The sequence below is a fragment of the Microtus oregoni genome, unplaced genomic scaffold (assembly GCF_018167655.1).
Source record: "Microtus oregoni isolate MIOR12 unplaced genomic scaffold, Mior012 000115F_ref0000277, whole genome shotgun sequence".
In the NCBI taxonomy this organism is placed as follows: domain Eukaryota; kingdom Metazoa; phylum Chordata; class Mammalia; order Rodentia; family Cricetidae; genus Microtus; species Microtus oregoni.
Window position 1 is genome coordinate 2,484,667 of NW_024544744.1, and position 51,386 is coordinate 2,536,052.

A 51,386-nucleotide genomic window follows, 5' to 3' on the forward strand; every position below is an offset into this window, starting at 1 on the left:
CACACACGACTTAGCTATATAAGAGGAAATGGATGAAATGCCTATTAATTAAACAATAATTAAGTAAATGTTTGTATTGCTGCAAATAAGTAATGTGGTATATGCATGTTGAACTAAATATCCTCAAATTATCTTAAATATACATTAGGTTATGGTAATTATACTACATTAACATTAATAAACACTTAAAATATTACATAGTACAATATAATATATGTTAAAGTTGAAAAAAGTTTCATAATTTCATATATACATATGTTACAGTCCTGTTTCTAACATGGAAACTGAGCTATAGCTCAGTCAGTAGAGTGCTTGCCTTGGTTTGATCCCAGCACTATATAAACTGGCTGTGGTCAGCACGCTAGTAATTCCAGCACTCCAGAGGTGCAGGCAGGAGAAACCAAAGTTCAAATCCATTCATGGCCACAAATGGTCACCCTAGGCTACATCAAACCCCATCTCAAAACAAAACAAAACAATCAAAGGCATTTAAGGGCCAGCCTTAAAAGTCGTCTCTCAGGGTTCAAAGAGGACGCTATGATAAACAAAGGAACAAAAATCTAAGGGCTATAGAAAAATAATCTTCTCACAACACATTCTTTCTATTCTTGTGCTGTTCTTCTGTTCACTGTTCTCTATTCTTCTGTTTCTACACTAATAATCCTATCCTACTTCTAATTCCTCATAACTTCTTCTTCCTTGGTCTTGTCTCTCAAAAATCTCCTCCTCCATCCCCGAGGCTTGAAGCAAAAAAAATTTCAAGAATTGGTCAGAAGCACATTCCCAGGCTAAGCGATAAGGACAGGGCCATTTCCATGGCAACATAAGGTCCTAAGGCGAAAGGAGCAAACCCGTGACCAGACCAGGGAGGCACAATGCCCAATGATAATTTTGAGACACAGATCCATTGTAGTAGACTGGCGAGTGGAGAATTGGTGTGCTTTTCTCAGTAACCTTGGTTGGACATCTGTGATTCTGACCTTGTGCATAGCTATAAAGTTTCAAACCTATGATCTGTTTACAAAAGGCCTTTAGTCTAGTTTGAAAAATGCTCTGAGGTGAAAATGAGCAAAGTGTGTTCAGTTAGTCTGAGTAAAAGAACAATCAGACTTTTAAATGTCTACAGACCTTGTGGAACAAACAGATCCAGTTATGAAGCATGTCACAGTACACATCCTATGTATCAAAACTATATAGCTGAATGAAAGTCATATTCTGACCGTCCACAAATATATGTGCCCAGTAAACAATTAACACATTGTAGTGCTGTGGGAAAAATCCCCTAGGTGTAATGTGAGGGAACTCTTCACACAAGAAATCTGCAGCGAGGGCCGTGTTTCTTTATAGCCTTGCTAAAGAAGGTCTATCTCCATGGGATGTGTATCTCTGAGGGGTTGACCTCTAAAGTGCTTGCTGAGTTCTCACTGCAGAGTTCTGTGGTCCATAGCACAAAACCAAGACCAAAGAGACACTACCTTGGTTTACATAAATATGTAAAGTTAACTGGAGTTTGAAAAAAGTGGATTGTGAAAATTAAATTTGTGTGTGTGTGTGTGTGTGTGTATGTGTGTATGTGTAGGTCAGAGACAACATGAAAGAGTCACTTCTCATCTTCTACCATTTAGGTCCCAGGACTTGAACTTAAATCATCAGGCTTGGTGGCAAACACCTTTACCCTCTGAGCCATCTTGCCATTCCCAAAAAATGGATTTCCAATTTCTACCTAATTTTGGACTAGAAGTCCAATCATCAGGGAAGAGTTGCTCCAGACACGGGCGCAACTGATGCAAAAGCAAGGGGAATTTTATTCTGTCATGACAGGGTCCTTCAGGTTCGGGATATGAAGGACATCCGATAGCTGTTACAGTCCATCTTTTAAAGCAAAAAGCCACAGACACAAGGGGGGACCTGTGATGTGGGAGTGATTTCTTATTAATAAAGAAACTGCCTAGACCCATTTGATAGGCCAACCCTTAGGTAGGCAGAGTAAACAGAACGGAATGCTGGGAGAAAGAAGCTGAGTCAGGGAGTCGCCATGATTCTCCCACTCCAGACAGATGCAGGTTAAGATCATTCCTGGTAAGCCAGCTCGTGGGCTACACAGATTAATAGAAATGGGTTAGATCAATATGTAAAAGCTAGCCATTAAGAAACTGAAACTAATGGGTCAGGCAGTGTTTAAAAGAATACAGTTTCCATGTAATTATTTCGGGTAAAGCTAGCTGGGTGGCGGGACACAGCCCGCCGCTCCGCATTTCAACAGACCTGTAGGTTGTTTTCCAACTTATTGGATTGGCTTATTCAAAGGGTTACTAACAATGATTGGTCTATTCCAGGGCAGGAGATTAACTGTGTGGTCAGGTGATAAGGGAGAGCATCTCTGTGGTCTTCCTGACCTTGTTCTAGTGACTAAATTAACACATCAGGAACTGAGTCAACATCTGTGGGTTGTCTTTGCCTCAATTCCCAGAATGGAGTTATGTTTGAAGATTATTCACAAGGACACAGGAGGATAAGCAGTCCAGCATGTGGGTGTGTGGGCAACTGTCCCTTTTCCAAGATAGAGTGAGTGTAAGGTTTTAGAAAAAATGTCTTAGGGTTGAGGGGGCTTAGAAATGGATTTAGAGTCTTTCACTAATATCTTTCCATTTAAAATGCTAATATATCACCACATAAACACATAATATATGAGCATTACATAATGTTGCTTCAATATTTAAAAGATAAATAAGAGTTTGAAAGTCAGTACAAATTATTTGGTATAGTGGTATATTATTTGTGTTTTAATAAACAAAGCTTGCTTGAAGATCAAAAAAGCAAAGCAGCCAACCACTAGAGAGATCTTTTGCCTTTACCAAATCTTCAGATCAAAAGCATGAGATCCTGTCTCCACAACTCTTCAGACTCCACACTCCAGTCAGTTTCCCTCTTTCCCCCTTTATTTTCCTCTCACTGTCTCCACCTCCCTAGTGATGGAATTAAAGGTATGCGACTCCCAAACACTGGGATTAAAAGTGTGAGTCACCACCACCTGGATCTCTTTCTGGATTGATTTTGTGTAGCCCAGGAGAGCCTTGAACTCACAGAGATTCACCTGACTCTGTCTCCTGAGTCCTGGGATTAAAGGTGTGGCAGTGTGACTGCTTTGCCTTCAGGCAGGCTTTATTTATTAAAACACAAATAATATGCCACTATAATTATGTGTACTGTGCAGATTAGACTCTGATTGTACATATCTTTGCATGTTGTTCCTAAAACTAACAAACTATTTCATACTTGATAGACCCCATGATTCTACATTTGTTGAGGAAACAGGCTTATACAGATTCAGAGCTCTGACTGACATGAACAGATCCCATAATGAAAGGGATAGCCCAATCATCTCAGAGCACCTAGGAATTCAGTAGGAATTAAATAGTGCTGGTAATTTCACATATTGTCTGTTTGGTAGAGAAAAAGCTGAAGTTAAATAAAAAACAAACAAAAACAAAAACTGGAGTGCTGATATTTGTTAGGTTCTTTTCCGAAACAAAACAAAACCACAACTTCCATTAGTCTATATAACACTTTAATTTGTAGGTTCAAGTGCATTCCATAATCACAGTACTACCAATTATTTTCATACAAGCCACTTGTTTGTTAATGAAGAGGCTTAAGATTCTTTTGGCATTTATCAAAGCAATGGGGTGAATAAATCTGGAAGAAGACTAGATATACCAGTGCATTATTTTCTACTTTCAATAACTCGTGTGTTTTCCTCTAAACATCTGGGAAACCTTTGGGGATTTTTGCTGCTGAAGTCAGGGGGTAATATTTAAAATGAGAACAGGCATGATGAGAGAGGGCGATTTCCAACTTCTGAAGTTCTTTACAGAAGTTGCAAAGAACGAGCCCTTGGGGATCTTGTTATAGTTGTTAGAGGAGATAATGACAAATGTGTTTCCCCAAGTCCACAGGGATCTGGCTCTTCTAAGAGTGAAACTTGTTAGTACAGTTTTTCATAATGTGTGCAACTATTAAAAGTTTCAGAAGTTTCATAATAATTCACAAAGTGAAGTTGTCTCCAGGGTTATCTTACTCCAGGGTTATCTTAGAAGAAGCAGGCAATTATTCAGAGAGTTCAGTGAGTTCGCTCCTGTCACATTCTTCCCTTTACAGTTGCCTCTCTGCTGCTCAGCAGCCCTAGAGACTTACTTATGACTTGTTACACCACTAAACCTCAAACTTTCTCATTGTAACTGGAATAAGCGTTCTTTCCCTTGCAGCAGGGATTTCATTGGTCAGGGACTTACTGTAAGTGCCTAGGAGACTTATTCTCATAGTGACCTTACTTTGTTTATATTTCCCTTCAGAAATAATTCCCTTTAAAATTTTGTATTGTAATAATGCCCTGTGAATGCAATAATTATTTATCAACCACATTTTCAGTGAAAATATTTGGTCCACATGTGTTATTTATCTACCCTTAAAGATATCACAATCCAAAAAAGTAAGAACTAGGTTGTTACAACGTTGTGTCAAAAACTAGCATGTTCCCAATAGACAAAAAGATAAACATTGAGCTACTTATGTTATTGTGTTTGCTAACTGCTTATTGCTTTTTTACTTTGATATTTTCACATTCTATTACGATAGTGTTTATTGATGAATTTCTAGTCTTCACCAAAATGCTAACAGAAGCATTCCCTCAAAAATTGTTGATTCTATTATTATAAAAAGAGATTTAGAAGTGATGGTATGCATATACATGATTTGTTTAATTTTATTTTGAAAAATGCTTGGATAATTTTTAGATAAAGCAGATACTGCAGTGAAATGCTGTCCTTTGAGCTAACTTGCTTGATGAAGCAGATTCTAAAGCAAATATTACAGCACCAACCTGGTATTGGCACAACATGGTAATGATGAATATTTGATTTCTTTTTCATGTATCTTCATTTTCCATGAACAAAAATTTCTCAACTTACTCGTTATTATGTAACAGTAGCTTCATAAATTAATAAATACATATAGGTTAAGATATATGTTATATAATAAAACAAAAGACTCACATTTACATGGAACATTGATGTTTCATGCCCACAGAAAAACATATAACCAAGGAATATGCACAAGATTTGGTGCGGTGGCATATATCTTCAATCCTAGCTCTTGGAAGGCAGAGGCAAGAGGATTAGGATTTCAAGGCTAGCCTTGGCAACATAGTGAATTTGAGGCCAGCATGAACAAATAAAACTCTGAGTGATGTTTAGCTTTGGTTTTCAGCTTGACAATATCTAGAATTACTTAAGAGACAAGCTCCTGGGCACAACTGTGAGGAATTATCTAGAGTAAGTTAAGTAAGGCAAGAAGATCCACCTAAATGTAGATGGTGCTGTTCCTGTGTGTTGTGATCCAAGACTGAAAGAAAAGGAAGAAAGAAGTCAAGAACAGACATTCATTGCTATCTGCTTCTTAATTATGGGCTCAATCAGACCAGCTCCTGCACCCATGACTTCCCCACCACTGTGGAGGAAATAAACCCTTTCTTCCCTGGGTTTCTTTCGTCAGATATTTATCACAGCAACAGGAAAAGTGACTAAGCTACCCTGTGCCAAGAAAACAAAAAAGCGAAAGAAGAAAGAAAAAAATGTGGGTAACCGTTTCATAATAGCAACAAATTTGAACACACTTAGAAAAGTATGAACATCAGACTTGATTAAACTACAACCATCAATCCATAAAAGGGAATATACTACAGCACATAAATCGAATAAAGATGGATGACTGTCACATAACAATTAATGGAAAGTGAGGAAAGTTTTATATTGGTGGCATGGGGCGTTGCAATGGAGCTGTAGGAGTTTGGGGATAGGGTGGGTTACTGATGATATCTAACATGGAGAACATCACAAGAAACTGGTGTTGTAATATAAGCTCTTCAGCAACTAAGGGTTCAAATGCAAGGGGAGCGAGGGAAGCAGTCAAAAGACAAACTGGGACATTACTTGTAGAGACAGAGGTGGGAATTAATAAAAAAAATCAAGAAATATAAATACTGAGGAAGAAAGTGTCTTGGAATTATGTACTCAATGCCAACAATTTGAAAGGATCCCGACCCATAGATGACACCTGTGTCACTATGCCTGGCCTGTTTACAGTGATGCACATGGTATTCAATCACTAAGTGAGGAATTGATGAATTCCTAAGAAAGGGATTTGCTCATGCTACAGCCAAGTGAGGAGCCAAGACAGAAAGTCTCAGACAGCTCGCTTGAATAGTTTATGGATGTTTATGGGTTAAAGAAATGGATGCCCAACCACTGTGGTTGGTATATAAAATAAATAAAAATATTTAAAATAATAATAAAGAGGAAGTGGATGCTCTGAGGCCTGAGGGTATGAGTATGGAAAGGTGAAGTAATACAGTGGCCCATGCACACACAATCAAGCCTCATGAGTCTTTATCAGTTGCGTGTTGAGAAGATGACGGTGGTAGTATGCTCACTCAGGCACAGTTTTGGCATTTTGGCTTCAAGAGGTCACCCATTAGATATCCATTTTTTCCTGTTAATCTGGGTAGCACTGTACCTGCTGCTGTGTAACAGATCACCCGAAACCTTAGCAGCTTAAAACAAACTAGATACATTGCTTCATAGCTTCTTTTGGATGGGGTCCTGGTCCCTGACAGCGGTGCTTCATTGACTCAGAGTCTCTCACAAGGCTGCAATCAAGGTATTTTGGTCTTAACATTAACTGAGTTACCAACCCCACTAATCATCCATTGGCAGGCCCAGAAGACTTACTCCAAGCACCTTCATTATAGCGTATTTCCAAATTCCTCCATGACAGAGTACCTGGCTTCCTCCATACTGGACTTACTAGAGAGCATTCAAGAAGAAAGTCAGTCTGCTTAGACAACATTTCTAAAGGGATCTACACCACTTCTGCTCTATTCTATGTATTAGTAACAAGTCAGCAAGTTGACCTCATATTCAAATGAATATTACACAGGAATATTACATGAAAGTCAAGACATATAGGTCATATGTGCTATAGCAGAGAACATCTGCCATACACAGTGACTCTTTTTCTCATCTGCTGATTTTCACTACAAGAAGTCTCTAGAGCCTGACAACAGTCTTAGATTATCAAGATACTTTTTTGTTTCTCATCAACATTGAGAGCATCAAAGCCTTTAAGGTCCAAAGTTGCAAACATCCCCCTGTGAATGTTTGAGGCCAAATGGGGCAACTTCAGTTTCTATTTCTGGGTTCCTAGACCTACCCATGTACCATTCCCATTAGAGACATAGCACAGTAGAGGGATTTCTAATTTAATTATGAGAGACTGAATAAAAACTCATAATGATAAAATTTTATATGAAATGATCTTGACCATTCTGAGAAACAAAACTGCAGCCTTGGTAGTAATCCAATTGAAGAAGTAAATATTTGGTTAAAAATCACTACTTTCTTCTTCCACATCAGGATCAATCAGGAAAGAACAAACATATTCCCAACACAATAAAAGAAAAAGAATATTTGCTTTCTTTAGACTTCTGACAGTTTCTTCATTTTAGGAACTTCCAACCAGCTGGAAATCAACTACTTTGTCATTGCAAGTATGTAGAGTAATCCTGCTCATCCCCATGTAGGTGATATATTAGTCTGCTCTTCCTGTTGCTATAATACAATATTTGAGGCTAGGCACATTATAGAGTATTTTCTTTAGCAGAGAGTTTCAGTTTGGCAGCTCCATCTGTTTGGACTGTGACGAGGTTTCAGTCCTGTGTCACAAAGCTGAAGGAGGCACAATGACAAGAAGAGGAGCCAGGATGATCACATGGTGAGTTAGAAGGCAAGAAGAATTTGGAGTTCAGGGTTGCTCTGTTTTTAATAACTTGTTACTGTGGGGACTTCCTGGGGAAGTACTTCACTCCCGTGATCTAATTACCTTGTATAAGCACCCAGATTTAAGATTTGCACTGCTTTTTCATCACCACTGGGGACCAAGCTTCTGCCACACAAACCTTTAGGGGCTAGAATCAATCATAGTGCAAAATTATTAGGAGTCTTCTTTCGTTTACAGTGCATAGTTTCTACCCTGAGGAGCAGATTCTTTGTTTGAAATGTGCCTCTAGATGGTTGTCGCTGAGCCTGGAGAAGGCTATTCAAACATTTTGTGACCAGTTGCTACTGTATTATACAGCATCTATCATGACCAATGGAACCCTTGGATTTGAGTCCCTTCTCTTACCTGATTTCCTTTGAAATGGGTTGCATGGTTAGGTACAAGGCCACATGGGATTCTGTGCTGCCCAACCAAAGTTTTGCACATGATCCCATTGCCTACATAAGTTTTCTTTTTAAACAAGAAAGACACATACCTGAAAATTCTATAACATTTAAAGATACATTACTAGCACTTTCAGGATGGAAAAGGTCAGAGGTATCAGATTCATTACCATATTTCAAGGTGTTCTTGGGGAATAATTCCATACCAGGGTCTTATCAACTGGTTGTTGGCATTCAAAGTCAGAGGTTGGATCAGGCTTGGTTGGTGAGTCTGTGGTATATCACTGCGGCCTTTTCATTTGTGCACTCCTTGTACCAACTCCAGGGAGCCAATAACGAAGACTAGCTGATGTCAACTTATTTGCTTGGGGTTCCATGCACAGTGGATGGTGCTGGTAAGAACTAAGATACAACATCATAGTATTTGATGTCTACTCCCATGTTTAAAGACACTTGATTTTTTATTTATATTTGCTTGTTTGTCTTTTGAGACAGGGGATGGTGTCCCAAAGTGGCTTCAAATTCACACAGCTTTATTGTTTCAACTGAGATTATAAGTATATATCTATTTTGCCATGCTTGGCTTGGCTAGATTTTTTGTCAACTTGACACAGTTTAAAGTCATTTGGGAAGAGGTAACTCCAACTGGGAGAATGCCTGTCTCAGATTGGCCTAATAGATAAGCTTGTGGGGCATATTCCTGATTAGTGATTGGTATGAGTGAGCCCAGCTCACTGAGGGCTATGATGTCTATCAGTCATTGGTTCTTATACAAGAAAACAGTCTGAGCAAGGCATGTGGAACAAACCAGTAAGCAGCATTCCTCTATAGCTTCTGCTTCAATTTCATTTTCCCTTCATGTTAGCCTACAACTGCAAGCTGAAATAAGCCCCTTCCTTCCTCATTGTTTTTGGCCATGATAGGACCATAAAGGAAACTCCTTACAATATATATTCAGAATAATAAATGTTCAGAACAAAGAAAGTATATTGAAAGCTACGTAGGAAAATGGCCAAGTCGCATATAAAGTCAAGATCATTTGAATAACACCTGACTTTTCAATGGAGACTGAAGGCCAAAAAGACCAGGGTGGATATTGTATAAGCTCTATGAGACCACAAATGGCAGCCCACACTGCTAGGGCGAGGAAAACTACCAACCACAACCAATGGATAAAAAAAACATTTTAAAATAAAACTAAATTTAAGCAATTTTGTTCACCAATGCAGCTCCAGAGAAAAGACTAGAAGGAATACTTCAGTCTGAAGAGTAAGGTTAACTACACCCAAGAAGACACAGGAAGAAACAGTCCTATAATAATTAATCAAAAGAAGGGAAAACCTACACTGTCATCACAACAAAACAATGGAAAATAATAAACAATTCTCATTAGCAACTCTCAGTATTAATAGTCTCAGTTCCCCAACAAAAGACATAGACTAACAGGTTGAATTAGAAAACATTATCCAAGAAACACACCTTACCACCAAAGATAGATATTATCAGATAGTTGTTCTCTCTGTGTGAAAATGTGTTCCTGTTTTATTCTGCTGGCTTTAATAAAGAGCTGAATGGTCAGTAGGTAGGCAGGAGAAGTTAGGAATGACTTCTTGGAGAGAGAGGAACTCAGGGTTAGAATCTAGGTATGCAGGAGAAACCAGCAAGGCATGGAGGGCATTAGACATACAGAATGGAGGAAAGGTAAAAAGCCAGACGACAAAACATAAATTAATAGAAGCAGGTTAAATTAAGTAGCTAGTTGAAAACAAGCCTAAGCAAAAGGCCAAGTATTAACAATAAGTCTGTGTCATTGTTTGGGGACTGGTGTTCTGAAGACAGTTTGATGAGAAAGACCTACATCACACAGACATCACCTCAGGGTAAAAGGATGAAAAACAGTGTTCCAAGGAAAATGGAAACAGGAAGTAAGGAAGTGTATCTATTTTAATTTCTGATAAAAGAGTCTTCAAACCAAAATTTAATCAGAAGAGATGGAGAAAGACACTGCATACTCATTAAAGGAAAATATACCAAGAGGACATTGTAATTCTTAACATTCATGCACCAAACACAAGGGCACTCAGGTTCATGAAAGAAACCCAACTACAGCTTAAAGCACATTGACTCTCATACGCTGAGGGTGGGAGTTTTCAATACCTCAGTCTTGCCAATAGCCAGGTCATCCAGACAAAAAATAAATAGAAAAATTCTGAAGTTAAATAACATCATAAATCAAATGGACCTAACAGACATCTACAGAACCTTCCATCCTAATGCAATAGAATACACTTTCTTCTCAGCAGTCCATAGAACGGTCTCCAAAACTGGCCATATATTAGGTCACAAACAAGTTTAAGCAGTGATTAAAAATTGAAATAACACCCTGCATCTTATCTGGCCACTATGGATGAAAGATGAATATCAACAACAGAAACAGCAGAAAGTGTACAAACTCATGGGAGCTGAACAACTCACTCCTGAATGAAAATTGGGTAAAGGGAGAGTAAGAAAGAAAATTAATAAATGGGTCCTCATGAATCTAAAAAGGTTTCAAAGAGCAGAGCGGCAGCTTATAGAACTTGAAAAAAATCCTTTAAATTATACAACTGATAGACAATATCTACAATGCATAAAAAGACTGAACATCAAGAAAACAAATATCACAATTCAAAAATGGGATACATAATAAACAGAGTTCTCAAAAGTTAAACACAAATGGCTGAGAAGCACTTTAAATATGTTCAAATTAAAACTACTTTGAGATTTCACTTTATCCCAGTCAGAATGTCCAAAACACACAAAACAAATGGCAGCTCATGCTGCTGAGGATGTGGAGAAGAGAAACACTGGTTATTGTGCTGAAAGTGTAAAACCCATGTAGTTCTGTGGAAATTTGTGTGGCAGTTCCTAAAAGCTGGAAGTAGATCTACCGCAAGATCCAGATATACCACTCTTGAGCAAATAAGCAAAGGACTCTACAGCTTCCTACAGAGATATTTTCTTATTCTTGTCTTCATTGTGCTAAATAGCCAGAGATTAGAAACAGCCTGGAGGCCCAGCAATTGACAAAAGGATAATGAAGATATACAAGTGAATATTATTCAGTTGTTGAGAAAAATAAAATTTGCAGGTAAATGGATGGAGCTGGAAGTAATCATCTTGAGTGAGGTAACCAAGATCCAAATAACAGATTGAAACACAAATATCTAAAGCTTAGAAGCTTTGTGTTTCAATCTGAATAGCCACAGATGCTATTAAGAGATCTTGGTGGAGGAGGAGATCTTCCAAAGAAGGGGGAATAGAGTATAGTATTATAAAGAGATAAAGGAGAAAGTAGAATAGAAGGATTAAATGAAGATTAAATGGCTAGGGAGGGAATATGGAGAGGGACAGCTAATATCAAAGGCCTTTTAAAATAACATATGGATACCTATTACTGTAGAAGTTTTATAGATATATACATATACAAAAGGAAATTAAGAGTCACTATTTAATGGGGAACACAATACCCCAACTAGATACCTTACAACAAGTAAACCATGCAGAACCAGAAATGGGTTGCATCTGTGGAGTCATTGACCAAAGTGCATCTGATAGATGACCCCTAAACATCACAAACTATTACCAAGGCTATTGACTACTGTCTATAACCAGACGGTTAAAGCCTTATTGCTGAAGACACAACTTACTTATGTCATAAAACATGGAAAAGCCAAGCTGGTGCCCAATTAGAAGCTTCACTCCTACTGACTAGCACTCATTGTGTTAGAAGGTATATTGCATGCTACATTGCACACTACTAGAGGAGAAAAGTAACCATCAATACCATCCAGTTACAAAACGTATAAATTACAGCAGAAATCTGCCTTAGGATATGGTGGTGCAATAGTGGCACAGATGTTGTGGGAGTAACCAACCAACCTTTGTTTTTCCTTTGGATGTCAAATCTACTCCATGAGATGGACCCATACATGACACTACTAAAGGGGCCAGGAACCTGATACCCAGATAGGCCACAGGCCTAGGGAAAAACCTACTAGTATTATTCTGCTAAAAGAACATAGCAATAAAATGAGACCTAATGTCTTATTGTTAAACCCGTAGGTCTCTATATTGCTCAACCCTCATTAGAAGCTTCTTTCTGCCATAGATGGAATAAACACAGAGACCCACAGCTGGAAAAGTGCAGAATGTGGAGACTTTAAAGCCCTCAACCCTAAATGGAATGCCTTTATCAAATTTCTCCCTTCAAAGCTCAGTGATCTTTGCAGAAGAGGAGGCAGAAAGATTTTAAGAGCCAGAGGTGGTGGAGGACACAACTTATTGTCTTTCAGAAGCATCAATACCAATACACAGATGAACAAAGACTGTACGAGCATATAGCAAACTTGTACAGGCTCAAACCAGACAACGTTCCAGAATTGAGAAGGGCAAGTTGACACAAAGTCCCATCCCTAACCAAGAAGCATTTGTAACTGATACCTACTGGTACAGGGAAAATCTGTTTTCTTTTATAGAGTGCCACTGATTGTATCACCCACATTCCAGGGCAGACTCCATTCCTGGAAGTGGTTGACCAAATACAAAATGGAGTTCATTTTGTTAATGCTTTTTTTTTGTTGTTTTGATTTGATTTTTTGTCTCATTTAAGTTTGTTTTGTCTGTTTTAATTTTCATTTTTTGATTTTTTTTTTTTTTTACAAAGAGAGATGGAGCAAGCATCAAGTTAGTTGGTTAGGGAGACGGGGAGGATCTGGGAGGAGTTGTGGGAGGGTGTAAAAATTTTTGAAAATTGCTGGGCGATGGTGGCGCACGCCTTTAATCCCAGCACTCGGAAGGCAGAGGCAGGCGGATCTCTGTGAGTTCGAGACCAGCCTGGTCTACAGAGCTAGTTCCAGGACAGGCTCAAAAGCCACAGAGAAACCCTGTCTCAAAAAAACAAAAACAAAACAAAAAAAGAAATTTTTGGAAATTAAAAAAGTAAAATGACATCCTTGAAAAAAATAAAGTGCTGCCACTGCTAAGTTGACCATGCTCCTTCCACAGGAAAATAAGCATTCATTAATAAATAGGCAGCAGAATTTGGGCTTGATGGATGAATATAAAATGACAAAAAGTTGGCTGGGATTGAATCTGAGAGGAATTGAGGGAAAGCGTGAATATAGTCAATACTTCTAAGTTATAAATTCTTAACCAGTAATATATGTATGTGTGTGTGTGTGTGTGTGTGTGTGTGTATACATATTATTTTGTATATAAGCATAGCATACTTCTAAGGTCTTGTTAAGTTAGCCCAGAAGTTGTGTTTGGGCTTGCTAATTGGTCAACATTGAAGTAATCTATACTCGTTCTATAGGATCTATCCAAGTTCTGAAGAAGTCAGATTGGAGAATTTAAGTGGAGATGATAGCGAATTTCTGTAGACTATATGTCTTTGATGACAGAACTGAATTCGACTACTACCCCCTAAGAAACAATATTACTTTGACTTAACATCTAAGATAGTAGGGGATTGTCAGGACAGCAAATCCAAAGGTATATCTTAGAGTTCCCGCTGAGATAGTTCTTATCCCATAGACCAAAGTTCTGATGTTAGTATTAGCCCACATATCAACTACTTGAACTCCAATTATATACTTAAGACCTGAAAAAATGATTCCCAGGTAGGTTTCTGGCCCCATTGGAGCTATAACAAGACAGGCTTCAGTCAAGATGTATCTATTTACTTCTGTAAGAAATCAGAGGACAACTTATGGAAGCTGACTATGTCCTTCCCTATAGCACGAATTCTTCTAATTGTTCTTAATAATAAAAACTCAGAGTCAGATATAGGGGTTAATGTTGAAGATCAGAAAAGCTGAGCAGTCAGCCAATAGAGTCAGCCACTGGTTCTTACCTTTACCAATGCTCGGACCAAAGGAGCAATTTTGTCTCTACGGATCCTCAGACTGAATCCTCAAACTGCATTCTCACACATCTTCAGACTAAATCCTCAGTCTGAGTCTAAGCTCCTGTCTCCTACCACCTTATATTCCTCTCTCTGCCCAAGTCATATCCCTTCCTGTCTCCACCTCCCTACTGCTGGGATTAAAGGTGTGTGTCTCCTAAATACTGGGATTAAAGGTGTGAACCACTGCCACCTGGCTCTGTTTATCTTTTAGTTTAGATCAATTTCGTGTAGCGGAGGGTGGTCTTGAACTAATAGAGATCTCTCTGCTTTTGTGTCCTGAGTGCTGGGATTAAATGTGCATGCCACAGCCAGCTTCTATGGCTAGCTAGTGGCTTGTCTCTATACTGGGATCTTCAGGCAAGCTTTATTTGTTAGATTACAAAGTATCACTCACTATGCCTCCTCTTTGTGGATCTTGCAGATGCCAATCAGGTCATGAAGCCTGGTAGCAAGAGCATCTCACTAGCCCAATGAAGACGGACGCTAAAAAGAAATCCCACACTAGCTCAGAAATGAGTGTAACAAAGGGTTATTTATTAGGGGTTGACTCACAGATCACAGTCCTCTACACAAACGGGGAACAGGAACTGAATCCAGCAGCTGGAAGAGAGAGGGAACATGTGCTTTCCATCAGCATTTATAGTGTAAGGGGGCACGCCCAAGTGGGCAGGTAACTTAAAGGCTTTCCTACAGCACTCAAGAACTGCATTTATTACCCTGCTCCCTAACCCTGCATCTCAATAAAGTTAGCATAATGATATTTTGAGTCTCCTGCAAACAGTGACAACACAGACTTTTTGCTCCTATTCCTCAAACCCAGAAACTTTAATTTTTAAGAGGATGAGATAAATATAGAACACTGGAGCAAAAATAACTGATTTGATTAATAAAATAATTTTTAATTATAATTTTATGAGTTTTAAGAAACCTAATTTTGCTTGATGGCCTGGAACTGGAGACTAGATACTTTGAGACCTAGGGTAGAACCAACCACAGCTGGCAAAAAAAAAAGGAAAAATGAAAAAGAAAATATATTGAAATGATTCTTAATGATATACTCCTTGATCAGTGCCTTGTCTAGTTATCGCCAGAGAAGTTCCTCCCATAGCAGATGGGAGCTGGTCCAGAGACCCACAGCCAGATAGTATACACCAAGATAGAATCTAAATTGCAGGTCTCCATTGGGTTCCTTCTTTCAGAGCACAGGGAATCCTGTGGAAGAGAGGAAAAGAAGGCTGTAGGAGTCAGAGGGGATGGACTATATCAGGAGGACATGGCCCCCTGAATCATCAACTAAGCAGGACAGAAAGGACTCACAGAGACTGAAGCAAAAAGTAAGGGCCTGCACCTATCCACATCAGCCCTTCTGATCTTCTGCCTGTGCTATTACTGTTAGCTTGGTGGGTTTTTTTTTCTCCTCTCAGTGGGTATGGGTATGTCTCGCATTCTTTTACCTGCTCTTCCGACACTTTTAGTCCAGTTGGTTTGCCTTGTCCAGCCTTACTTAGTATGAGGGCTTTTACCTTGTTTTACTATAGCTTGTTTTGTTGTATTTGGTGGTTGTTTCTTGGAGGCCTGCTCTTTTCTGAAGGGAAATATGGGGGGCGGGGGTCTGGGGAAGAGGAGAGGTGTGGGAACTGGGAAGAGTGGAGGGAGGGGAAGCTGTGGTTGGTATGTATTGTATGAGAGAAGAATCTATTTAAAAAAACAGAAATCTAATTATGAACTTACCTTATCATAAATTAATTTTTGTGTATGGAAGAGAATCAACCTATAAATTAGTTGAGCAAGTGTGCAGCAGCCAGCGCAGCCTGGATAGCCGAGACTGGTGGGGGGTGCCGGGATTGACACACGAAGGCTTCTTTTCAGGTGGAAGAAGAGCAAGCTTTAGTTTGCCCAGCAACCTTTTATACCTCTACTCCTTCTGTGGAGACCCACCAGGCAGAAAGAACACAAACATCCTTGTCAATTACAGACCACAAGGAAGTTCTGCTGTCGGTCAGGGGGAGTGAGGGCAGCTGGATCACAACACAAGTGCATCTAGTTTGTGTTCATTTCTGTAGCACTGAACGTCCGTATGCATACACAGTTAGATTCTGATTTATGCGCATCCTGCAGAAACCACCAGTCTGCTCTTTATCATTGTTATTGTGTGTTCAAAGTGTCATGCGTATTTCTAATTTGGTGACATAACAACAAAACATAAAAAGATGGTGTCATTTTTTATTGCAAATCAAAATGACGAAGAACAACACCACATACCTATTCAATGATGAAATGAGGTTTTAGAAAAAGATTCTGGTAATAGTTACATGACGCTTTGAATACACAGTAACACTGATGTGTTTTAAAATGGTTACAATGGTAAGTATCATACTAGCTGCATACAATAAAAAACAAAATACTGTCTAAATCTGTTTATATAACATTTGCAATATTATTATAATGATAAAAACAGATTAATGCAGTTCATTTTAAAGTTGGAATGTATTTTCATACTATTGACTTAGAAGGCTTTTGTATAGTTTGGATATAAAGTCTTTATGAGATTTGCATTTTACAATATTTTTTCCGAATCCCTATTTTTTGGCAAAGTTTAATTTTTAATTTGGGTTATAGCTATCAGTCTTCTTTCATACATTGTGACTTAGGTGATGTATCTAAGAATTAATAGCAAAAGCTAGGATGGAATAGATTTTAAACATGTTTTTACTTGGAATTTTTACTTTTTAAAGTTAGATCTATAATCAATTTTAAATAGTTAGCCTATATCGGGTTTCATATTCTTGAATATAACTGATCAGTTACTCTAGTATGGATGATTGAAAAGAATGACAATTCCTTTGTCAGTTGATTGTGCATGTATGATGTACTCCTGACTCTTTATTCTGGTCCTTTGATATGTGTCATTTATTATTTTGCCAATACTGGGAAGACTTGACTACTGAAATATTATAGTAAGTTTTCAAATGGAGTAAGATGAGTCTTAACTTTTTGCTTTTATCATATTTTTAATATTCTATATATTTTTATTTTTTAGTTAATACTTAGTACTATACAGTTTATATCAGTGCATTCTCTTACTGAAATTTGATTAGAATTGCCCTGCAGCTACAAGTCAAATTGGGAAGCCAAGCCTTAGCAATATTGAATCTTTTAATCCATTAATATGGAATGATCAATGATACAAGCAATCAAAAGAAACTATCTGGCATTTATTAGAACTCTCCACACAATGCTAGAGCCCATATTTGTTGACAGAGGTTTCTGTCCTGCCCAGTCCCACAGTCATTCAGTCCTAACAAAACACACAGAGGCTTATGCTAATTATAAACTGGTTGGCTTATTAGCTCAGGTTTATTACTAACTAACTCTTACAGCTTGAATTAACCCATAGTTTTTATCTATGGTTAGCCACATAGATTGGTACTTTTTCCCAGTGTAGCATTTTCATCTTGCTTCCTCTGCATCTGGGTAGTGACTGCAGACTGAACCTTTCCTATTTCCACAATTCTCCTAGTCTGGTCACCCTGCCTATACTTCCTGCCCGGCTACTGGCCAATCAGCATTTTATTAAACCAATACACATGACAAATCTTTACGGGGTACAAGGGCATTATCTCACAGCAAATATTTTTTTCAAGCATTTGTGGAGCCTTTACAAATATTTAGCTAAGTCAATCTAATAAAAATAAATACTGTGCACTGGATAGTTTATGAACGACAGAAGCTTATCTCTCACAGTCAGTCCTAGAGGTTAAAAAATTCAAAGTTGTGATGGGGTCAGAATCACCATCTGATTCATAGGTGGTGTCTTCTTTAGTAAATTGTTTGGGATTGGGAAGTGAAACAGGGAATGTCTGTTTGTGTGCTCTTGGTTTCTCTGGGGGATGATGAAAGTATCTTAAAATTCGACTGTGATGACATTGATTCTCTTCTGTGAGCACACTAAAAACCATTGAAATGGTCGAGTAAAGGAACACATTTTATTGTGTGTTGATTATATTTTAATAAAGACATTTAAGAAGAACATGAAATGTCATATGTTGAGAGAAAATTACTATTAAAAATGTTTGACAGGGACTAATACCTGAAAGAAAGAGATGATCTAAATCAAAGGAGTCAGATATAAAAAGGGACACATTAGAAGAGACACCAAGGAAATTCAGGTTAGTATAAAGTTATACTTTAAAAACTGTATTGCATTAAATTAGAAAGTCTAAGAGAAATGGAAACATTTCTAGATTCACCCAAACTACAAAGTTAAACCGAAAAGAGATCAACAATTTAAACAGATTCACAAAAGCAAGGAGATTGAGACAGAGATAAAAAGTCTTCTGGTTAAAGAAAGCTCAGGCCCAGAATGATTCACAGCAGAACTCCAGGGGACTTTCAAAGAACCAAGACTTCTTAAATTATTAAAAATAGAAGTACATGGAGTGCTTTTAAGTTCCCTCGATAAAGCCAGTATTACTCTAAGACTAAGACAAAGTAAGACCCTTCCCTTCCACAGAACCCTACAGGCCAATATCCCTCATTAACATAGATGCAAAAACAATTTATAAAATACTTGCAATCGAACTGCAGGCATATATGAAAAAGACAACTCACCATGGTCAAGTTGATTTTATTATACAAGGATGGTTCAACAGATGTAAGTCAACAAATATAAAAAATCATGTCAGCAGACATGCAGATGAAATTCTAATGATTATCACAATAGAAGCAGAAAATGCTGCTTTTGGCAAAATCCAGCATGCTTTCATAATAGAAAACCTAGAGAGAATAGGAATGGAGGGAACATGTACAATGTGATCAAGGGTACAGAAGACAAACCCATAATCAACATCATTCTAACAGAAAAAAAGCTCTGGGAAATCCAATTAAAATCAGGAGGAAGCCCACTATCACTATTCTCTTTTCATATAGGGCTTGAAGGAGCTATGCAAACTGCCAGTGGTACCTTCCCCTGATGAATAGTGAGACAAAGATGTTCCAACACATCTTCCATGGAGTAAAAGGGTTGCAATGTGGTGTTTATGAGATGATTTAAAGATTTAGGCTCAGGGATAAGGCTAAATTCAGAGTTCTCAACAACAATCTAAACACATTTATCAACACTAGGGAACATTCAGGGTTCAAGCCTCTGGAGAAAACTATGCCACAGTGCAGTTAGAGGACTGCATTTCTCCATCAGCCCAGCAGGAAGAGGAGAGCAGCCCAGGTGCCCCTTAGCTTGTCTTTCCGATATCATTTAATTCTTGGTTAAGAAGACTCTCTTGACTAGCCTTTTAAAGGCTTCCTTTACCTCTTTGTTCCTAAGTGTGTAGATTAGGGGGTTCAGCATGGGGGCAATAATTCCATAGAAGAGGGAAACCATCTTCCTGGGGTCCTTTGAGTGGGATGAAGGTGGTAGTAGGTACATGGAAACAGCAGTGCCATAAAACAGTGAGACCACTATTAGATGGGAGCCACAGGTCCCAAATGCTTTCTGTCGCCCCTCAGCAGACTGGATTTTCAAGATTGCTTGGGCAATAAAAGCATATGAGATAAGGATGAGTGTCAGAGGCACCAAATGGAAGATCACACTGACAAAGAATAGTTCGGCCTCATTTGCAGTGGTATCAACACAGGACAACTTGAGCAGTGCAGGCACTTCACAGAGAAAGTGGTCTATGACATAGTGGCCACATCGTGGCAGCTGGAAAGTCAGGATGGACAGCCACACTGCGTTTCCAAAGCCAATGATCCAGGATACAGATGCCAACTGGAGGCAGAGCCTCTGGTGCATGATGACCGAGTAGTGGAGAGGCCGGCAGATGGCTACAAACCTGTCGACGGACATGACTGGCAGCAGAACACACTCGGTAGTCCCCAAGGCCAGGAACATGAAAAGCTGGACCACACAGCCACCGTACTGATAACTTTCCTAATGCTGTGTAAATTTACCAGCATTTGTGGAACTGTGCATGTGATATAACAAAGATCTATGACTGATAGATTAGTTAAAAAGAAGTACATGGGAGTGTGGAGTTTAGGGTCCAAACGGGACACCAGAATGATGTTGAGATTTCCGATGATGGTTACTATGTAAGAAGTCAAGAAGACCACAAAGAGTGGAAACTCCAGCCATGGTTGATCTGAGAACCCTAAGAGAACAAACTCTTCTACGATGCTCTCGTTTGCCCAACTCATGATTAATGTTTTAACTTATGGTTTCCTGAAACATAAAAATTCAGGAAGTCAATTTACATATATTAACTATTCTATATTTAACATGTATTTATTAACTCTTATAGTTCTTTATAATCACATGTTTATTAACTGTTTCAATTACATATTCTTTACTACAAGTTTGAAGACATTTAAATAACTGGCATTGCATGTAGCATACAAAAATACAGTTGAGATTACAGTTGAACCAGTTACCTAGGCATTTCCAAAGTTTCCATATCCACACCCACGCATCTAAACTGAAAGCTATATTTTAAAAACCAATTCCCGACTTAGACAAGTTGTATAAGGTTTGTTCTTTGATTCTTTGACATTTGGTTTATTTTTTTTGTTTATAGTACTTCCTATATAGCTATTAGCTATATAGTACTTCCTATATAGCTATTAGCAGGAAGATTTAGACATAATCTCCATCACATTCTTAACTGTAAATGTCAAAACTGCTGAAGAACTTGAGTTATATTAGAGAGTTTTAGTAAAAACAAGACCCTGTCATAAAGGCAGACCTGCTGACCAATAGAATCGAGGGTCCACACTCCAGTAAAAATAGTTTTTTGACAAAGAAACCAGTGACAAACATTAAAGGATATATATATATATATATATATATATATATATATCCTTTATATATATGGATCCTATATATATATGGCATCTTTAAGCAAACTTGGTAGATATATGTAGAATGAAAATTGATCTTGATCTCTCACACTGCATAAAAATCAAGTCCATATGTACCATGACTTCAACATAAGACCTGATATATGGATAGAGGAGAAAGAGAATATGATTAAACTTATTGGAATGGGACAGGACTTTCTGAACAGAATCCTGATGCATAGACATTAAGATGAACACATAATAAATGTGACCTCATGAAACGAAAAATCTCTGTACATTCCAGTGAAGGGGTAGTTTACAGATTGAGAAGCTTTTTCTTAACCAGGTAGGTATACATCTGACAGGGGGGATGATATCTAAATATGCAAAGAACTAAAAAGAAAAAAAACTAAACAATAAGAAGATAAATAACTCAGTTTAAAAATGGGGCAATGAACTAAACAGAAAATAGGCAGTCAAGGGACAGAGGAAGGAAAGAAGAAGAAAAAGAAGGAAAATAGTGCCACTGGAAGGAGTTCTGAACAGAACACATGGATGGGTAAGGAGAAATGCCACAACTTTGGGGTTTTCTGAGGATCTCAGGGCTTTAAAGTGCCAGGAAACTCCTATAACTAACGTGATGCTATTATAAAGTCCCTCCAAGGACTGCTCAGGGCATTCTGCTGTTCTGTTCTATCAGTAATAATACTCACCCGTCCTTAGAAGTGTTCTTTTTTAGAAGAAAAGCTGTAGGTTCTCCATAAATATAATATCAAAGAGGTGCATAGCCTCAAATATTAGTCAGAAAGTGATTCATTACATGGACATAACTACTGGGTCAGTGGCCTTTCCAGACCATTCCTCGGTATGGCATTTATTTTCCAGAAGTCAGTCCCAAACAGACTCTGCAATAAGCTCTGGTAGATAAGAAGACAATACTTTCTCATACTTAATAGGTCAGTTAATTACAAAAGCAACGAGTGTCCTCCTGTCATTCTGAAATGACTGTGCGGTGGCATTTGACAGCATAGGGACTATCTCCCCCATGATCCACAGTAGTTAGAGCACTATGCAGGGACAGGTCGTTGCTGGGAAAACAGGGAGACATCAAAAGAGTGGGCTGAAGGCAATGCAGAGGGGAGATTGCAGTGCCTCTAAGTATTATATTGAACTTTTCTCACTTCAGAGCCAAGTTTTGCCATTTTGCAAACACTCCATGATATTGATTAAATTCATTATAAAAAGGAAATTGTTTGAATAAAACTAAAGTATCCTTTTGAACTAAGAAAGTTTAAGCACCTTGCATTGTTAGTATTGTCAGTGTGTGGAAATGGGAAGACTTGTTAACAACTGAAACACACCCAGAACCTCCTGCTTCTGAAATTCTAGCACAGAAGTCAGGTGCTATCATCCATCTGATAGCTCCTGCAAGGGAGTCCCCTGTCTGAGCTGAGAGGCGAAAGGACACACAACCAGCCTCTCTGCTCCTGAGCCGAGTTCTGTTGGTAGCATCTGCAGAGACACCCTTTCTCAGCACTCAGGGCTGGAAAACTTTTCAGATATTAGACTGAACTTCCCCCTTTCCAGCTGGAGTGTAAGGATAAATGACAAGAGCAATTTTTCATCCAACATCCTAATTTAGGTTTAAAAACTATCAAAGCTGGCTGCTTTTTCTCTGTTTTGAAAGACCAAGTTGAGGGCAAATCTAAATTTAATGTTCACAGACACTACTTCATAAGCTGTGGGTAACAAAAGGTTAGGACACAAGGCTGCTGTGCTCCTGAGTTTGTTTCCCAGCAGAGAAGAAGTAAGTGCTCCCAGATTCCAACTATAAGAAAAACAAACAAAATGAAGAAACTAAGACTGAGCCAAATGTTTCTAAATGTTTTTGGTGATTTATAGGATAAATGGTCCCCAAATTTCAGTTTGTCTATTTCCAGTTGTTTTATACAATGTTTTAAGAAAGTGTTCTACATACCCCACTTGGAACCTTAGGGACAGGATGGTTTGTGTCTTTGCGCTAGCTCAAGGAACTTTGAATTCCAAATGGACTCATTATAAGTATGCAGACCCAATAATGTCTTCATAAGCTCTTCAACATCAGTCTGATGGGATGAACTGCTCCACTCTTTGGTAGCAAGTTATAAGTTCTTCACTCAGGAGTAACTCAGGAAATAAGGGAATAGTAAAGTCTTGTGGGTAACTGGGGCATGTATTTTCTGGCATTGCATCGCATTGTGGGCATTCACTGATCTTTTCAAAGTCCTCCCCATCAGGACTGCAGAGTAAATGGCTAGACAGAGATTCCTCAGTGCTGCTCTGCGCTCTGACTTGTTCAACAGGGTAGCAACTCTTGTTATAACCAAGGATGACGCCCAGTGGGGTTCTCTGGGAATCAGTGCTTCTCCTTTCACACACGTTTTCTCTGCAGTGCTGTTCCTCTGGGGACCTTCTCCTCAACTGTGTCCAAGACAAAAGGGATGACAATAGGGACTACAATACTTTGTGCATTAAGATGCAAATTTGTGCCATCAATGCAGCAAATTTTCCTTTTGTTAAAGGTGTCAAGAGAATTCTGTGAAGCTACAGAGAACTATGGATTTGCTGTGGAATTGGATCTGAGATCAATGTTTATACAGTGGATATCCATGGATTTCCTATAGACATGTTTTTATTACCTTAGTTCAGAGAAGGCTACTTTTGTTTCTTATGTAGCCAAATAATTCTTTTCTTTCTTAGGTTTTGCTTAGTTAAGCTATTTCTCTGTTCAATGAAGTTTCTTATATTTTTTTTACAAGCTTAATAAATTGAATTGCATTTTTGATAGTCTTCTCTAGTAGAGATTTATTTTATATGTTCTAATACATAGTCTCCTATCAATTTTTCAAACGAATAGGTACAAGAAAAATAAAGTATGTCTTAGTACTCCAGATTCTGTAAACAATATAGTAGTAAATGGCTGAAATTATTAATACAGGATTCAGATTGCAAATCTACCTGAGTAGGAATTAATTTTCTGAATAGTCAAGGAAATATAATAAAGATAAGTCATCTACTATATAAGGGGAGGTAGTCAGCAGACCTCGTATTACCGGTACTGCTGACGGAGAAAAGAGTACTCACAAAATGTTGTTTCCTGGCCTTCCAAATGTGAAAAGAACAATCTTAAAGACATTACCCCAGCAATGGAAATCTAACTTGTAAAATGAATTACTTGTATGTAAAGATGGAATAAAGCAAGCATTTTGTTGAAGCCATGTTTATAATGACAAAATATGGGAGGCAGAAAATCTCTCTCAATAGGGAATGAACTAAATTATAATTACTAGTAGTCAGAAGTACTCAAGTGTGATATTGTTGAGTGAGTTATAGAAAAATAAATAGCATAGTGTTAATTATGAAATAGTCACCCAACTGATCTAAACATACTTTATGCTCCCTTTTTACAGAATTTTCTGGGTTGTCCTCTCATCACTGAGGAAAACTGATGCAGCCACAAAGAAAACATCAGCAAGTTATGTCTGTTTGAGTAAAACTCTACTTGCCTGAACAGGGGTGGAACATACAAAAGAGAAGGGCAGCTGTAGATCTCAGGAGATGTTTTATTATTTTATTTTTTTTAACCTTTTCTGCTCAAATAATCCACTCCTATTCTTTTTAATTGGTGGCTTTAAAATATGCTATTGCAATGTTATACACATTTTGTTTATTGCCTATATATGTGTGTGCGTGTACTTGCGTTGTCCTGCACATCCTGCTGTATATTTGTGGATCCCAGAGGACAACTAGTGAGAAGTGGTTCTCTCCTTCTACCTTGTAAATCCTGGGGATTGAACTGAGATCATCGGGTTTGATGGCAGGCACCTTTGCCTGCTGAGCCATGTTGGTAGACTGAACTGCCAATTTTAGAGCTTATGTCTTCCAATGTATATTCCCATCGACAGTAGTTTGAAATAGAAGCTCTTTGCTTTCTTTTTAGCATGAATGTCAACAATGTGTGAATGGGTCTAATGTCCCATAACTTGGTCTCATAATACTTGACTCTAATATCCTGTTGCCACACAGATGACCCCTTATGGCCATTGCTGAAATATCTCCTTAATACTTTCAAGTATCAGTGTATCGATATTCTTATTCTGCTACTGTGATATATGTAAAAGCTTACAATAGAATTTCATCTCCTTATTCCTATTTCATTGTAAGAAGAAAAACAATTAGAAAAGACCTCATAGAACTCCCATGATTTTATCAGCCCAAACATTAACATCTATTCTTAGACATGAGCCTTCATCTTACACCGTGAATGCTTGCCACTACTTAAAGCCAGTCATTTGAATTTCCTGGATCTTTGTTGTGTTTGCCTACTTAAATACTCATTCTTGCAAAATTTCTACCTTTGCATGTCATTATTTTGTGGCTAGATCATTATCTTTTTATCTTATAAGCATGCTATACTATCTCTCATCTTAAAAATTCTCTCCTTTATTTTACAACCCTTGCTGACATTACCCCCTTCCTCTGCTCTTCTTTACAGTTTGCCTCCAACAGAATATTCACCTCGATTGCCTGCCTCTCAGAAGTTCCCTGCCTGTCTCTCCATTCTCCTACAGTGATTCCACTTGTGTGGGTTTGTTGGTTCTCACAGGACTAAACCTAAGGCTTGGTTTTCAGGTCCTACCTCACTTGGCCAGTGAGCCACATTTGACAGGGTTGCTCACATTTACCTTCTGGATACACCTTTCTTTTCAGGATGGCCCCTGCTCCTGATCCCCTCCTACTTCTCCATCCCTCATTTTGACTCCTTCTCATCATCCTGATCTAAAAGTTGTACGTACTGCTACCTCTGCTGGGAACATTCTCCTCAATTGTCTGGCCGTTGCTTCCTCATCTCTGTCATACAGAACTTGGCTGGAATGTACTTCCTGATGCTTTGCTCAGCACCAACCTGGTGATCTTTATGACCGAATGCCCGTCTTTTGAAAACATTAATTGGTAAGGATGACTCATGAATAGTGAGAGGAAAAACTCATAGAGCATAAGATAAAATGTTTCTTCTATACTTTATTTTGAATGATATTCTACAATGTTCATAAGAGGCTAGGACATTTTCAATTTATACTACTTTATGCCTAAGTAGTATACTTTGTAAATTATTCTATAAACTGCTGGACTGTGAAAATATTAATAAGACATAGTGATGTTTTCATCATAAGTTCTCACATTGTTAGTCCCTGTAACCAATTTCAGGGATATTAAATATTTTAGAGAAAAAATGTGGTTAAAAACAAAAAAAAAGCCTCATGGGAAATGAATTTATCTGGAATTCCATGAAGGGGCTTACAAAATCAGTGTTTCGATAGAAATATCTATTCTGTCTTTTAATATCTTCTTTTACACATAGTAAGACTTTTTTGTCAATTAAAAAACAACAACTTAAGGGTTTAATTTGGCTTATAGTTTATTTTGGTTTATATGCCAACATGGCGGGGAAAACACAGTAGCAATATCATGCATGAGAGTGTGGCTGGGTCTCCTCACCGCTTCCCACGTCTGTAGAACAGAAAGCAGGAAGAGGACAAGGAGGTGGAGTAAGGCTGTAAAATCTCAAGACCAGATCTCACTGACTTACTTCCTATAGTGAAGCTCCACTTCCCACAAGCCCTCATAACTTTACAGCACAGTGCCACCAGCTGGGGCCCACACACTGCAGCCTGTGGTGGATATTTAAATAAATACAATATGAACTGCTTAAATTAATCACTATGAAAGCAGGGGAGGCTCTGCTGTCAGTAATATAAACATGAATGGACCAATATTCAGAGAATAACCAATACCAACATTGCAACATTTGCCACAATTCATCTCATTTCTTCCTTCATACATTCAAAATATTTTCATAACATAAGGGAACCAAACATTTGAAGCAAGAAGATCCCTCTGCCATCTCTTGGTAGTGACAGGCAGATTAAATATTAGCAAGAACTTTCTCCTCTTAATCTTGCTTTACACATTTTCTTCTTTAGTCTCTCTTGTTTGAAAGTCAAACACAAATCTTTAAGGTCAATTATGTGTGTCTGTGATTTAAACTATACAGACTCTGTGAGTCTATTACAGTGTTGGAGATATTAAAGCCATATGGTTGAACTAATTGTTTTGGCTCTTGGGTAGGCATTTGGCACTAGAAAAGCACATTGGAATTTTCTAGAAAATAACTAGTGTTTCTTCTGTATTATTTCTAAGATCTTTCCTTTCATATTTGTTAAGGACCCACTAGGCACAGTCGTTGTAGTTTTTTTTGTTGTTGTTGTTTAAAGTGGTGATGACATTCCCAGTAGATATTTTGCAAAGATTGATTATTGTTTTATTCAAGTTAGAATCCCTTGGTTATGAACTTGAGAAACTTGAGAAGACCCAATGCTTTTCCATATAGGAGGGGTATCATAGTCCCTCAACCCATTTTTTTTCTCATTAAGTGTCCCTAGGTCTAATTGTATATAAAGAAGGTGGTTAAAAAGTCAATACCTATACTTGATTATTCCTTGCTATAGGTCTGTGCTCCCCTTCCCTAGCACTTTCTTTATGGCCTCTTTGACATCTTTGTTTCTCAGAGTATAGATCAGGGGGTTAACACTAGGTGTGACAATGGTGTAGAAAAGAGTGAGGAACTTGCCCTGGTCCTGGGAGTAGGTGTTTGCCGGCTGGAGGTACATGTATATAATAGTGCCGTAGAAGAGAGAGACAACGATTAAGTGGGAGCTGCAGGTGTTGAAGGCTTTTTTTCGTCCCGCAGCTGACTTGATCCTAAGCACTGCCCGGGCGATGTAACCGTAGGAGATAAGGATGAGAATAAGCGGTGCCAAGATGATAAAAATCGCCAAGGCAAAAGCCAGTGCCTCCAGGGCTGTAGTGTCCACACAGGCCATGCCAATCAGCGCTGGCATCTCACAGAGAAAGTGGTCCACTTGCCTGTGCCCACAGCGGGGCAGCATCAACGTCTGGGGTGCCATTATGAGAGAATTGCCGAAGCCGCTCAACCATGCCACAGAAGCCAGCTGCCCGCAGAGGCGAGGGTGCATGATGACGGTGTAGTGCAGGGGCCTGCAGACAGCAGCATAACGGTCATACGCCATGACAGCCAGCAGGACACATTCTACCCCTCCCAAGGCTAAGACGAAGTATAGCTGAATAGCGCAACCCACGTAGCTGATGGTCTTGTCTGGACCCCAGAGGTTATAGAGCATCTGTGGGATGGAGCCCGTGGTGAAACACATGTCCAGGAACGAGAGGTTGGCCAGAAAGAAATACATGGGTGTGTGCAGCCGGGAATCCAGGGCCGAAAGCAAGATGATGGTCATGTTACCAAGTAAAGTCAGCAGATAAAAGGAGAGAACTATGACGAAGAGGATCAACTCTAGGCGAGGACGGTCAGAGAAGCCCACCAGGATGAAGCCCTCAAAAGAGCTCCTGTTGTTTTTTTCCATCACCTGTGACCACATATTACCTGGGAGGAGAAAGACAAGGGTCGGTGAGAATCGCAGATTGCTGTCTCCAAACACCATGACTGGTGAAGCGGTACGTGGGACCCGCTTTAGAAATGCCGGGTGCGGTGACCTCAAGTTTCAATAGGGACTGATATAGAATGTGGTCTGGTCTGAAAAGTATCAAATTTGAGTTTGTAAAGCTCCAGCTTGTGATTATCTGTCAACATTTCGAATCACAATCTTTCATTAGCAGTCTGTAAAATACTACCTTCCAAACAGTGATTGTCACCAGGCTTGGTGGTGCCCTCCTGTAACCTTGTACCTCAGACGCAAGAAAGGGTGGATCAGGAGTTCAAGGCCAGTGAGTTGGAGACCCAGAAGGGGTGTAAAAGCCTGTCTCCCAAAAAGGCTGATTCTTGTACAAAGGAATCAGTACTCAAAAATTTCCATCACTTTTAAAAATGGAAAAATACCTAGTTGTCATTGTAGCCTGTGCCCTGTGGGTATGATAAGGGCTTGTTCCTAGATCAGGGACTTGGACTTCCGGTCGGGTGAAAAGTCATTCTGAAAACTTCCCCATCACTCCTGAGAAATCTAGAATCCATGCCAAAACCAGGGTAGAAGTGACCCAGCAAAATAGTAGAAGGAAGCTTATCTTGTCATTATTCACGTCTGTATCTGCTGGTCCCATCCATATTGCGGACTGAAAAATGACCCCAATATCCTGTGCCAGCTAAGAAAAGAACAAAAAATGTACACCATTACCTCAGCATTCTCAGCTCTATACCTCTATGACATTGCTATGGCTCACATCACTAAGATGTGTTTTATCCCTGGAGCTGGGAGTTTTCTCACTTTGGGAAAGATCCCCACAAAGATCAAAAGGACAAGTGAAGCCCCAGAGCCCATCCCAGTGGAATGAATATGTAGCATCCTCTTAGTTTTCTCTTCCTCTTATGCTTTATTCTTACAGCGAGCCCTGTTTCTAGGGAATCTGTACTGATTATTTTCTTTATCTGTCCCAGTTTCACTGCACTAAAAGGTTTTGTATCTTCTATAATGTTTTACATTCTCAGTTTGGGGCAGCAGTTTTATGTCTTAGGGTATATGTTCTGTGTGATACAAATCAGCCACTTTTTTTTTCATATTTTCCTAAGCAGTTAGTAAAAAGCCCCAGGACACTGACTTTTTTTTAATTAGCAAATACATCTCTTGAGTACACTAGAGCACAAAAATATTTCGTCCATTAAACATAAACACAAATTGGAAATGAAATGTTTATCAAAATTATCCCAATAGAGTCTGCAATGATTTCTCTAGTTGTGGAGAAATGGGTGGGTGTGATAATATTGATAAGAAATAGTACTTTGATAGCTGGAAGCCAGTGCCTATGATGAGCCAGCAAGGCTTTACTGATTCCTCTTGTAAAATGAAAATTCAGAAAATTGCAAATAAACGGAGGTGTGGGGATATCACCCAAATAAAGAGAAAAGTGCTTCAAACTTCGTGATTTAGAGTCTTTATTGTTTTCTAATAGCTAAAAGGGAACACAGCTAAGTTTGAATGGTAGAATGAGTGTATTTTTTCTGTTAGTCTTTGTAAATTCTCTTTACATTTTAAACAACTTAAAATATAACAGAAAATAAATAATGAGTTATATGCCATTTAAAAAATAATGGGACTAATACTACTTAGCTGTTTTGAACTGGGCACTAATGTTAACTATTGGATGTAGTCAAGCTCACTTCATTTTCTCATTCTTGCCAAGGGATCAGTCGTGTGATTATTCAACAGGGCTGATTAAGCCACTGACGCCAAGACAATAACCAAATGACCAGTCTTGACTCATATGCCTAGCACATATGATCTCCTTCAGTTTTATCCCATAATCATCCTGTCAGTAAGGACTCAAGCCACAAACGATCATGCTAAATATGCACACAGCAAAACTTGAGTTATAATGTTGAGACGTCATCTCAGGTGTTTTGACTTATTAGATCAAATTTAATAAAGAACCTTGCTTCTAAATTCAGCAAGGTCAGTAGCTATCTTGGCAAAGACAAGATATAAAATATATATCATATTTTTCAGGAAATGAGAAACGCAATTAAATTTACCTGTTGTGTTAATATTGAGCACCCTGCCCTCGGTACTCTGCAGAATAAGGCTAATGAAGACATGGGTGTCTGGAGAGACCGACTGGGACTGTCAATGGCTTTATTCTGTGGCTACTATTCTTAGAATTTTCCTATGACATTCATGCATGCACTTGTTTATTGATTGCACAACAGAACACAGATCCTGGTTCCTTTCTTTTCCTCTTAATCCATCCAGAGATCATTCAAATATGAGTACAGTCATCAGTGCTCCATTCTGATTCATTGGCTCAGTAACTTCTGTTCTTTACCCAGCCTTCCCTGGGGGACAATTGCTTCTTTACATTTCATACTTTAAACAGCCAACGCCTACATCTTTTATTGGTCTAAAATTTTATTTTAAATATGTGTGTGTCTATCCTTACTTGAACCTAAATGAATGACTTTAAACAGAAACATGATCATTCCTTCACAAGGGACACTACACTAACTATTTAGCTTTGGTAATACAGTTTGTGAATTTTAGAATTTAAATAGTTTTCCATCGTTCTGAAAAAGAGTACAAACGTTTACCTGTTTTGTGATTTCTAAATCCCTGGCCAGATCATTTAAATTTTACATATTCTAAAAAAAAATCAAATAATGCTCTCATGTCAGCTGCAATCTAATTACCTTGCCAGGTACCAGCATGGAGTTTATTGTTTGATGGTTCAGAGGAGTTGAACTAAGAAGTCGTGGAGTAAGAATGACACGGGTGTTTCAGAGTTAGCCCACTGCTCGCTCTGTGCATGCAGTGGTCACAAAGCTGTAAGACCCAGTAAGGACATCTTGTGTTCTCTTTACAGGTTGTCCATGTTGAAGTTCAATGTCACAGCATCACTCGGCATTCCTTACTGAGAGGTCTCACATGATACAATATTAGATTCAGTATCTCTATCCTTAGGATAGACATCCTTACAATTTAGTACGTTCCAATGTTTTCTAAGTTTATTTTGGAAAGAACAACTCCACTAAAGCAAAGCACTCACAAAACTTTCTCCAGTCTCAACACAGAATGAATTATGTTTAACCACAACTTTTAACATATGATAGAGTCTCTGGAAATGAGCATACTGATCTGACCATAGCCTGAGCTTCTCAAACATCAGATCATTTATAGGCCTAGGTCACAGGATCAATAACTTACCAAATTTAATGGCACCCTCAGAAATGCCATGTCCACAGCTCGTTCTCTTTCCTGGGACTTCACTTGGAAGTCAAGTGGGATTACCAAAGTGTGGACAAGGAGAGTAGAAAGGATGACTTTAGAAAGTCTATGAGAAAGAGGCTAAATCAAGGGACAATAGGACCTAATGTAGTGGAATCGGCCTGGGTAAAGGAAGAATGTTGGTGAGCACACCAGGATCACTCCACCCATTGCTGTAACATGAAGCCCATCTACAGACTCCCAACCCCATATGAGGAGCCAGAGATAGGGCAGCTTGGGATGACCACTAGCATAGGTGGGTGGTGCGTAAGAATCTCAGCACTCACATCTAGTAAGTAAGAACATCTTATGGGTGTCAGAGTTAATCTAGGATTGGTTACTTCCTGCCTCACTCTGTGGGGGATGCCTAACACCCCCAGCCAAATTCCCTTAGCTAATTATTGCTAACAAGAATTGGGAGAGTGTATGGTCTCATAGGGAATACTACTATTTCCAGCACATTCTCTCCCTCTTTGAAATTTGCTGTGTGTGTGTGTGTGTGTGTGTGTGTGTGTGTGTGTGTGTTTGTATGTGTGTGGTGTGGTGTGTATGCATGTGTGTGTATGGTGTGGTGTGGTGTATGCGGTGTGTATGTGAGAGAGAGAGAAGGAGGAGGAGGGGGAGGGAATGAGAGGGAGAGAGGGAGAAGAGAGGGAGAGAACCAAGTCTTCCTGGTGGAGTCCATTTTGATCAAGGCTGACAGTTAATAACGAGCATTAGGCAAAGGAAGTGACCGCCCCATTTTGATCCAGAATGTAACCTAGAGTCAAGAAAAAGAAGCACAAGGCTACATGGTTGTGTCATTTTCCTCCTGTGGTAATAGCCTATACAGTGTGCTCAGTCGTGCAAATTAAAGAAGCACTGTTATTTAATTATCTTCACCAATTTATTTAGTTAATGGTCTATGCGGTTTTAGGAGCCATAGTGGACAATTTTCTATTTAGAATAGGTCTGTCATAAAGGAGGATGGCTTAAAAAGAGAAAAAAGATTCCATTTGATATTTAAAATTAACACAAAAACGTTAAAGTAATTTCACTCCCATATTTGTAATTTAACATAAAATGGTTATGACCTGACTGATAACTTTAACTCAGAAAGCAAGTTAATCCATGTAGGTTAAAAGCAATACATGGCTGTGTCCGCTCACTTTATTGTATGTTAAGGTCAGAAGTAAATAACATAGGAACGAATGCAAATCAAAAGCATGTATTCTGTACTTAGCTGTCAGTGACTTGTATGGGAGATAAATTTCACATTTCTTTCTGACATATTAGTGGATACACAAGAGTGTGTCATGTGTAAGTGTGCACTGTACATAAGATATATCTAAATTGTAATCATCATTACTAGGAACATACTGACGTCACTGATCATTTCTGGGTACTTTTGTGAAATAGAAATAGACACATGATAATTACGATGCTAGATACTTTATCTTAAATATAAACATTATTAAAGTAGTGGAATTTGACTTTAGCCCCACTATACTGATGAGGATGGACTATTTTTGACTAGACACAATATTACTATATCTATTTAGATATAGTTGTCAGCCAGAACTGAGCACAAAGGTGAGCAATTAAAGTGATTCTCAGGAACTCTGCTTTTCAACTTGCTGGCACACGCGAGCCACCCCACATTTAGATTCAGCCAGTGGCTTGTGCTAATGTCTTACTTAAGCATTTTCTTGTGGAAACTTGGAAGAAAACCTACAGAATTTGATGCTCTTAAGAATTTTTTGAGATAATGAGTCCCTCTGAGAAATGAAGAAAATGAGTTCCACAGGGGCAGAAACAATGGAAGCACAAAATGGTTAGCCAGAAAAAAAATTCAAAACAAATTTTGCTTTTTTTTTCCATTTCACCATTCTTTTCTTCACACTTAGCCTACAACTCACTCAAAATCCATATGCTTCCAGAGATCCCATAACATCTTGCACAATAAGAACACTGGGATACAGACACACACTACTGCATCTGGGTTTACATGGGTATTGGGGTCCCTGTATGCCCTGAGTCATCTCTTGCTCCAGCTTCTAACAATTTTCTCTTTATTTTATGGGTTTGAATCCTTGCTACCCAAGTAAAAACTCAGGGGTGGCTCCATGCCCATGCAACCCCGGTGTTGGAGAGGATGGGGCAGAGAAAGGAGGATCCCCAAGGCTTGCTAGCTGGCCTGTCTACAAAACTGGTGAACTCCAGCTCTATCAAGAGTCCCTGTTTTGAGAAAACAACGAGGAGCCACAACAGAGAAAGAAACTCAATGTCAAATTCTCTGCATGCAAATGAACATATAGAAGCTCACATGCATGCCCACAAGTGCATCTACACATACCCAGATGAAAAGTTACAATTATCACTAACAATGAAATGTAAGGTCAGCCCTAATTTCTTACAATGCTTTTAAAAAGTATATACAGTCGGGCGGTAATGGCGCATGCCTTTAATCCCAGCACTCGGGAGGCAGAAACAGGCAGATCTCTGTGAGTTTGAGGCCAGCCTAGTCTACAGGAGCTAGTTCCAGGATAGGCTCGAAAAGCTACAGAGAAACCCTGCCTCAAACCCCCCAAAAAAGTACATACATACATAATACATATATGTGTATATGTATTTGTTGATGTAAAATATGTGCACAGCTATATTTTAAAAGCTGGGATTTTATTTTTTATAGCCAAATAATATTACATGATGTTTTTCCTTTTCTTTTTTTTCTTTTCTTTTCTTTTTTATTGAGAAAAGGAAAAAGAAAGTTTCCGCCTCCTCCCAGCTTCCCATTTCCCTCCCCCTCCTCCCACCCTTCTCCCCCTCCCCCCCACTCCTCTCCCCCTCCCTCTCCAGTCCAAAGAGCATTCAGGGTTCCCTGCCCTGTGGAAAGTCCAAGGTCCTCCCACCTCCGTCCATGTCTAGGAAGGTGAACATCCAAACTGGCTAGGCTCCCACAAAGCCAGAACATGAAGTAGGATCAAAACCCCGTGCCATTGTCCTTTGCTTCTCATCAGCCCTCATTGTTCGCCATGTTCAGAGAGTCCAGTTTTATCCCATGCTTTTTCAGTCACAGTTCAGCTGGCCTTGGTGAGTTCCCAAAAGATCAGCCCCACTGTCTCAGTGGGTGGGTGCACCCCTCGTGGTCCTGACTTCTTTGCTCATCTTCTCCCTCCTTCCGCTCCTCATTGGGACCTTGGGAGCTCTGTCCAGTGCTCCAGTGTGGGTCTCTGTCTCTATCTCCATCCATCACCAGATGAAGGTTCTATGGTGATAAGCAAGATATTCGTCAGTATTGCTATAGGATAGGGTCATTTCAGGTTCCCTATCCTCAGCTGCCCAAGGAACTAACTGGGGACCTCGGCTTGGGCTCCTGGGAGCCACTAAAAAAATTAAAAAAAAATTACATGATGTATATGTACTATATTTTTTACTATCCATTCATCAGTTGAAGATCAGTTGTCTCCATTTCCAACCTAGTGTGTATATGGCAGCAACAAACATGGCTGAGCAAATATCTGTGGTATTTGATGTCGAGTCCTTTGGGTATAAGCCAAGGAGTGGTATAGCTGGGTCAAACGGGAAATTTATTTTTATTTTAGCTTTTTGAGAATTCTCAATACTGATTTCCATTGTGTCTGCACTGTTTGCTGTCCCACCACCAATGAACGAGGACTCCCCTTCCCCCATATCTTCACCAGCATTTGTTGTGAGTTGTTTTCTTGATCTTATCAATTAAGAGGAAGGTAGCATCTCAAAATGTTTTAATTTGCATTTTTCTAATTGCTAAGGGTGCTGAACATTTTTATGTTATTTCTTAGCAATTTTAATTCTTCCTTTGAGAATTCTCTGTTAAAGTTCAAAGTTCATGTTTTGAATGGGTTAGTTGCATTTTTTTTTTTTACTGTATTTTGGGTTCTTTATATATTCTGGATCTTCTTCTTCTGTCGGAAGTACAACCGGCAAAGATTTTTCTCCCACTTTATGGGCATAATGGTCACTCAATTGATTATTTCCTTGACTGTACAGAAGACTCTTTGTCTCATGAGGTTCCATTTGTCAGTTGTGATCTTAATTTCTAGGCTAATTCAAAAAGTCTTTTCCTACACTTATATCTTGAAGAGTACTGCCTATATTTTCTTCTAACATCTTCAGCATTTTAAGTTTTACCATGGGGTTTTTTGATCCACTTGGAATTGGTTTTTGTGCAGGGTGCCAGATATGGATCTAATTTCATTCTTCTATATATGGACATACAGTTTTCCTAATATCATTTGTTGAAAATGCTATATTTTCCCCAGTGTATAAAACATGTTTGGCATCTTGGTCAAATAGTAGATGACTGTAGCTATGGGTACTGCAGTTGGAGATTTCTGTTTTGTCCCATTAGTCTATAGGTCCACATTTGTGCTAGTACCATACTGTTTTTAGTGCTATGTCTCTGTGATATATCTAGAAATCTAGAATAGTAACCCCCTCCCCAGCATTGTCCTTTTGCTCAGCTTTACTTAGGCTATTCAGGATCCAGGTGAATTTTAGGACAGCCTTTTTCCTATTTCTGTAAGAAAGAGATGGGGATTTTGATTAGGACTGCATTGAAGCTATAAGAAGCTTTTGATAGAATGGTCATTTCACAATATGATCTCTGTTTTCCATGATATGGGATATCTTTCCATTTTCTAGTGTCTTCCTCAATCTCTTTCTTCAGAGAGTTGAAGTTTTCATTGTGAGGTCTTTCATCCACTTGCTTAGTTTACTCCCAGATGGAACTAGAAATTATATATATAATATATATTATTAATTATTAATATTGAATGAGGTGGTCCAGACCCAGAAAGACAAGCACATATTCTCTGTCGTCTGTGGTTTCCAGATGAGAAAGATATGAGTATAGCCTTGAATAACTGTAGAGACAAGGGAAGTAAAAAGGTACCACAGTAGGTGGCAGGGAAGAGAATGAATGCTAGAGAGGGGACAGTAGGGCACAAGTGCTATGAAGGGGAAATGGAAAACCCAGGGTCTGGGGATTTAACTGTCTTTACAAGAGAGGGAGGCAAGAGGGGAAAATTATATTAACAATGTATGAAAAAGTCATAAAGTTATATTTTTATTTACCTAAAATTGCATACAATACACACAAATGTATGTGTATACAAATACATATATAGATTAAATGAACTTATACCATTAGGGCTGACAATGTTCCCTCCAAATGCTAAAGCTAACAAAATACCCAATACATGCATGATAACCCCTTTCCAAGTTGTTGGTTAAGAGAGTCAAGAAGTGCAATACAGAATATTGCTGTTGCCCTTGATTGCTTCTCAGACAGAAGGTGAGTCCCTATTGCTGAAGATAATGTGCACTTCAGACCCAGAATTCAGAGAATCTGAGCTGGTTCTGGCCTGGAAGCCTCCTCCCTGAGGATGAGCTTTCATAGTGACGAAGGATGTTATACAAGGTTCCAAGGGAGGAAGTAGCCCACAGTCCCACCCAACTGTGAAGCCTATAAAATATAATGATTACTAGCTTGGCAATATCTCACTGAGGGTATGATAGAGGCAGTTATACCTTGGTGGTAACCAACACCTCTCTGATTGGACTTAATTCTTGCTCCACAGGATGGAAATCATGCCTGATACTGCAAACATAGCCAATACCCCATGATCAGGAGGTCATGGATCTTAAAAGATAATCTACTACTGCTACTTCACAAACCTGGCATAATTCATAAAAACATTTTGCATGCTTATCCTTATATAGGGATAAATGTAGCTCTCACCCCTCATCAAAAGCTTCTCTTTGTAACAGACAGAAACCATTATAGAAAGCCATAATTGTTCAAAATGCAGAGAACAGTTGGTCCTGGGGTATACAGCCCAATGGGTGTATTTATAATACAATTCCTGGGCTTAAGGCTCAGGAACATTGATGAAGAGGTGGTAGAAAGTCTATAAGCCAGACTACCAGGTTATCTGATGTAAGACTGTGACACCTAGAAAAGACAGGGCTGCTTCACCCATGCTAGCCCAACAATATGTCTGCCTGAACGAGAACAATACCAATAGACATACTAAAGTGGAATGGTGAAGGCTCAGAGGCCCTCCCTCTAAACAAAGAACAACAGGCAAATGAGCAATGCTGAAGGGGAAGAATTAGTTTTCCCCAAGGGTCAGTTCTCTAATTGGTTATCCATTATTAAGTAAGTGGTCAGTTATATCTATCTATATATCTCAATGAAGGAAAAATAGGCTTATCAATTTAAGAGAGGATGGGGTGAGGGACATGGGACAAGTTGAAAGGATAGAAAGGAAGGTGAGAAAGGATGTAAATATATTTTCATTTCTAAAAAGAGATAAAATCAGGCTGAGTGGTGGTGGTGCACACCTTTAATCCCAGAACTCAGCAGGCAGAGGCAGGTGGATGGATCTCTATGAGTTCACAGCCACCCTGGTCTACAAGAGCTAGTTCTAGGACAGGCTCCAAAGCTAGAGTGAAACCCTGTCTCATAAAAATAATAAATAAATAAAATTTTTAAAACATAGGTTCTAAATTTAGAACAACTATAATATAACATCATTGAGCATTTTTAAATATGTAAAAATGTATAGAACAAATTTTAAAAATTAATAAAAATAGACAATAGAGCTAAACATACATTTCACAAAAGAAGACATAAAATAGCAAATATATTTCATTTAAAGTCATTGATCATCAGGGAAATGCAAATCAAAGCCATAGTGAGAAAAGACTGGGTATTATCAAAAAAGGTAAGACTGCTGAGGTGTTGTAGGAAGGCCACTAGTTAGTTCCCGGCTGCCCAGTCCTGAAATAATCACACAGAAACTATATTATTTCCCATTAGCCCTAGCTTCTTATTGGCTAACTCTTAAATATTAATTTAACCTATCTCCATTAATCTGTATATTGCCATGTGGCAGTGGCTTTTCAGCAAAGTTTTGGCATGTCTGTCTCTGGCAGCGGCTTCATAGCTTCTCTAAACTCTGCCGTCTTTCTCCCAGCATTCAGTTTAGTTTTCCCCACCTAGCTCTGGTCTACCCTATAAGGCCAAGCCAATTTTCTTTATTCATTAATGGTAATCACAGCATACAGAAGGAAATCCAACATCAGTGAAGGTGTATGTAGGAAAAAATTAAAACTGTTACAGAACAAAGTTTAAGTAAGCAAGACATTATAGAAAACAGTCTGAAGGTCAATGGAGAATGAAAAGGGAGCTAACATATGACCCGGAAATTTCACTACTGGACATTCAACAGAGAGAATAGCCATTTGTATTCACTTGCCCACTGTAACACTACTTACAATACAGGAGATAAAAGCAGCAGGATGTCCATCAGTGATGGCTGTTAAAGAAAATGCAGCAACACTCAGGAGACAGAGGTAGGAGGATCTCTGTGAGTTCGAAACCAACCTAGTCTACCCAGCACGTTCAAGACCAGCCAGGGCTACACAGACAAACCCTGTCTTTAATAAGAGGGAAAGAGAGAGAGAGAGAGGGAGGGAGAGAGAGAGAGAGAGAGAGAGAGAGAGAGAGAAGAAGGAAAAAGCAGCATAATCTATTTCAGTATACATAATGGAGTATTACGTGAATGTGAAAGGAATAAAAGCCTTCTTGCAACGGTTAGAACTGGAGAGCATTATGCTGAGTGAAATGGCCCAGACACCTATGATAGGTAATGCACCACTCCACTTGTGGAATACAAAACACTGGCCTTAAGAAATAAAGAGTAGAACATTGGTTACCAAACACGGTAGTGACCAACGGAAGCTAAGCTATAGTTAGACAAGAGTAAGATGTTTTAGGGTGGGGTTGCACACTAGGGAGACTGAAGACAATGATTTCATGCTGTATACTACAAAAAGCTGAGAAAGGAACTTGAATATTTTCATAGCACACATTTGGGATAGGTTCAGTCTGATTTATGCATCACTCATCAACACCACATGTTATCACATTAATATAAAAACTATAAGTACTTGTGCATTGACTGAAATAAGTTTACTTTATAAAATGTATTTCTTCTGATTAGCTTTTTTTTGCAGATGGAAAAGAATAAGACGTTAAGAGAAGTAGAAGCTATAAAAGTAAAAGAATTGGAGATCTGATGAAAATGAAATTATTATTGTATTTTTAATATAGTGCTGTTTCTTAAGCAGTGTGGAATTTTGCTGTGTCTGAAACTATGTACTTCTGATTAGGGAGAAGAAGCCACAGAAAGTTTGACAGACTTACGCTAGATCTACAACTGTCTGAAAAATACTAGAGTTCTAATTTTTTGCAGGTAGATGAGAATATTCATGTGTACTAAAATATTATTATTATGGAAAAGATCCAAAAACATATATTTTAGCCCCAGAGATGGCTAAGAATCTTCACTAAGAAGAAAAATGGTATAAGGTTTGAAAATGTGAAGCTTTTACAGTTAGCAGATTTAGAGGATCGTAAAGGGTCACTTCCCAGGACTTGGGAATTAAATATATCTAGGCAGCAGAACACTAATATGGGTTTCTGTCAACAAGATTGTATTAATAGTTCAAAAGACAAAAGAGCAGTATAATTTATCAGGTTTTGAAACCTTATATCAATAGGCCTATCATTTGTATTCCTTATTTTGTGACCAAGAAGACCCTGGCCACCAACCTCTTAAATGCTCCCTTTACCTCTTTGTTCCTAAGGGTGTAGATCAAGGGGTTCAGCATGGGTGTGATGATCCCATAAAAGAGGGACACCATTTTCCCTCTGTCCTTGGAGGCAGGGGATGGTGGCTGCAGATACATGTAGATGGCAGTACCATAAAACAGCACCACCACAATTAGGTGGGAGCCACATGTCCCAAATGCCTTTCGCCGACCTTCAGCTGACCTGATCCTCAACACTGCTTGGACAATAAAAATATATGATATTAGGATGAGAATCAATGGTATTAAAAGGAAGACAACACTTATGAAAAATTGTTCAGCCTCAATAGTTGTGGTATCCACGCATGACAGTTTGAGCAGGGCAGGGATCTCACAGAGGAAGTGATCCACTTTCTTGTGGCCACACCGTGGCATCTCAAGGGTCCACGTGGACTGCAATAATGAGTTGCTGAAGCCACTGATCCAACACGCAGCCGCCAACTGCAGGCAGCGCCTTTGGTGCATGATGACTGAGTAATGGAGAGGCCGACAGATGGCTACAAACCTGTCGAAGGACATGACGCCCAGGAGAAAGCATTCAGTGCAACCCAAGGCCAGGAAAATGAAAAGCTGGACCACACAGCCTCCATAGCTGATCACCTTCCGGGAGCTACAGATGTTGACGAGCATCTGGGGCACTGTGCTCGTGGTGTAGCACAGGTCCAGCAGGGACAGGTTTGTGAGGAAAAAGTACATGGGGGTGTGGAGTTTGGAATCCAGGCGGGACACCAGAATTATTGTCATATTCCCAAAGATGGTCAGGATATAGGACACCAGAAACACCACAAAGAGTGGCAGCTCCAGCCATGGCCGATCTGAGAACCCTAAGAGAATGAACTCCCCTGAGATGCTCTCATTCGCCAGAGTCATGGTAAATGGTGCAGTCTCCGGGTCCCTGGAACACAAAGGGTTAGTAAGCCGGTGAACATGTTTATTGACAGCATCAATTAGATATGAAGTGACGATGCCAGAGCATTTCCTGCATTTCCAAACTGATCCTGTTAGTGTGAAAACCGTGTTGATAAAAGGTTAAGCGTCTGTCAAACCTTCCACAGGTGTTCATGGATTGCTAAGAGTTTTTAACACAGCGATTTCGAGTTTGCAGCACAGTGTCCGTTTCTACAGTCACAGAGCTTCTCCTCTGTGTTTGCCCGTCCTGTGGACAGTTGTTCTGGGGTCTTTCTACCTGGGTATGTGCTTTTGGGGGGACAGAGGTATTGTTCCTGTTGTTTAAATTTACTTAAGTTTCTTCCCAGAATCAGTGAGAGTATCTGGTTGCAGGCATTTGTTAGAATTATGTAAACCTCATTTCCCCACTATTCCTGCCATTTTTCCCCCCCGATGGCTTGAATGCAGATTGCCCTCTTTATTTTTTTTTTAATTTATTTATTTATTAAAGATTTCTGCCTCGTCCCCACAACCGCTTCCCATTTCCCTCCCCCTCCCCCGATCAAGTCCCCCTCCCTCATCTGCTCGAAGAGCAATCAGGGTTCCCTGACCTGTGGGAAGCCCAAGGACTGCCCACCTCTATCCAGGTCTCGTAAGGTGTGCATTCAAACTGCCTAGGTTCCCAAAGCCAGTACGTGCAGTAGGGTCAAAAACCCACTGCAATTGTTCTTGAATTCTCAGTATTCCTCATTGTCTGCTATGTTCAGCTAGTCCGGATTTATCCCATGCTTTTTCAGACCTAGGCCAGCTGGCCTTGGTGAGATCCCAATAGAACATCCCCATTGTCTTAGTGTGTGGGTGCACCCCTCGTGGTCCTGAGTTCCTTGCTCGTGCTCCGTCTCCTTCTGCTCCTGATTTGGACCTTGAGATTTCTGTCCGGTGCTCCCGTGTGGGTCTCTGTCTCTGTCTCCTTTCATCGCCTGCCATTTTCTAAAATAAGTGCAGACATTAATTATGGCATCTACCTCGTAAGTTTTCAGACACGGTGTCAGGAGACTCATCCTCCAATGCTGTGTCACAGAATCCACAGGTCCTGTTAGCTGCTGTGACAGTGAGGCTGGCGGGCCTGGCTCATCTGCCCTTCTGGAACTAGTTTCACTGCTTCTTGTGCTCTGATCTTAGGGTCCTCATCTGTAAGGTGAGGACACAGATGCATTTTCTGGCCTGTTGAGAGTCACAGGTGCACCCCACTCAGCCTAACTTTGGGAGGGAACAGAAGAGTGAGCTCAAAGCATCCACACTGACCGAGGGCCGGAAGTGCTCAAAAGCGTCACTTGGAGCTCCTACAGTGTTCCTTTCCAAATGGGTCAGCGTGCAAGTGGTTATGCTACAACCCTCACAGTCAGCTTCAACCCCAGGGGCCAAAAAAGCATATTCTAAGTACGGATGTTATCTTTTGTGTAAACTGTTGGCAGTACCTGGTCCACAGGAGCTCAGGTGTTGGGCCACAGATGTCAGAGAATTGGATACTCTGGGTGGAGGTGAGTCAAAATCCTAACTATCTTGGAAGTAGCGATATAACAACTCCAACATCTAAAGAGAATGTATCCCGGCCAGACGGTGGTGGTGCACGCCTTTAGTCCCAGCACTTGGGAGGCAGAGACAGGCGGATCTCTGTGAGTTCGAGGCCAGCCTGGTCTACTAGCTTCAGGACAGGCTCCAAAGCTACAGAGAAACCCTGTCTCAAAAAAACAAAGACAAAAAAATGTATCCCAAAGAAATCTCCATAAAAACTAAGCTTTCAAATTTATTTTCCCAATATGAGAATGTATTTTTACAATTTAATCCATAGTCATTAAAATGTTAGCAATGGGTGTTGGTTTTGTTCCCCACTTGTTGTAACACATTTAGTTCCCCTCATCGTTTAGGTGTTCATAAATATAAGATAGGAAATAGTGTTTCAGTGTATTTTTGAGTGCGCTTGTTTGTGTGCATGCTGGTTTGTGCGAGTTTGCACACACCCAAACTATAGCACATATATGAAGGTCAGAGGGCACGTTGGTTGTGGCAGAATTTCTCTCCTGTTGTTCATGTTGCATATGACAAGCTGGCTGATTTGATCCTCCTCTTTGTCTCTTGTCTTGCTAGAAATGCTGGGGTTCTGAACAGAACCCTGTGCACCCTGTGCTTAGCCTAATGTGGTTCCTGTGGTTTTGAACTCAGGTCCTCAAACCTCTGTGATTTATTTATCTGTGTATTTATCTGCTGAGCCATTTTCTCAGTACCTCAAGATAGTTTTATATTTTTGAGGTGTGGTCTCATGTATCCCAGACTCTCCTCAGATTTGCTCACATATCACAGGATGACACCTTGTTATTTGATGTTTCCCCAAAGTATCTCATATCCTTATGAGAGGGTCTTTCAAATATTTTTTTTCTGAATTATGTAGATAAACCATAGGAGTCTTTCCCCCACACAGCTAATAAGGGAAGGATCTACTTAAAGTTTACCCTTTAGAAAAGCTGAGTTCTGAAGGCAGAAGCCTGGGTTTATAGTCTCCTCTAGCTTAACTTGCTTCCTGAGATACCAGGTCTGCTTCAGCAGCCAACAGAAGGGAAAGCTGACCTGCTCTAAAGGCCGTGGTCCCCACCAAGATCACAAATGTCTCCTAATGCTCAAATTCTAATGCGAATCTATTTAGTAATTTCTTATATATTCTACTTACCTCTAATTTAAGCGTGAGAGACAGAAAAATTCATTTTGCCTTTCAAAACGTTTGGCATTATAACAGAAGTAATTAAAGTGGCACAAACACAATGGCACTTCTGTCTGCTACATAGTCATCTACTTGTTCAGCTGAGGCGAACTGAAGTTCTAGTTCTGCTTGCTGGGCGTCCCGAGGTCTCCAGTCAGAGTGCAGTGGATGGAGAGCAGGATGCACTGGTGATGCCCAGAAAATGTGGTACCGGAGTCATGTCCAGTACACTTCGGTGAGCCAATCACTATTTTTTTAATGAGATATTTTCTGATTGGTTTTACAAAAATGAGGAAAAATGCATTTCCAGCCAAATACTGGTTTTGACCTCTGGTAAAAATCGCAACACAGATGCTTCCTTTATAGGATTCACCAGGGGCTCAGCAAACCCCTGGTCCAATGGGAGACAGGAAGAGAGCTGTGAAGGGTTGGCTCTCTTTCATGGCTGTGCAGTTCAGGAGGGGCCACTCTCCAGGGACCAAATCCTTAACTTTTTAACATGACAGCAGCGATGATGGGAACAACATCAGCAACAAAATCTTAATAACTAAAAACCGAATGTTGTTCCCAACAGGGATTTATTGACACTTGTAAACTATGATTCAATGACTTCTCAAAAGTCATTCCTTTACTGTTGTTATTTTTTTTTATTTTTGTTTTTGGTTTTGTTTTTTGAGTCAGAGTCTGTTTCATATACCCCAGGTCATCCTAAAGCTCAAGATCCTCCTGCCTCAGTGTTCCAAGTGTTGAGATTACAGGGGTGTGTCAACCCATGGACATGGATTTACAGGGGTGTACCCCCCACATCTTGTTGTCCTGTCCTCAGTTCTATCAGAAAGAAGAAAATTCATTTCATGTTCCCTACGATGCCATCTAAAATCATGTTGTCATACATTTGATTTGCACACCAGGAAAGAGACCATTATTTAACTGATCTTTTCAAATTCCTTATTAATTTTTTATGATATATTTCACATAAGAAAAATTTTGAAGACATATGTTTATATTCAGTATTCCAGAATACTTTATGGGTTCATGGTTAATTCTCTCTAAATTAAGTTACTGTTAGCAGAGGATTATATGTGGCCCATTAAATAAATATGTTTAAAATTTATGTGCAATATATTATTTAGTTCAACCAGAATACAATATATTTGTAGTTTCATTTTATGATGCGAAGGTTCACTTCAATTTATTTTTAGATAGATATATTTAGAAGAAATGCTTGTAATTATAAAAAATGAAAAAAATCTAAACTTTTAACAAATTTGAAGAAAAACATTCATTAAAATACCAAATTTAAAAAAAAATGACAAACTGATATAGAGTAGCCAGGTTTGAGAAGAGGATGTCTATATGATCAATGTATAACAACAGATCCAGCTATCAAAGAGTCTATATTATTGAAATGATAAAACTGTATATTCTCATCAGTTTTTAAAGGAGACCTGAGTTTCGTAGGATTTCTGGAGAGACATAAGATACCAATTCCTTTCATTTATTTTCTTATTTTTGAGAATTCCACACAATGGATTTTGATCATATTTGCCCTCTCCCCAAATCCTCCACACCCATCTCCCTTCCCAATCCACTCAACTGTATTCTCTCACCTTATTTAAACCCATCAAGTCCAATTTGTGCTGCCCATATGCTACTCCTGGATGTGTGACCTTCATCAGAGGGTGGCCAGCTCCCAAGGGGCTGTGCCCTTACAGAGCACTGACTCTCCTCTTCCAGAGGCTATCAATTGGCAACAGATAACAGCTAGAGATGGGACTTAGTTCCTGCCTCCCTCCTCTGGTGGGAATTTTGTCTGGCCTCGTTCCGTTTCTGCATGCTGTCTGAACCGCCATGAATTCATATGTAAAACTGTTTAGCTGGATACAGAAAACACCATTTCTTTGGGTTCTTAAAGCATTTCAACCTTTCTTCTGCAATGATCCCAGAGCCTTGAGCAGATGAAGTGTGATACAGATGTCCCATTTAGGGCTTAGCATTCTGCCACCTCTTATTATTGTACCTTGACCAATTGTGAGTCTCCCTCTACTTTAAAAAAGCAACCCTTCTAATGAGGGTGGAGAAACACACTACTGTATGGGTACAATGATAAGTCATTAGGAGTTTATTTCATGTTATGCTCATTTAACAGAATAAAGAAGTTTCTCCCCTAGAAACTAGGACCTGTCTAGTCACAAGTTCTTGATCCTAATAAACAAATACAAGTTTCTACTGGTGGAGAAAAGAATTTATTTCAGCTTACACTTACAGGTCCCAATCTATCACCAAGAGAAATCAGGGCAGGAACTCAAGGTAGGAGCCTGGCAGTAGGAACTGAAGCAGAGAGTATGGAGGAGTGGAGGAGTGCTGCTTACTGGCTTGCTCTCAGCCTCCTTTCTCATATAACACTGGCTCTTCTGACCAAGGATAGTGTCATTAAGAGTGGACTGGCCCCTCTGTGTCAAACATCAATCAAGATAATATCTCACAGACTTGTCCAAGGCCAATCTTATCTGAGAAATTTCTCAGCTGAGTTTTCTCTTTCACAGTGACTCTAGATTTACATCAAGTTTACAATAAAATCTAACCAGGGCACTATCTCTCCAACCCTTGAATGAAAACCCTAAGAGGTGGCATTTATGATTGCCCATCCCCGTGGAACCCAAATATGTGACAGGCTTTGTTTCAGGCAAATCCTATTCTATATGTCTTTGAAAAACATCTATTTATTTAAATTTATCTGTTTAACCTTGAAAACACACCCGGCTATAAATTTGATTGTTATAGGTGACTAACTACTAATCCACATTTCTTTTTGTTTAACTTTGAATTTTCTTTTTCTTTTTTTTTTAATTGACTTTTATTGAGCTCTACATTTTTCTCTGCTCCCATCCCTGCCTTTTCCCTCCCCTTCAATTCTCTCCCATGGTCCGCATGCTTCCAATTTACTCCGGAGATCTTGTCTTTTTCTACTTCCCATGTAGATTAGATCCAATAATGTCTCTCGTAAGGTCCTCATTGTTGTCTAGGTTCTCTGGGATTGTGATTTTTCTTTGCTTTCTGTTTAAAAATCATTAATGAGTGATTACATATGTTATTTATCTTTCTGGGTCTGGGTTACCTCACTCAAAATGATGTTTCCTAGCTCCATCCATTTGCCTGAAAATTTCAAGATGTTAATTTTCTTCAGCTGTGTAGTACTCAATTGTGTAAATGTTCACATTTTCCTTATCCATTCTTCGGTTGAGAGGCATTTAGGTTGTTTCCAGGTTCTGGCTATGACAACAATGCTGCTATGAACATAGTTGAACACATGTCCTTGTGGTATAATTGAGCATCCTTTGGATATATACCCAAAGTGGTATTGCTGGGTCTTGAGGAAGTTTGTTTCCTAATTCTGAGAATTCACCATGCTGTATCCAAAGAGGCTGTACCAGCTTGCACTCCCAACGGCAATGCAGGAGTGTTCCCTTTTCCCCACATCTTCTCTAGTATAAGTTGTCATCAGTGTTTTTGATCTTGGCCATTCTTACAGGTGTAAGATGTAATCCACATTTCTTAATTATACATTACATTTTTAAATGTGCTGCATAAGCAAAATACCTCCAAATAAGAGTAGAATCAAATACAGAATAAAAATTAACTTCAAATTTGTATCAATATACCAAAGTCTGTATCAATGTACAGACTTTGTTACAGTTTCTATTTCTATATCCCCACCAAATGTTGACAAACATCCATAACACACCAAATGACCAAAAACCACCCAGTCCATCATTCTCTGGGTGTTGTGTTCTCATCTGCTTCCTGTGTCTATGAATGACAGCATCTTTACGAGATCTTGAGATAATTGAGATAATGGTCAAGTCCTGGAAAACCTAGTTTTAACACTTATTGTCCAAACTCAGAACTGTTCTCATACAGAGGGATCAGCAGATACTCCACCTGTCTTGTAGATTTTCTTGGATTATTTCTTTATGCCTATAGCAAAGATTTTCAGTTGGTCTCCCACCGCCCATCAAATCTGATCTCTATTAAACTTTAAGGAATCCACAGACTGTTTTTTGTTTGTTTGTTTCCTCTGGAAACAAAAGCATAACCTCTTCCAAAGGCAATACATATTCTGACTTCCATTTTAAAGTTAAGGTATGACTAAATTATCTAGGTTGGTTTAATTTATCAGTCTTTTCTACAATTCAATGTCTCTAATTCAATTACTCATCATCTTTCAGAGCTTCAAAATCACCACAACACTATGCAGGATCCAGACTCCCTGTGTATTTCCCATCTTTATGTGAATTATACTTTTTCTATTATTATACTCTCTCTTTAAAGACTTTACTATTATTTATAAGCTATTATTTTTCTATGTCTGTCTATATCAATTTTATCCTTTCTTTTCTTTCTTTTTTATTAAGAATTTTTATACAATCTTTTCTCATTTTACATAGCTGAAGGCGAAGGCGTAAGTCAAAAACAATCCGACACCAGTTTAGAATTATGATTAATAGAATGGTTATTTATTTAAAGGGGAAAAAACTTACAGATCATAGTCCCAGACAACAGCCCTCTGCACAATCAGGAAGGGAGTCTAGTCGCCAGAAGAGGAGCAGGAAGTAAAGTAAGAAAGGGCAGAAGGAAAGTGGCCGCTTTTTTAAAGGGAGAGAGACCAAGCCCCAATGGGCTGGTATCTCAGCGGCTATTGGCTGGAGAAGCAGAAGGACCTCCTGCAACACATAGCTATCCCCATTCCCACTCCCTCCTCTCCTCCCACTTCCTCCACCTTCACCCCACCCCACCTCCCTATCCACTCCTCAGAAAAGGTAACACTTTCCATGGGGAGTCAACAAAGTCTGACACTTCATTTTGAGGCAAGACCAAGGCCCTCCCCCTATATCTAGACTAAGGAAGTTATCCCTCAAGAAAGAATGTGCTCCTAGGTGCCAGTTCAAGCCCTGGGATAAATCCTAGTACCACTGCCAGTGGACCCACAGACTGTCCAAACCTCATAACTGTCTCCCACATTCAGTAGGCCTAATTTGGTCCTATGCAGGTTTGCTCCCTATCAGTCCAGAGTCAGTGAGCTCTCACTAACTCAGATCAGCTGTTTCTGTGGGCATCACCATCGTGGTCTTGACCCCTTTGCCAATATTATCACTCCTTTATCTTTTGGGCTGGTCTCAGGTTGCTTGGTCCTTGCTTCTCTGTAGATCTTTGTATATCTGCTTCTATCAGTTGCTGGTTGAAGGTTCTATGATGACAATTAATGTAGTAGTCATTAATCTGATTACAGAAGAAGGCCAGTTTAGGCATCCTCTCTACTGTTGCTTAGAGTCTTAGCTGGGCCATCCTTGAGGATGCCTGGGAATTTCCCTAGTGCTACATTTCTCGATAGCTCTTTAATGGCTCCCTCAATCAAGGTATCTCTTTCCTTTCTCTCCCTCACTATCCTCCCCACTTCTTGAGCATCCCATTCTCTCTTATTCTCCTCAACCCTCCCATTCTTCCCTCTTCCTCTCCTTCTATCCTCCCTTCTTCATCCCCCCCCCCAATTTTCTCAGGAGGTCTTGTCTATTTCCTCTTCCAGGGGGATCCATGTATATCTCTGTTAGGGTTCTCCTTGTTACCTAGCTTCTCTGTGGTCATGGGCTATAGGCTGATTATCATTTATTTTATGTCTTATAACCACTTATGATTGAATACGTGCCATGTTTGTTTATCTGGGTTTGAATTACAACACTTGGGACGTTTTTTCTTGTTCCATCCATTGCACGCAAATTTCAAGATGTCATTGTTTTTACCACTAGTAGTACTCCATTGTGTAAATGTATCACATTTTCTTTATTGATTCTTCAGTTGAGGGGCATCTAGGTTATTTCCAGATTCTGATTATACAAATAATGCTGCTATTAACACAGCTTCATATGGAAAAGCAAAAAACTCAGGATAGCCAAAACAATCCTATACAATAAAGGAACTTCTGGAGGTTCACTATTCCTGATGTCAAGCTCTATTATAGAGCTACAGTAATGAAAATAGTTTAATATTGTCATAAAAACAGACAGATGGACCAATGGAATTGAATAGAAGACCATGATATTGATCCACACACCTATGAACACCTGATTTTTGACAAAGAAGCTAAAATTATACAATGGAAAAAGAAAACATCTTCAACAAATGGTGCTGGCATAACTAGATGTCAACACGTAGAAGAATGCAAATAGATCCATATCTATTCCCATGCACAAAACTTAAGTCCAAATGGATCAAAGACCTCAACATAAATTGAGCCACACTGAACCTGATAGAAGAGAAAGTGGGAAATACAGGTGAATTCATGGGCACAGAAGACCACTTCCTAAATATAACCCCAGCAGCACAGACACTGCTGAAACAATTAATAAATGGGACCTCCTAAAACTGAAAAGCTTCTGTAAAGCAAAGGACATGTTCAACAAAACAAAGCGACAGCCTATAGAATGGGAAAAGATCTTCACTAACCCCACACCAGACAGAGAACTGATCTTGAAAATATACAAAGAACTCAAGAAATTAGACATTAAATTACCAAATAATTCAATCAAAAAAATTCAGATCTAAACAGAAATCTCACAAGAAAAAAATTGCAAATGGCAGAAAGACACTTAAGAAATTGCTCAATATCCTTAGCCATTAGGGAACTACAAATCAAAATGACTCTGAGATACCATCTTACACCAGTCAGAATGACTAACATCAGAACACCAATGATAGCCTATGCTAGAGAGGATGTGGAGTAAGAGGAACACTCATTCATTGCTGGTGGGAGTGCAAACTTGCCCAGACACTTTGGAAATCAGTATGGCAATTTCTCAGATAATTGAGAATCATTCTACCTCAGGACCCAGCAGTACTACTCTTGGGCATATACCCAAAGGATGCATACTCATACCCTAAGGACATTTGCTCAAAATGTGTTCATTTTTTTCTTTCTTAAACATACACACATTTTTAAACACACTGTAACTTGTTTAGAGGTTTTGTTTGTTTTTTTTTTTCACCTGGATCTGTCTTTACTTTCACCTGGATCTAGCCTTTTCTGATTGCTGAGCCAAACTGCTAAGCTATCTACCTATGGTTCTGGTGACTGGCTCTGGCCCCTCCTCTGGTCCTGACAGCCAACTTTAAGACCATGGACT

The 51,386-nt window shown here is 39.2% G+C and overlaps 3 protein-coding genes across 3 annotated transcripts; all 3 read right to left on the minus strand.

Annotated features, from left to right (window-relative positions):
• Positions 1–19,480: 19,480 nt before the first annotated feature.
• On the minus strand, positions 19,481–20,421 carry LOC121443968 (olfactory receptor 11-like). Its single transcript, XM_041645724.1, is given in 2 exon segments — positions 19,481–20,142; positions 20,145–20,421. Coding segments are annotated over 2 exon segments (939 nt in total).
• Positions 20,422–27,602: 7,181 nt separating this feature from the next.
• Positions 27,603–28,556, minus strand: LOC121443942 (putative olfactory receptor 2W6). Its single transcript, XM_041645701.1, has one exon. It carries the CDS (start codon positions 28,554–28,556, stop codon positions 27,603–27,605), a length of 954 nt encoding a protein of 317 aa, XP_041501635.1.
• Positions 28,557–40,493: 11,937 nt separating this feature from the next.
• Positions 40,494–41,435, minus strand: LOC121443947 (olfactory receptor 2B2-like). The gene has a single exon (XM_041645705.1). The coding sequence runs from the start codon at positions 41,433–41,435 to the stop codon at positions 40,494–40,496; it is 942 nt and encodes a 313-aa protein (XP_041501639.1).
• Positions 41,436–51,386: the final 9,951 nt, after the last annotated feature.

Excerpts from the sequence above, each read along its gene's own strand:
- LOC121443942 (XM_041645701.1), bottom strand. The coding sequence starts at position 28,556 with ATGTGGTCACAGGTGATGGAAAAAAACAACAGGAGCTCTTTTGAGGGC.
- LOC121443947 (XM_041645705.1), bottom strand. The coding sequence starts at position 41,435 with ATGACTCTGGCGAATGAGAGCATCTCAGGGGAGTTCATTCTCTTAGGG.